The sequence below is a fragment of the Eptatretus burgeri genome, chromosome 8 (assembly GCF_056783735.1).
Source record: "Eptatretus burgeri isolate ZD-2024b chromosome 8, Ebu_testis_v1, whole genome shotgun sequence".
In the NCBI taxonomy this organism is placed as follows: domain Eukaryota; kingdom Metazoa; phylum Chordata; class Myxini; order Myxiniformes; family Myxinidae; genus Eptatretus; species Eptatretus burgeri.
This window is the reverse complement of record NC_140968.1, coordinates 23746936-23819024: the sequence shown is the minus strand read 5'-3', so window position 1 is coordinate 23819024 and position 72089 is coordinate 23746936. Positions and strand designations below refer to the sequence as shown.

The 72089-nt window shown below is 44.6% G+C and overlaps 1 protein-coding gene and 1 long non-coding RNA gene across 2 annotated transcripts; both read right to left on the bottom strand.

Annotated features, from left to right (window-relative positions):
* Positions 1-31191: 31191 nt before the first annotated feature.
* LOC147021323 (uncharacterized) lies at positions 31192-36951 on the bottom strand. Its single transcript, XR_015060751.1, has 2 exons — positions 36838-36951; positions 31192-33968 (listed from the first exon to the last, which is right to left on the bottom strand). It is a non-coding gene; the product is annotated as an uncharacterized LOC147021323 (long non-coding RNA).
* LOC147021322 (uncharacterized) lies at positions 31192-70637 on the bottom strand. Its single transcript, XM_085891159.1, has 2 exons — positions 70504-70637; positions 31192-36885 (listed from the first exon to the last, which is right to left on the bottom strand). The coding sequence occupies exon 2, from the start codon at positions 35561-35563 to the stop codon at positions 34112-34114; it is 1452 nt and encodes a 483-aa protein (XP_085747285.1). The 5' UTR covers positions 35564-36885; positions 70504-70637; the 3' UTR covers positions 31192-34111.
* Between the last annotated feature and the right edge of the window lie 1452 nt (positions 70638-72089).

The window sequence follows — 72089 nt, the reverse complement described above, 5'->3', positions numbered from 1 at the left end:
CCTGTACGATGATATGTGCGATAAGTGGATGAAACGCATATCCGACCCGCAGCCATACGTCAACCTCACTCTCACCAACAAGCGCGAGGATTACAAAGCGCTGGGTTTTAACCTCCTGAAACACACCCGCGCGGTAACCCTACCCGCTATGGCAGACACGGGGTGCCAGAGCTGCCTGATCGGCATTAAAGTCGTCCAACAAATGGGCCTGAGTACCGAGGACCTCATACCTGTATCCATGACCATGAAGGCCGCAAACAACAGAGGAATTCGTATCCTCGGAGCCATGGTCGTCAGATTCGCTGGTAACAGTGACGACGCTCGGAGATTGGAGACGCGCCAAATCGCGTACGTGATGGACTCTTCAGACCGCATATTCCTCTCCCGCGTGGCCTGCATGGACCTGGGAATGATCTCGGACAGATTCCCGACACTCGGAGAGGTGAATCTGACGACCTCGGAATTGTGCGACTGCCCGCGACGCGCGGAGCCACCGACCAAACCGACCGCACTCCCCATGCCAGCGACCGAGGCCAACAGAGAGGCACTACAGTCACATTTACTCAGGATGTATGCTCAGAGCGCATTCAACACGTGCCCACACCAGCCACTACCGAGAATGACCGGCCCGCCACTACGTCTTATGCTCAGTGAGAACGCGACACCGGTTGCCCATCACACTCCCATCTCCGTGGCCATACATTGGCAAGATGAGGTAAAAGCAGGCCTCGACCAGGACGTTCGGCTCGGCGTGTTGGAGGAAGTACCCGTCGGCACGCCCGTGACATGGTGTCACCGCATGGTAATTTGCGCGAAAAAGAATGGCAAGCTGCGACGCACCGTCGACTTTCAGGCCTTGAACAAGCATGCGTTCCGCGAGACCCACCACACCCAATCCCCGTTCCACCAGGCAAGACGCGTACCTAACGGGAAGCGCAAGACAGTATTCGACGCATGGAACGGTAACCATAGCGTCCGCCTACACGAGGACGACCGCCACAAGACGACCTTCATCACTCCATGGGGGCGCTACCGGTACCTATCTGCCCCACAAGGGTATATGGCATCGGGGGACGGTTACTCACGACGATACGATGAGATCGTCGCGGACATTGGTAACAAGACCAAGTGCGTAGATGACACGCTACTATGGTCAGACACGATTGAGGGGAGCTACTTCCAGGCCAGCACCACCGCACTCCCTCCAGACCTGTTGGAACCACACCAGAGGCCGGCCAGCTTCACCTGCCGGCCTGTTGTGCTGCAGCCACCTGTTCTGCATGGGCTTGCCTTGCCATGCCTAGTTTGCCTGCCTCTGCCATGACCCCATGCCTGCTAGCCCTTGTTTGCGTTTGCCCCTGTGTCCATCCATCACCATGTGCGCCAGGAACATGCAGTTTTGCAAGGACTGCCCTGCAGGCAGCCCGTGCATCCATCATGCTCATTTGTGTTTTGCGACCATCTCCATCCACTCCCCTGCATCAATGAACTTTGAAATGACTTTTACCTTCTCCCCTTTTACAGATCACAAGTCCTGGGCCATGGTTAAGTAATGGATAAGTTGAGTGAAAATTGTAAATATGTGGAACCTCACCAGCATGTTTGTTTTAGCGCCGGCAATTTTAGTTAAGTTGCCCGAATGAGTGAGAGTTTAAGTTAGTTACGCAGCGCATTAAGTTATTTATTTTTTGGGACACATATAAAGAAATGTCGCACTCAGGGATCTGAAGGTAGAACGTACTCGGGGAAAACTTACACATGCTGGTCACATGAAAATTTGACGACTCGGGACGAGTCTGTAAAAAGGGGAGGGGGTGGTGTTACGAATTTGGAATTCGATTGCACACAACATACAGGTTCCTTGAGTCAGCTATGTCGATAAGTGCTTGTTCCCTAGGTAGCTCACCTTCCATTGTTTAAATGTTTAGAAATCGATTAGATGCGCTGCGGATCGATTTAATAGTTAGGGAACGAAACAATGGAGACGCCCCCCCCCCCTCTTCTGAGAAGAGGAAGAAGAACCCTGCCGTCCTGTGATTCATGATGTCAACAACTCCCTCCCACCCGTGATTGAGCGGGGGATGGATCATGAGGGCATGAGTCACGCCGGGCGCGGGGGAGGTGGCCGAGAAGGATAAAGAGGAGATTCTTTCTTTTTTCGTGTTGGGAGTTGAGGGCTGTGTCGTTCAACAGACCTTCGGGTCCTGTTTGGCTTGGGTTAGGGTTGAGGCCTTGGGAAGCTTTTTGCTTCTGCAGAGTAGTTGTTCAGCAGAGCTTCGGGTCTTGCTTGACTCTGGTTAGGGTTGGAGGCTTTTGAAAGCTTTTTGGAGAGCTGCCTTGTTTGGAAGAGAGTTGAGCCGGTCCCTCGGCTCGAGCTGCGAGTGGTGGCTTCTTCTTCTTGTCTCGTGGAGCTCTTGGTTCTTCGCATATCAGAGGCCTATAGAGGTCCCTTTCAGCGCATTCAATTTTCAAGGTCAAGGTCACTTTGTCGCAAATCAGGGGAGTCGACGAACCCCTTATTTTTTGAGTAATTTTGATCGGATCGTCTTCAAACTTCATGGGAATATAGTTCATGGTCTGGCGCTCAGCTGATTAATTTTTGGTGGCGAACGGCCTTGACCTTCATGGTTCGCGCTGGAGGTCGAAAGTTTTTGACCCTAAGGTCAAATTTTGAAATCATAGATACCATATCGAGTAATACCTCGTATGAAAGCGCTTGATAAGTGCTTTCCAAATCTGTCAAAAGTTTGACGCTATGACGTCATTTGATGACGTCATGACGAAAAAACGGATTTTTCATGAACATTTTATTTCCTCAGTTCTCATCAAAATCTCTTGATATTTCATGCACAATGGTCCTGGAGAGATACCATTAACCGTACGAAAATATAAAGGTCAAGGTCAAGGGTCAAGGTCACAAAAAGGTGCATCAAGGTCGACGAAACCCTTATTTTTTGATTAACTTTAATCGAATAAATAAGTCACTCATGATCACATTTTGGCAAGATACTGGTCACCCTGGGGGTGACATTGGTTTTTTTTGTTTTTTTTGTGTCTCTCTATCTCTATCTCTATCTCTATCTCTATCTCTATCTCTATCTCTATCTCTCTCTCTGTCTCTCTCTTCCGACACACACGTAAGGCAATCAAGGCATGAAGTATAGTTACAAAACCTGAAACTACCCCTCTCGAAAGGAGATTCCTCGTCCCGCCACCCTCAAACATTCACAGCATTGTAACCCTTCGTGATTGACATCACGAACTCGAGCGATGATTGGTCAACGTTTACCTCAGAGGAATCAGATCTGTTCATTTCCCCATCATCGTTCTTGTCCGCCTCAAACCCGCCGAATGCTCGCTCATCTCAAGCGGTGACAAACGAGGCCCGTTTCTAACGACAACCGGAAGCTCTGACTGAGACGACTCGCTGCAGAAACTCGAATGGGCGGGGCAAGGGAGGTAAACCGCCAATCTGCGTACAGGCCCCGCCCAATGACGCGAACAGGCCCCGCCCAATGACCCGCACATTCTCGAAGCTTTGAAATTAACTCGGATAATTGGGAAAAAATCTCAATTCAACAAAATTTTTTGTTGATTGAGATTGTTGTTGATCTTGCAGAATCAAGATCACGTGATTTGTCATTACACACAATAATATCCGCTCAAAGATCATCTCGTTAATTTCAGATGTCAATGTCGTAATGGACGTTTTCAAGGATTAAACAACGAGGTGGTAACGAGGGAACAAATCTGGGCCGACAACTCATCACTCAACCACCTTCACCCTTCCAACCCAGACCGCCAGACTCCTCCCACATCTTACGTCACTTCCTGTGACGTGTCAATGCAATGAGTATTTTCATTGTACATTGTATATTTACATTATAACACAGTGAAAATATCCCACAACAACACAGAAAGTGAATCTTTGTCCTTCACCAATCCACATTATTTATTAAAATACACAGTCTTGTGTAAATTCGGAGCCTGGTGTTGGCGCAGTGGTTAGGGCAGCGGCTTAGGATCCAAAAGGTCCTGAGTTCAAGCCCCGTTGGGCCACTGAATTAATACACCAGGGGGTTGACTCAGCCTGTCATCCTTCCGAGGTCGGCGAAATGAGTACCAGTATACTGGGCCGGTGTATACCCTGGTTAAAATAGGTGTACCATATCCCTGTGTCGTAAGAGGCGACCAGGGTTGCGTCAGGAAGGGCATCCGGCGTAAAACATGTGCCAAATCACTATGCGGATCATACGGATGATCCGCTGTGGCGACCCCTAACGGGAGCAGCCGAAAGAAGAAGAAGAAGACAGTCTTGTGTGAATTCGGTGGTTTGAGACGAACTGATCCTGAAAGTTGATTCTTCATTGTGATTAAGTGATTGTGACGTGTGAGTGTTATTGATGGTTTTGTTTGGTTTGTGTCCCTCAAATGGAAGGTGTCATGTTTAAACCTCATGTGGCGGGAAATCTGTCGATGACGTCATGACCGACATTTTTCACCTTCCGGTATCTCAATAATTGTCATGACGTCACTGGTCATATTCCGCCCATATAACTTTTTGGGATACCATGCCATATATCGTTTTTCACCATCTCTCAATGGTGAAGAATCAGTTAAAAATTAAAATAAATTCTCCTTTCTGTGTCGAGATCCGATTAATTCGTCAAACACCCAACCGTCGTCATGCGTGACGTCACAATGATAATTCCAACATCCGGGAATACATCAGGTCGAGACGTGTTGTGGAAACGTCATTCGGCGCATCGAGCATCGACCAAGAGGACACAGCAGAGATGTGGGTTGTCATGGCGATCTTGGTGTTGATCCTCGTTGGTGAGACATCGCCACCTCCGCAGCAGGTAATGGGGATTGTGAGGGATGACGGAGTCGGGAAGGTTCACAACACCAAAGGAGTTCGTTTATCGGTAGTTTTTGTGGTTTGATGTGAAAGGGAACGGGTGTTGTATTGAGAGTTTGTAACACGAGGAAGTTGTTCGTGCCCGCTCGGGATTCCACACGGAGTCCGGATAAAGGAGGGAAAATACAAATGGAGTCTTGTATCGTCGAGTCCGCAAGTTGGGAGGAACAATTGACATTGATTACCACGTGTGGTCCAAGTTAAATGGTCCGATGATGACGAGGTGATCCATTTGAAACGGTTTGTTCGATATTTGAACCTTTTTCATTCCGAGGGTCCGTCATGTGAACTTGTATTGGAGTGAAAGGTGGTGATCCGTTGGGAATTAACCGTGGGATTGGGAAAGGTGAAGGACAGGGACGAATCTCTGGTGGGACGAGGGATGGTCATGTCATGGAAGTGGTGTTGAGGGTGATGATGGTAGTTGTGATGGTTTGTCTGGAAGTGAATTTAAGAACCAGAAAAGAATGTCATGTGGAGAATGTCATGACGTCACAGTTGAACAATTAAGAAAAAAATCTTTAAATCTCCAGTTCCCCCAATGTGGAGAGTGTGGTCACGGTGCATGATGACGTCATAGTGCATGATGACGTCACAGTTGAACAATGTGGAATAAATCGTTAAATTGTCAGTTCTCCCAATGTGGAGAATGTGGTCACAGTGCATGATGACGTCACAGTCGAACAATGTGGAATAAATCGTTAAATTGTCAGTTCCCCCAATGTGGAGAATGTGGTCACAGTGCATGATGACGTCACAGTTGAACAATGTGGAATAAATCGTTAAATTGTCAGTTCCCCCAATGTGGAGAATGTGGTCACAGTGCATGATGACGTCACAGTGCATGATGACGTCACAGTTGAACAATGTGGAATAAATCGTTAAATTGCCAGTGCCCCAGTTCGAGGCTTGACGTGCACCAGCCACCAGAGATGACGTGGGTTATCATCATGGTCTTGCTGGTCCTCAGTAGTGAAACCTCCAGATCACCTCAGCACGTACGTGGAGATTGGAACATCCCCACAGGAAAGGTACAGAGAAAATGACACAAGTTGGGACTTATTCAAGTTCGATAAATGGGATAAATTTATGGTTTTTCAGGGAAACTGTTGAGGACATTTTTTGTTGTCTTCTGTGAGTTTGATTCCACTGTCATCGGATCTGACAATTAAAAACTGTCATCCTTGTACATCACAGTCAGGATATTCTCTCATAACGGGACAGCCAGCTTCACGTCCCATCCCTTCCGAGACCTCATCAAGTTGGCTGTCTTGTCCAGTGGCATTTTTTTGTTGAAATCTAACATTCCTGGAGTAGCCTTTAAAAAAACAGTAGGTCAGTGTGTGTTGGTGCACTGTTTAAATCCCATATTTAATCTTCCTTGTCTGTCCTTTTAATGGTTGTGATACCTCATTGCCATGAGGATGTGATGAAGAAGACAAAGAGAGTTTTTTTCTTTGGTTGGAAACTGCAGGTTTTGGGATAACTTTCCCCATTCGGCAAAGTTGGAATTTGTCCCTTCAAGGCAAAAGCTCCTTCCTGGTCGTGTCGAGGGAGGAATCTTCACGGTATATTTTACACGTTCGTGGACGTGAAAGATCCCACGGTGTTTCCAGCAAAGACGAGACGAGTTATCGTGAGCATTCTCAACAAATCACAAATTGCTTCCCAAACCCTCTTGTGAAACTGTGCTTGGCAAACGTGGTCATCAAACCAAAACACCAAGTGTGAGTTCAATGTCACCTTCATCCTGCATTGGGTTAAAAACAGGATGGTGGTGATGGTGATGATGATGGTGATGATGATGATGAAAACAGCTCGAAAATATCACCTCGTTTCACCTTCAGTGGTGGAGATAAAAAAAATTCCCCATTTTCGGCGATTTTGACCTTTTTGATCTGAAAAAAAAAAATCAATCTGCTTTAAGCTTTTAATTGGTGAAGCACTTCATGACCAAATATGGTAATTCTTTAAATTTCAGGTCAATTGTGTGAAACTTGACGATTTTATGTGATGCTGAACTTTGACCTATTAACCAAATTATTAATATCTGTTCTCCATATTCTCATAAGAAAACTCTGCTGAACATTTCATGACAAAGCTCAAACGGTAAATTAAAACTTCAGGTGAATTGCATGGAAATTGATGATTTTTGGTGAATTTGAACTTTTAACATGATTATTAATTTTAATCCATATTCTAACAATAAAGCTTTGTTAAAATTTGACGAAAAAATTTCAAATGGCATAAAAGTTGCGGACCGGACAGACAGACATACACACAGACACACAATCACACACACACACACACACACACACACACACACACACACACACACACACACACACACACACACACACACACACACACACACACACACACACACACACACGAATGCAAACCCCGTCTTCCACTGCGTGAGGGACGGGCTAATAAACCTCCTCTCCCTGCCCTGTTTTTCATGTCCATAGATTTTCCAGAAAAACGCAGTGGAGGAAACAATGTTCTCCAAAGTTCGTGACGTGGTCGTCGTCGCAATTGTCATCTTGGCATTTGCCATGGTCTCATCATTTGACCCATCGTCCTGGTTCAATCGACAGAAGAGGCACAAAAAAAAGGCCCACATTCACTGGTAAGGAACTCAAGTGATGTTTTCATCAATTTGATAATTCCCTCATCCATAATGGGTGTAAGTTTTGGGGGTGTTTGGGGTCTTAAAGTATTTTTTGGGGGGTGGGTCTTAAAGGTCATGAGGAGCCTTAAGGATCTGAAGGATTTTAAAAGGTCTTCGAGTTCTAAAGGTTCTTGGGGATCTTAGGGGACTTGGAGAGTGTAAAGGGGTCTTTAGGGGTCTTCGGGGTGTCAAGGGGTTTAAAGGTATCGAGGGGTCTGGACCATGCATGCCTGGCTCCGATTCAAGTGGCCGACAAAAGTATTCTCCCTCCCAAGTTTCCACATTTTGATGCCACCTGAGCTTATTTCTTGATGCTTTCAAATCGAACGTAATGTGCATTCTTCCCAAACAATTCCAAAGTGATAAAACTAAAAAATTCAGATAAAATGTGAATAAATCAGATTAACAGAGAAAACTACACAGGCACTTGGTAGAGCACATTCCTCCGCAAGGCTGATTCGTTTACGTTTTGTATCCCACTGACAGGCCGGATCTGGATTCGGACCTGAACTAAAATTTAATCTGCTTGTTCTTGTCACATAACCAACTCATCCACCAAATTTTGGCCGAGTCCGTGCATAATGTTTTTTAAAGTATCGTGTTTAGATGTCTGTTTCTCCCTGTCACACGATGGTGAAGAATCAGTTAAAAATTCTCAGATCAGGATCCGGATTCGATCTTCACCAAAATCGAAATTAATACTTCCTCGTTACATACCCAACCTGCCCACCAAGTTCCCTCCAGATCCAGCCACAACTTTTTGAGATAACCTTCGACACGTTGTTTTTGGCGATCACGCAGTGGCGAATCATCACTGAAAAAAATTAAAGCATCCAGGTTCGGATTCGGATCTTCATCAAAATCTAATCATTTTGTCCGTGTCACATATCCAAGCTCTCCAGCAAATTTCGTCCGAGTCCGTCAACAACTTTTTGAGATATTTTGTTCACAAACGAACACGCAAACAGACAGACAAGCCGGAAGGCGACGAGGGATTCTCTCGGATCGAAGCGCTGGATACGATGCTTTTCATTCTGACGGATCCACCGGCGAAGATTCATTGCCAAGAGGTATTGGTTCACATACAATTGTTCCTCTGCCTGGCAAGATTATTCCTATTGCGTATTTTGCCAACTGGCACTCCTCATAAAAAATGACAGTAAATAGACACCCTATTTTTGAAGGACTACCATTTGAAAAATAAAACCTCAATCAAAAATCGGCTCGAGCAAAATTTTCTTAATATCTCGAAGTGTTTAATTCCGAAGTCTCGTTTCTCTACATTCACAGCTGAAGGACAAGTATTGAAAATACTGCACGCGGTTTTTCGGTCGCTGCACAGCAACAGGTGCTTGCTTGGCAACGAAATTCAAACGCGCACATTCCCAGTATATAATCCACCTTTGGCAAAGTTTCATCGAAATCAGTCCGCTGGTTCGTGCTGTGGAGCCTCGCGTTGCAGACACACACACACACACACACACACACACACACACACACACACACACACACACACACACACACACACACACACACACACACACACACACACACACACACACACACACACACACACACACACACACACACACAGACGGAAAACCCGACAATAAGGAATATCTCATTTATAGCGAATCCATTATCACCGGCATTTCTGTCTTTGTGGATTTCTAATAATATGTTTATTTATTTATTTACCGAAAACAATTCCACGACCCACACACCACCTCCAATTATTTATTTATTTACCGAAAACAATTCCACGACCCACACACCACCTCCAATTATTTATTTATTTACCAAAAACAATTCCACGACCCACACACCACCTCCAATTATTAATTTATTTACCAAAAACAATTCCACGACCCACACACCACCTCCAATTATTTTTTATTTGAAGTGGGAGTGGCGTAGGAAAGTGGGCGTGGCTTATGAAAAATAGTGTGGCTCAGGAGGTGTGGTCAAACAAGAAAATTGAGAGAAGTTCATCGGGGTTTGTGTGTGTGTGTGTGTGTGTGTGTGTGTGTGTGTGTGTGTGTGTGTGTGTGTGTGTGTGTGTGTGTGTGTGTGTGTGTGTGTGTGTGTGTGTGTGTGTGTGTGTGTGTGTGTGTGTGTGTGTCTTCAACGCGAGGCTCCATAGCACAAACCTGCAAACCGATTATTTTTCAAATGGTAGTCCTTCAAAAATGGGGTGTCTATTTACTGTCATTTTTCATGAGGAGTGCCAGGTGGCAAAATACGCAAGAGGAATAATCTTGCCAGGCAGAGGAACAATTGTATGTGAACCAATACGTCTTGGCAATGAATCTTCGTCGGTGGATCCGTCAGAATGAAAAGCATCGTATCCAGCGCTTCGATCCGAGAGAATCCCTCTTTGCCTACCGGCTTGTTTTGTTATTTTGTTGAAACATTGAACATCTCACCAACATGATTGAGCATTTCAAAGGAGATCAGATTTGGTTTATTTCTTGTTCCACGTTTCTTAATCTTTGCAAAGGCTTCTCTGTTTTTGTTCCTCAACAAACATGATTTTCATCTTTTCGAAAATCACGTATTTGTTGCTTTGTACCTTACGAGGAAAAGTATCCGTCCCCAATGACTGGAAAAGTTGAAGTTAATTGACAAATTTAAATTGTTTTATGGATTTTGAAAGGCTTATTTGTGTTGCACTCTTGGTTTCACTCAAAGCCAAAGCTCTCAGTTACTGAAACGGCCCTCCACGGAATGGTGATGCAACATCAGGCGACGAAGGTTCATTTTGTCTCATAAGAGGGCAAATATCCTGGTTGTGAAATAAAATTTGAATTTATTATTATTGATGTCTGTTCTTCCATCATTTCAAAAGTGAATGTTGAGCTTTTTAAAAACAGAACAGGAAGCGACCACCTTCAATGTTAGACAGACGAACGCACAAACGATGGGAGACAGACGAACGCACAGGCAATGGGAGACAGACGAACGCACAGACAATGGGAGACATACACCAACGTGGTTCACAATGCATAATTAATGACTTCCCTTCCAAGGAACTTCAACACAGGAAGACACCATTCAACCAATCAAAACCTGCACAATGGTTGCCAACCTGGCAGTTTTTGTTTTCAGAAGCTAATTACGGATCTCTTTGAAGTTTATTATTGAGCGTTATTTTTAGATCACAATGTTAAATGTACACATTTTTACCTCCGCCACGAAAGGTGGGCAGTGGTTGTGCTTTCACCCCTGTCTGGTTGTTTGTCTTTTTCTCTGTGAAAAGGATATCTTAAAAAGTTATGGATGGGTTCAGAAAAAAAAATTGTGGACGGGATGGGTGTCTGACAACGACAATGTTATAAGATTTGAGTGAAGATCCGGATCCGATAATTTTTGAGCGATTCTTCACCATTGAGTGAAAAGGCAAAAAACGATATATAGCACAATATCTCAAAAAGTTATGGATGGATTATGACAAAACTACGTGGATGAGTTGGTTAGAGGGGACACGAACAAGACAATTAGATTTTGGTTAAGATCCAGATTCAGATCCGACCTTTCAGTGGGATACAAAATGTAAACTGTTCAGCCTGGTGAGGGTATGCGATCCACAAAGTGGCATTCTTGATATTTAGTGAAATGATGAACATTGCAGCCTTGTTCAAAGACTTTCAGGATCGGATACTGGTATTAATAACACTGACATGGTTTATTCAACTTTGTGATAATCTTCCTGCTCTGTCACCCAGAGCATTGGTGCAACCACCAAAGCAGATTTGCCTTCCCATCAGTAGTTTGGGCAGGAATTTAAAATTTGGCCACACTGCTACGAAATGCTCGCCCACACTTCATTAGCGAAGAACACATGGAGGATTTTTAACCTCCATCGAGTGATGTCGGTTGACGGGACAACCAGTTTAACGTCCATCAGAGGAACGGCACTTACATTGATGATTCACCCAGTCTGTGAAACACCGGGATGACAGTTTATAGCTGGGTCGGGATTCTAACCCAGGCCAGGAAGTTTAGAGGCGAGTGTGCGAACATCAAAGCCATGCTCTCAGCCCAGGTCATATCTTCATGCACTGTAAAACAAACTGCGATTCCATGTTGTATTTATACATTTAAAAGGTATCTCGTTTGGTATCATGCATTTCTTCTGGTTCAATGTTGAGCTTTGCCTGCATGTGGAGCTTTTAATACGCAGCGTGGGAAGCGGCCGCCGGATACGGGAGACAGCGGAATGTGTGACCATACAAACATATGGACAGACAACACACCACACTTCACATTATATAATAGATACTGTACTTTATTTTAGATCGAACTGACAAGTATTATCTTTGTTTCTTGCAGTTTTCGATGTGGCCGCAAACAATTAAAGAACATGGGAAAGAAAGAGCAGCCGTTGCTTGAGGAGGTTTCAAAAAATGAAGCAGTGGACATGCAGAATGTGAAGGAACAGGAGGATGAAAGAATGAAGTTGTGGCAGAGAGAGAAAGAGAAACTTCAGGAAAGGGGTGAAAAATTGCACCGAAAAGAAGAAGAACTAAAAGAAAGAGAGCTGATAGTTCAGCTCAGAGAGCAAGAGATTCAGGAAAAAGTTATGCAACAAACATGTGAGGAAAAGGAATGGAAAAAAGAGAAAGAAATCGTGGAAGAACAGCAGAGGAAAAACAAGGAAGAGGAATTGAGGAAAAAAGATGAGGAGGAGCAAATTAAAAAACAACATGAAGAGCAAAATAAAAAAACTGCTTCAGAGTGGAGGAGAATAGAGGAAGAAGATCAGAGAGAACTCACGGAATTTGTACGACGGAGGGAATCCGTGTATCAAGAACATACACGGAGATGTCTTGAGATCGAACAAAAAGAGAAAGAGGTGCGAAAGAGTGAGCACGTGGTCAATGAATTGGAGAACAGGATTGCTCAACATGAGGGAACGGAGCGTGGAAAATGGGCACAGTTTGAAAAAAGGAACAGGTCAAAAGAACGGGAAATAAAACATCGAGAGGTTGAGACGTGTCGTCAAGAGGAAGAGATGAGAGAACGAGAAAAGGAGGTTGAGGAATTGGAGAGAGTGATGTACCTGCGAGAAGAGGAGGAGCAGAGGCAGCAACTGCGATTATTAGAGGGAAAAAAAATAAAAGAGGAAGACTTGTTCCGTCGAGAAAAAGAGGTACATCAGCTGGAGCAGGAGATTAATAAGAGAGAAAACAGGGTGCGCACACGCGAACACAAGGTGTGGAAAAGTGAGTTCAGGAAAGCAAATCGACAAGAAGAGGAAAAGGAGAGACGAAGAGAAGAAGAGGAAAAGCAGAGACGAAGAGAGGAAGAACAGCAAAGAGTGGAACAGGAAAAACAGAAACTACTCGAACAAGAAAAGAATAGACAAGTTGAACAGGAAAACGAGACGGTAAGGAATCAAGAACTCGAGAAACCCTTTCAGAAATCCGACGAGACTAAAGAGGAGGCAGAACATGTGCAAAAAATTGCTGAGTGTAAATTGCATCAACAGGAAAAATGGGATGAGACTTCCGATGAGTGGACTGAGACGTGGAATGACAAGCAACAGCTGACACAGCAAGTTGTTCAAGGGTTCCATCGGAAACAGAGGCCTCATTCTGATCGAAAGCTGAAACAGCAGCAGAAGCAGCATCGTGTTGAAGGGCCACACCACATTCAGGACCTTCAACAGGTAAGCATCCATCAGTACTTTGGAGATGTTGGGGAAACATTGTGGGGAGAAATACAGCAAACCCCAAGATGAAAACCTTAAGTTGAAATAAATTTTGGCATTTCATGTTTTATTGAAGTTGCTATAAATTCTTCTTTTGATGAAGAAGAACATCATAAATTGTGGAGATAATTGTGATTATATTTTTGTTGGGAAAGTTAACTTATTGCTCTTGTCTTCCCCACGCAGGTTCGATCACAATAATTTTAACTCCCTTTGATGAGATGAGATAAACTAATTCACCTTTTCACTGGTTACCTATTCAATCAGTGCATTTCCTTCTGTACCATATCCTGAACAAGTTATTAAACTGATGAACATTTCATTGTGTTTAATCTTTCACATTTTTATTGTTTTTCCAAAGACCCCTCAGAAGAGACGCCCGTTCCCTCCTCCACCTCCCTCGTACAAGAAACCATCTTACCGGTTGGAACGTAAGTTACCAAGAATCTTTCCTTCCATTACAAATTATTCCAAACTTTATCAACATTTCATGTTCTTCACGTCCATCGTGTCCCATTTGATCTGTGCTTCAGAAGTGTTGAGAACAAATGAATATTTTGCTTCACCCAAAGCCAGACAAACACCAAACAAATCTTCCAATTGGTGGAAGTCTGATGTGAACGTCAATGTATCCATAAAGAAGTCATTGTGAACACCTGGATGTACAATAAAATTGTTTCAAAAATCAAATTTTTACAATCCCACTTTCAATGAGCGATGGGTGACTCCAGCTCCCTTCCATGAAGCAGTCCATCTTTGTTCTCTTCTTTCTCATCAGATGAGGTTTTGTTCATTTAATTTGAACAGTAAGTGGGATTTGTGGGCTTTATATAAAGCACAGGAACGATGGAACAAATTGTCTCAATTCTCTTGTAAGGTGACACAGTGGGAGTTGGTGATGAAGAAAATGAAGATGTGAAAGTGGAGGGAAAAGTGAAATAAAACGTGAACTGAAATATACAAAACGAGGGAGAGGGAGAAGCACAGAGAGATAGAGAGAGATTCTTAGCTATTCATTCCACGACCGTGTTGGAAGGCAGGATAATGATGGAGATTATGATGACAATGCTCTTGAGTGGTTTTGACTTCCTTTTGTTGATGTGTGTGCAGAGGAAGAAGTCATAGTAATGCCTGCTGGAGAGGAGGATGCCATGTTTGGGAGTGACTCACTCATCACTCGGCCATATAAGGTGTCCAGGAATGCAAAAAGATTCGCCAGGCTCATGCAGATGGCTGATTCAAGCTATTTCAAATGAGCAGTCTTGATATCTAAGGTACGACAAACACTCGATACACTGATTTCATCATCTGGATCCTTTCTGTGTCCACATTTGTCAATCTGTCACTTCCTTGTTCAAAACATCCTGACGAGAACCTACTAATTCCGAGTGTGGTTCATTTAATAATTTGAATGAATACATTAAGCAGGTGAGGTCCTTCCCTGATTCATGTAATCAACGCCAATCATGAAGGGAACGCAGATATTAACCCTTGTTGGTCACTGCCTGACATCATAACTGTACATCATGTGTGAATTCATCACTGTACATCATGTGTGACTTCATTACTGTACATTATGTGTGAATTCATTACTGTACATCATGTGTGACTTCATTACTGTACATTATGTGTGACTTCATCACTGTACATCATGTGTGACTTCATTACTGTACATTATGTGTGACTTCATCACTGTACATCATGTGTGACTTCATTACTGTACATTATGTGTGACTTCATCACTGTACATCATGTGTGACTTCATTACTGTACATTATGTGTGACTTCATCACTGTACATCATCCATGTGCATCACTGTACACTCCAACATTGTTTCACTTTCTTTTTCTCCCTCAATTTAGGTGCTGCCGTCATCTGCATTGAGTTCAAACATTCTTCTGAATCATCTCCAGCCTTAACTGTGAGCATAGACCCTTCCTCCTCATCGACTCAAGGACTTGGGCAATCAGAAGTCTGGTTCATTTTTTCCATTCATCCTTCACTCCGACCATCTTACGAAACCCACATGCAGATTGAATGAGAAGAACTTCAATTAAGATCTCATTCAAATCCTGTCCTTCAAACATTTACTGTCATTATTTTAAATTTCTCTTCTCATTGCTTTTCCTGAAGGAAGGTCCCTTTCCATGTTTCTCTTACCTTGGTTTTTCATTTCACTCCAGCATCCAACCCTCCACTCTTCAGTTATTCCAGACCCAGAAGCAAACACAGCAACAATGACTGCATTCTGCCCTCCCATTCCCATGATTTCACAATCGTTGTGTTGTTCTTCAGTCGGTTGTCCATATTATTTGATTCAAGAGGTCACAGTACAAGCCGATGAAACCTAAGCTGCTCCTGTGTGAAGCGGGGCCATCGCCGTAAAATACAAAACACACAGGAAATGGCGCTTTGTGTGGAGGCACGGCGGTGATGGTCATATTTAACCCTCGACCAGTCAAAGATCCCCGGGGGGTTAAACACGGCAAGGTAAGCCTTGGTCTTATTTGCTGTCTCTCACCTGTCTCTCTCTTCAGGTTTCCTCCTGCCCGCTCCTCCCTCCTCCCCCACCCCCCCACCTTCCTCCTCTCTTTCCCCCTGACTTCCACCCTCCCCCTCTGTCTATCTCTCCCCCCCCCCAAATCTCTCTGCCCCTTCTCTTAGTATTCCCTCTCTTAGTATTTTCCTCTGGTATCCAACGATATCTCAACTTATGGCTCGTGGACTTCCTCTCCTGTCTCAGCCAACGAGAGGTCTTTTATGGTGTTCTCTCTTCCCCTATTCCTGTCCAGGCTGGAGTTCCTCAAGGCAGTGTATTGGGCCCTGTTCTTTTTCTGGTTTTCATCAATAATCTCCCTTACTCTGGAAAATCCTCTTTATTTCTTTGCTGATGACTCCACCCTCTGCCATGCCATCTGTCACCCCTCATATCAGCAAGCAGCTGCCTCTTCACACTTTGCAGATCTGGATAAAATCACAAGCTGGTCCAACACATGGAACAAATCTCACACTCTCACTCTGTCTCTCCGAAAGGCCTGTCTGGAACCATCCCCCCCCCCACTCACAGACTTCCTCTCCTGTTGCAGCCAACGTGTGGCCCTTAATGGAGTTCTCTCTTTCCACATTCCTGTCCAGGCGGAGTTCCTCAAGGCAGTGTTCCTCAACACGTGGAACAAATCTTTCAATCCTAACAGATCTCACACTCTCACTGTGTCTCTCTGAAAGGCCTGTCTGGAACCCCGCCCTCCCCCTCTCCCTCCAATCTACTTTCCCAACAATCCTCTTGAAAAAGTCCTTTATTTCAAGCTTCTGGGTCTCGCTGTCTGTCATTGATCTTTCCTGGGAAAGCCACATTTTCAAGCTGGCCTCCAAAGCCACTCACCAACTGGGCATCCTCCTTTGAGCAAAGTTATTCCTTGGCATCCCTGAGGTCCTGACCACATACTAAGCTTTCATCTGCTGCTTGATGGAGGACTGCTCTCCCCAGTGGGCTGGTGCTCCCGCCTCTCACGTTTCTCGGATTCACGCCGTGAAAACCAAGGCATTTCGGTTGATTCGTATCTCCCGCGATGAGGCTGAATCTTTGGGTCTCTCACTCTCTCACCGCAGGCAGGTCCATGGTCTTTCTGTCTTCCACCGTCTCTTCTCCAGCCCCACACTCCCTTCTCATTTTGAGATATCCCCCCGTTCCCCCGTCCATATTTCTGCAGGGCACTCAAGGTCCGCCAGCAACCCCCTTCTGGTAAAACTACCAACATCAAGAATCACTGCTCACCTTCACCCTTTCATTCCTCTTTTTATCCCACCTTTGGAGCAAACACCCACACTCTCTTCAATTCCACTCCACCCTCCAGGTCTTCAAAACAGCTGTTCACCACCATCTCTTATCTTACCCCATCCAAAACCATGATCGTTTCTACCCCCATTCATCCACACCTACCCCACCTCCTTCAAATTCCCTGCTTTGCTTCCTGAACGTCCCTGTCGTGTAAGGACCTGAAAGTCCCTGTGGTGTCCATCTTGTTTTCTCTGTGTACCTTGCCCCATCCCACTCCCTTCCACAGATTTCCTCATGTCTCTGTTCCACACTGTTTTTCCTTCCCCCTCTTGCCCCGCTTGTCTCCTGCTCCCATTGTTGTACATTCTGTTTTAGCTCTCATATGATCCTCGACAATGCACACACAAAAAAACGTGAAGCGATGGATGATATTTGCTGGTGTATGTGTGGAGAGAGTGATGTGGAGAGAGTGATGTGGAGAGAAGGAGAGGGATAGAGAAATGTGGGAGGAGAGTGCTGTGCTGTATTTGGAGGGGGTGGAGTGAGGATCGGACAGAGGGAGAGGGGAGTTTGCAGAGATAAAATGTTTCTGTTTGAAGAACTTTTGTTTGAAGAAGAAGAAAATCAAAGAACTCTGTTTGAAGGTAAATCTTTGTGTTTGTTGCTTTTATGTATTGTTTGTGTATGTATGCATATGTTACCGCAACATAACTTGCATAAGGCCAGGGTTCGGCGATCACAATGGTCTACACGTAAGCTCTCATATGGGAGATACAAGTGTGTGTGTGTGTGTGTGTGTGTGTGTGTGTGTGTGTGTGTGTGTGTGTGTGTGTGTGTGTGTGTGTGTGTGTGTGTGTGTGTTGTCATTAAGCAGGGTTTATTTTAACGTGCAGTCGACCCCAACTTGTGCAGTTCTAAATCAATTTGTGCAGTGCTTAAATTAATAATAAAAACTCCAATGTCATATAAACAAACAAGAAGTCAATGCATGACCATGATGCGGAAAAGCAAAAGTACCTTTATTTACTGTTTATATGACAAGAAGTATATTTTTAGTTTTACATGTACAATGTATGCTGATTAGTACTTTGTTTTAAATTTCTTGTCAGATACTAAGAAGGTTAAAACTGAAAACACTGTTTGTATGACTCGATATATATTTTTAGTCTTACACATGCTGAATTGTACTTTGATCTACATTTTGTATCAAACAGTAGTACATGGTCAAAGATGGCTAAAACAGTAAAACTTTCATAAATGGAAGATTTGCAAAGTTGTATCTTACAGATAATCTAAAAACATATTTTTTCAATGGCGGTTCAGCTGTATCTGATTCTGCATCAAGACTGTCATCAGCATTTATTTTCGGCACTTCAGAGAATACACCTTGAAAGTAATTTTGTTCCTTTGCCTTGGTTACTTCTCTTGTTCGACGTGCCTTTGTGGAAAGCCAGGTGAGAACAGCAGGCCATGGATCCCACAAGTCAATTGCAGGCATATTGTAATGGACGTATAAATAATAATTCTCTGTCTCGAATGACATTCTTGAGTGGTCCATGCTTTTCAGTGCATTGCTGGAGCTGATAAGTCTCTCCACATCTGCTGAATGTGGCTTTGCTGCTAAAATTCTGACATAAACTCTGGCCAAAGTATTGTTACGGTTGTGGAAATTCACAGAATACTATTCAGATTCCCCGAAGATCAGTTATGTCGATAAGTGTGTGTCCAGGTTAGAATTCCCCACCGATGTCTAACGGGAAGTATTCGTGTGCCGGGCTGTGCACCTTTGAGGTAGTGTTATTCTTTCCTATCGTTATTTTACACAACATCTCCTCACCACCTTCGCCATAACTGCCAACATCTCACCACCTTCGCCATAACTGCCAACATCTCACCACCTTCACCACAACTGCCAACATCTCACCACTTTGCCACAACTGCCAACATCTCACCACCTTCCCCACAACTGCCAACATCTCACCACCTTCCCCACAACCGCCAACATCTCCTCACCAGCATCTCCACAAACGCCGCCATCTTTTCCCCAACAAACAACAACAAACAAACAACATCTCCTAACCTTCGTCTCCACAAACGCCGCCATCTTTCCGCCAGAAACGGCATCCACAAACGAGCGGAACCTCCTCCAACAAACACGACGGCTTCCTCGATGGAGCGAAAGCCGGTGATTTCTCCCACATCCGCGTTCCACGGCAAGATCGGATCAAAATGACAAAAGGGGTGGAGCCAGGGGGGGTGAAATGTCGGAGGTGAAAGACCAAACACCACCACCCCCCCCGAACCCGATAAAAGGCCGAACCGAGACGCCGAGCAGTGGAGTTGAGGTCGGGGTTGAGTGGAGTCGGCAGTCTGAAGTTCGGAGTTGAGTTCAGTACGGAGTTTGGAGCCTGGAGTCCAGCCAAGCCTGCACGGTCTCGCGGAGCTCCTTCGGTCTTCACAGCTCCGCGGAACATTAAAGGCCGACGGGCCCTGTTCTCCCTGTTCTTTTCTTTCTGGGTTTTGCATAGAAGTCTGTGGCGCCTTGCCGTGAAGTGGAATTGTTAAGTGCATGTACGTAGTAAATAGATCGGCTGAAGGTCTTTTTGCTCCTGTCCTGTCCCTTACCCCCATTGCTTCATTGACTGCATACGTGCCTGCACGTATAAATAAATGTCATTGTTTGAATATTCACCTGCTCGTTGCGTCCCTTCCTCCATTGAGCGGCCGTAATTGCGTTCAGAACAATAGCTGGTTTTTAATTGCCCATAAGATAATCAAATCCAACGTGGCTTGGCGATAATACACCGCTCAGCAATCGCTAACGGAGCGAGCTGCTTAAGCGGATCGTTTCTGAGCAAGCTCCGTTGAGGTACAACCTCTCGGTAGTCTGTCCGCGCGAATAATTAGGTAAATCGACAATTCGGCGATCGACTCTGCAGCGCGGGCAGAGCATTGACAAGGTTGTGGTGTGGGTAAAAACACACCCGTAGCTGGATTTCGGCGTTGATCCGAATGCTGCGACTGGATTGCCACGGTCGGTGGGCGCGCGGCCGCAATTAGCTAAAAGCGGTCGCCCGCACGCCAGAGTGGTGAGATCCACAACAGTATCGTAGTGCCCACCTGCAGCTAACAGCTGGCTGATTATTTTTGACAGGGTTTGGTTAGAGAATTGCCCTGACTCTGTGAAATCGTTGTGCTCCAAGCCCAAAGCCATAAGATCTAAATCTGGACACATAAGTTTGTGGACTGCCTCGAGGTTTGCATCCTTTTGAAATTTGAGAAAAGGAGCCAAAGTTCCCAAACACTCATTGTCAGTGCCAAACCGTTGAGTTAAAAATTATTTTAGTGCTTCTGTGACCTCAACCTTGATTGCCGATAAATTGCGTCTGTCTGTAACAAAAAGATGATGATGATGATTTCTGCGCGTTTTGAATGCACTTGGATATTTACAGTTATACTTTTCGCTAATGATACTAATTTTATCGACTCCAGTGAGGCATCCTGTGTTGTGTACCTTGTCAAAGGAAACAAAGGAACTGAAAATCTATAAAATGTTTTTAAAAAATAGCCATTACAAATGCTTCTCAGACTCAGAATCTCAAACACTGGGCCATGGCACCCGCCTCAAAGATTTGTGCAGTTCTAAAATATCCTTAAAATAAACCGTCATTAAGTATAACATTGTCGTGTCCAAGTCGATTGACATCAACGCTGAACGGATGTGTTGAACTGGCTTTTTACTTCCTCGGACGGCGTTCAATTCATGGAAGGGTTGCGCACGCGAGAGCTGAGGAGAAACCCGAGAACCTTAAATCTTTTGTGAAAAGAAACGGTTTCATTCCTGAGAAAAATAACCAGGAGAAGGTTAATCTGATGAAAGGCATACGATGGTGGGTTGTGATGGGGAAGAAAGGGAATGCAACATGGAATTAATGAATAAATAATTACATTCAATGTGAATAAAACCGATGGCGCCGCACAACAGATTTAATCACAGATGGGGAAAGAGAACAAAAACTGGGTGGCTTCAGCTGCTGGTGGACAAGCAGGCGATGAGGAGATTGTCAGGACCATAGAGGCAACAGACAGACGAACAGGCACAGGGAAGCAGGACGACCCCTCAGAGCTCTCCTCAGAACTCACGATCCTTTCTGACGTATCGAACTCGTACCATTTTGATTCCTCCTCTCCTGGGGCAACGAAAGGTGATCCTTCAGAGGTGATACAAGCTCCGCCCCTCTGTGTCTCCGTTACCTGGCAGAGCCCCAATACCATCTGGGGGGACATTACAAGGGGTTACACAAACAGTTCCTTCCCTTAATAACATATTGTTACGGATTTGGAAGCTTCTTGCACACAACAGGCAAAGTCCTGTCAGTTCAGTTATTTCGATAAGTATGTGTTTATAGTTGGGGTCCCGTCCTTCTGTCTTATGGGTTAATTTCATGTGTGCTGGGGCTTTCTTTTGTGGTCAGGTTTTTCTACATCTTCAATCAATCCTTCATTCTTCGCACCATCGCCATCCATCACCCACATGCAATGTGTCACATACAGGGGTGAGGTTTCCTCCACCCACCGTGAGATCGTCCAATCGACAGCGGACCTGAGAACGCCCCTCCCCGCTGCAACGGTGGATGGAGAATGGGGATGTTCCGTCTGGTTGTTCCGTCTGGGTTCTCAGACACGCACGGGGGGAGGGTAGTCGTTGCCCCCTTCCACCAGACCTCCAATCACAGATGGCCACCATTTTCCCCCACCGAACCAACCAGGAGGCTCTTCACCTCAGGGCCGACTCCGCCTGAGCCAGATGGAGTGCTCGGCCCGACCAATAAGGTGAGGCGACTGATCACCCGACATCCCCTCTGCCAATCCGGAGGTGAGTTACCTTGTTGCAGTGCCAGCGCGTCGGCCGCGACCCGACTGCCGGATGGAGCCGCAAGTCGACTCGACCGGTCGCCCGGAATTCAGATCATATTTCTCTGGAAAAGTCCGGAGAAGACGGGTCCCTTCTGGCCGAAATCCGCCAATGGATAGACCACGTGCGGCAGGGTTGATGGCCATCTTCAATTTACTTATGTACCCAAGTGGTCCAACTACCGGGGAATTTCACCCTCGACGGAACTTGTACGAAACCGATCTGCTTGGCGAGCTCGTTCTGTGTGCGATTCCGAGCGGTTTAATCATCGAGAACCGTCAGACCGAATTATCCTGCAACCACGGCAATGGCCAACTAATCCCTCACACGCGACATGCTCAGTCAATGGAAGAATGGACACGACGAGCTGCGAACATTTCACAATTGGGGTTTATTGATAATAATAATGGGGAACCAGGGAACACAAAGAGCAGAACAATACCAAATACAATAAATTAAAGTATAAAAACAGCACAGACACTGAAACAATTCACGACTTAACGACTGGTGCCAAGAACAGACATACGCACACTCACACCCGAAGAAGTGGTGGATATCGCCTTTATTAATACCCCCAGCTCGGAGGGAAGGTGAGCTGGAGGTAAGGGTCTATGTTGGACCTGGTCCTCGGGACCAAACTGGACCCCCTGGTGTGATCCGGACGATCCAAACGGCCGAAGTCGGCAGGGCGGAGGCGGGCGAGAGAAGTCCCTCCGTGCGCAGACACCCTTCAGAACTCATGCGCGACCTCCTTGCCAGGACCAGAATGACGAATGCGCAGACCGCGCTTGACCCAGAACAGAACGAACGCCAGGGGGACGACGATGAATGCCCAACCGCGCGCAGACGGAGCCTATAATTATATCCCCCCCGCTTGAAAGGTGTGGAGGGGGGGTCTCCTCACGACCCTCCCCTCGCGGGCCTGGATTGGCTGAGTGGCGGTCACCCCACCCACTGCACGCCGATTGGTCGAGGGCCGCCGCGTGGCTCCTCCCCAAAGTCCGCCTTCTCCACACCGGAGGATCTTCTGCGCATGCACCCTCGTCATTCCTCTCATTCGCCAAAAAAGGGCGGCAAACCCCCCGATTGGCCAGGTGGCGTGGTAACATCACTTGGACCCGCCCTTCACAGGAAGTGGAGCAACAGGTTTCTGCAGGGCTCCGCCCACGCCCGACGTTGGCCAGAGCGAGGTGCAGGGAGCGAAGTGAAGGCGAGGTGATGCGGTGTGGTCAGCGGTGTGGTCGGTGGTGTAAAAATAGCCGAAAAGAAGACCTGATGATTTAAACAACTTCACAGCGCAGGAACATTTAATTACCCATTAGACCAGGGTCGGCACCCGACCTGGCTACGTGTAATTACCGATATAACTGAGCAAAAGGACCTGAATATTGAGTGCGATCGCTTTCCAAATCCGCAACAACCTCAGAGCGGTTCCCTCGACCCGCGGGGGGAAGGAAAAGAAAAAGGTGGCGAGCTGTCGTAAAAGAAGGAGAGTAGAGTCGTCGTCGTCTTTGCTCTTGGCCCTTTGGTCTGCGGTCTTTTTCTGGGGTTCCTCGTGGTGGTGGTCGAGCAGCCAGGACCGTGGTGCTCGATCGTCGTTCGAGTCAGCCAGGATTGTGGGCTCGTTGGACTCTGGGTCGTGGGTTCGATTCCCACCGTGGTGGGTTGGAGTCGGTGTAACTGCACGAGGCGGACAGGTACCCGGCCAGACTGAACTATCATCCTCGGCTGGAGGATCGAATAAAGACCCGGTGGGGTCCATTTTATTTTAGTGTGTGTGTGTGTGTATCTGTGGTGGCGCCGTCCTTGAAGTAGAATTGTATTTGTGTTGATTGCTCATTGTACATTGCCTGTCTATTCGTGATAAGTCTGCTCGGTGTTTCCCTCCCTATTCCACATAAACCCCTGTTAAATGTTCCAGCTCGTTGCCTGTCGTTTCTATCATTGGCCAAGCATGGTTTGGGCTTGAGATAAATTATTGAACTGGGAGATGATGAGATAAACTATTGAACTGGGCGATGATGAGATAAACTATTGAACTGGGCGATGATGAGATAAACTATTGAACTGGGCGATGATGAGATAAACTATTGAACTGGGCGATGATGAGATAAACTATTGAACTGGGTGATGATGAGATAAACTATTGAACTGGGCGATGCTGAGATAAACTATTGAACTGGGCGATGCTGAGATAAACGATTGAACGAGGTGATGATGAGATAAACTATTGAACTGGGCGATGCTGAGATAAACGATTGAACGAGGTGATGATGAGATAAACTATTGAACTGCGCGATGATGAGAAACGATTGAACTGCGTGATGATGAGATAAACTATTGAACTGGGCGATGATGAGATCAACTATTGAACTGCGCGATGATGAGATAAACTATTGAACTGGGCGATGATGAGATAAACTATTGAACTGGGTGATGATGAGATAAACTATTGAACTGGGCGAAGATGAGATAAACTATTGAACTGGGCGATGATGAGATCAACTATTGAACTGGGCGATGATGAGATAAACTATTGAACTGGGCGATGATGAGATAAACTAATAAACTGGGTGATGATGAGATAAACTATTGAACTGGGAAATGATGAGATAAACAATTGAACTGGGAAATGATGAGATAAACTATTAAACTGGGTGATGATGAGATAAACGATTGAACTGGGCGATGATGAGATAAACTATTGAACTGTGTGATGATGAGATAAACTATTGAACTGGGCGATGATGAGATAAACGATTGAACTGTGTGATGATGAGATAAACTATTAAACTGGGTGATGATGAGATAAACTATTGAACTGTGTGATGATGAGATAAACTATTAAACTGGGTGATGATGAGATAAACTATTGAACTGGGCGAAGATGAGAAACTATTGAACTGGGCGATGATGAGATAAACTATTAAACTGGGTGATGATGAGATAAACGATTGAACTGGGTGATGATGAGATAAACTATTAAACTGGGTGATGATGAGATAAACTATTGAACTGGGCGAAGATGAGAAACTATTGAACTGGGCGATGATGAGATAAACTATTAAACTGGGTGATGATGAGATAAACTATTAAACTGGGTGATGATGAGATAAACTATTGAACTGGGAGATGATGAGATAAACTATTGAACTGTGTGATGATGAGATAAACTCTTGAAATGGGTGATGATGAGAAAAACTATTGAACTGTGTGATGATGAGATAAACTATTGAACTTTGTGATGATGAGATAAACTCTTGAAATGGGTGATGATGAGAAAAACTATTGAACTGTGTGATGATGAGATAAACTATTGAACTGGGCGATGATGAGATAAACTATTGAACTTTGTGATGATGAGATAAACTCTTGAAATGGGTGATGATGAGATAAACTATTGAACTGGGTGATGATGAGATAAACTATTGAACTGTGTGATGATGAGATAAACTCTTGAAATGGGTGATGATGAGAAAAACTATTGAACTATGTGATGATGAGATAAACGATTGAACTGGGCGATGATGAGATAAATATTGAACTGGGCGATGAATAGATAAACTATTGAACTATGTGATGATGAGATAAACGATTGAACTGGGCGATGATGAGATAAATATTGAACTATGTGATGATGAGATAAACTATTGAACTTGGCGATGATGAGATAAATATTGAACTGGGTAATGATGAGATAAACTATTGAACTGGGCGATGATGAGATAAACTATTGAACTGGGCGATGATGAGATAAACTATTGAACTGGGCGATGATGAGATAAACTATTGAACTGTGTGATGATGAGATAAACGATTGAACGAGGTGATGATGAGATAAACGAGTGAACTGGGTGATGATGAGATAAACTAGTGAACTGGGCGATGATGAGACAAACTATTGAACTGGGCGATGATGAGATAAACTATTGAACTGGGCGATGATGAGATAAACTATTGAACTGGGCGATGATAAGATAAACGATTGAACTGGGTAATGATGAGATAAACTATTGAACTGGGCGATGATGAGATAAACTATTGAACAGGGTGTTTGGATATGGACACCCAGCAGGATTAAAAACAAAACCTGTCAAAGGGCGGAGGAGCTCCTTGTGAGCCAACGGCCATCCATTAGTGCCCAACTGTGTCTGCGGACGTCCTCCTGCAGTTGGGTCACTTCTTATCAGGAGGTTGGTGGCAGGATTTGCACTCCGGCCACCGTAAAACCCTTCATTCCCCAAAACGCAAAAACGCAAAAAAATCTGAAAACCCACTCCGTGGGAGTACCTCCTGCGCAGCTTCCCTTCGCAGGGCAGCTCACCAGATGACAGGATTGGGGCAAAGCCTTCGGGACCCCCAATCTTTGATGATAGGAGGGAAACCACGGGGTAACATCCCTGGGTCAGATTGCGGGAGAGTGTGTCGGAGTGGTGCTGAGGTGTCGTCCACCAGACGGCGGTCTCCTTGGGTTAACCTGAGGCGGTCCCTTCGGGTGGGTGCCTGGAATGTCCTATCCCTAAGAGAGGATGATCACCTGTCTCTGTTATCATCTGAGCTCAAGCGTTTGGAAATCGGGATTGCAGCTCTCTCTGAGGTTCGGAGACAGGATTGCGGCGAGATAATGATGGGTGGTTACACCTACTATTGGTCTGGTCGCTCTGATGGTTACCATACCCAAGGAGTTGCTGTAGCTGTGTCCAATAAGCTGACCCCAATGATAATTGAGGTAACACCGGTCAACGAGCGTATTTTGAGATTAAGGATTTGTCACTCCTTAGGTGTCATTTCCCTGGTCTCTGTTTATGCTCCGACTGAGGCGAGTGATCTCACCGTGAAGGATGCATTCTACGCCACGCTCGAGTCTGTGGTTGATCAGTGCCCCAGACGAGATACACTTCTAGTCTTGGGGGATTTCAATGCATCGACTGGAACTGATGGGGATGGTTATGAGGTGTGTGTTGGTCCCCATGGGTCAGGAACTATGAACCAGAATAGCACTAAGTTCCTTGACTTTGCAAGAAGTCATGGACTTAGGGTGGCTGGTTTATGGTTTCAGCGCCCACAAGCTCATCGCTGGACTTGATTTTCTAACGCTGGCGGTGTGGCAAAGGAGATTGACCATGTCCTCATTGACGGTCGTTGGAGGATGATCCAGAACTGCAGGGTCTACCGGAGTGCTCAGTTCCTCAATACTGACCACAGGCTTGTCGTAGCAACTCTAAAGCTGCACCTTAAATCCTGGAGAATGGTAGCATCCCAGCCGAGGCTGGATGTTGCCAAGCTCAGGGATGAGAGAGTCGTTGAGGAGTTTGCGAACAGGCTGAGTGGACACTTGGGGGGGTCTGGGTGCTTTGGGGGGTCCTGAAGAGTTGTGGAGCGCCTTCAAGACCACCGTCCTTGATGTTGCCGGTGGATGCCTTGGAGCTCACCGCAGGGCAAAGAAGAATTTTGTCTCAAAAGGGACACTGGATACCATTGACCAGAGTCGCAGGGCCAGGCTGAATGGCAGAGCTGAGCTGTTCAGGGAGCTGAGGCGTAAAACTGTACGTGCACTGAGGGTGGACAAGGAGGCCTATGTGCGAGGAATCTGTGAGGGGGTAGAGCATCACCTGTGGACAGGTGATTCTCGTCCCGCTTACAGGGGAATTCGCGCATTGCGTTCATCCAAGCCTATCCCTCAGAGCACTGCAGTTAGAGCAGAGAGTGGTAGGCTCTTGACAGAGGAGTCTGAAGTGAAGGCCCGCTGGGCCGGTTACTTTGAGCGGTTGTACCAGGCTGATCCCCCAGCTGTCGAGTTGGACGTCAAGGGTGTTACAATCCCTGTTGCTGCCCCTCAAATCAACTGTGGTCCATCTTCGCTTGTGGAAACACGGGCTGCGGTGAACCAGTTGAAACGGGGCAAAGCTCCAGGGATCTGTGGCATCCATGCTGAACTTCTCAAGGCTGGTGGAAATGCTGCACTCGTGTCGTTGCATGCAGTTTTGTGCTCTGCCTGGAACACAGGCATCATCCCAACTGACTGGAAGAGGGGCCTTGTTGTCCCTCTCTGGAAAGGGAAGGGTGATCGCCAAGACTGCAACAACTACCGAGGGGTGACGCTGCTCTCAGTGCCGGGCAAGGTCTTTGCTCGGATAATTCTTGATAGGGTTCGCCACCATCTGCTTGAGCACCAGCTTCCAGAGCAGTCAGGCTTTACACCAAAGAGGTCAACAATTGACCGTATCCTTGCACTTCGTGTCCTCACCGAACGCAGCCGAGAGTTTCGGCAGGGGATGCTTGCAGCCTATGTTGATCTCTGTAAAGCGTTCGATTCAGTGAATCGGGATGTCCTCTGGACGATTCTTGGTCTTCGTGGGATGCCACCAAAACTGATCGATCTGATGTCTGAACTCTACTCTGGTACTGAGAGTGCTGTGAAGTGTGGTGGTACCATCTCTGACTTATTTCCAGTTGTTACTGGAGTTCGTCAGGGATGTGTACTTGCCCCCACACTTTTCAGCACTTGTATGGACTGGATTTTAGGGAGGATGTCGGAGAGATCAAGTTGCGGTGCATCGTTTGGCAATGTCAAGATCTCGGACCTTGATTTTGCAGATGATGCAGCCATCTTTGCGGAGACTTTAGACATCCTCTTGGGGGCCCTCGAGGTGCTGAATTAGGAGTCGGAGCCGTTGGGATTACGGGTTTCTTGGGTCAAAACTAAGATCCAGGCTTTCGGTGACATCTTGGATGCTGCTGTCCTGTCTGTGTCTGTTTGTGGTGAGGATGTTGAGGTCGTGGAGAGATTCACTTACCTTGGCAGTGATATTCATGTGTCTGCTGGCTGCGAGTCAGAGGTCAATAGACGTCTGGGTCGGGCCTGGGGAGTCACTGGATCATGGGGTGTGGCGCTGCCGGTACCTGTGCGGGAGGACGAAAGTCCGAGTCTTCAGGTCCTTGGTACTTCCAGTCTTGCTCTATGGGTGCGAGACTTGGACTCTGACCAAGGATCTGAGATGGAGACTTAATTCCTTTGGTACCAGGTCTCTTCGGAGAATCCTTGGCTATCGCTGGTCGGATTTTGTGTCCAACGAGCGGTTGCTGAGAGAGACTCGGATGAGATTTGTTACCTGCATAGTCCGTGAGCGTCAGTTGCGGCTGTATGGACATGTGGTTCGTTTTCCTGACGCTGATCCTGCTCACCAGATTCTCTCAGCGAGGGAGTCTCATGAGTGGAGGAGGCCAGTGGGCCGACCACGTGCCTCATGGTTGCAGCAGGTTGACAATCGTCTCAAGGAGATGAGGATGGGCCTGGCATCTGCCTGGGGGATGGCCAGACGGAGGCCCCTGGAGTACCGGCGGAAAGTGGACGCAGCGACGCGCTGTTCTGGCACCATACCTGACCTGACCTGGGTGATGATGAGATAACTGTTGAACTGGGCGATGATGAGATAAACTATTGAACTCGGTGATGATGAGATAAACTATTGAACTGGGTGATGAGCTTGTCTGTTGAACTGGGTGATGAAGAGATAAACTATTGAACTGGGCGACGATGACACATACTATTGAACTGGGCGACGATGACACATACTATTGAACTGGGCGATGATGAGATAAACTATTGAACTGGGTGATGATGAGATAAACTATTGAACTGGGTGATGATGAGATAAATTATTGAACTGGGTGATGATGAGATAAATTATTGAACTGGGTGATGATGAGATAAACTATTGAACTGGGTGATGATGACATAAACTATTGAACTGGGTGATGATGACATAAACTATTGAACTGGGTGATGATGACATAAACTATTGAACTGGGTGATGATGAGATAAACTGTTGAACTGGGCGATGATGACATAAACTATTGAACTGGGCGATGATGAGATAAACTATTGAACTGGTTGATGATGAGATAAACTCTTGAACTGGGCGATGATGAGATAAACTATTGAACTGGGTGATGATGAGATAAACTATTGAACTGGGCGACGATGACACATACTATTGAACTGGGCGACGATGACACATACTATTGAACTGGGCGATGATGAGATAAACTATTGAACTGGGTGATGATGAGATAAACTATTGAACTGGGTGATGATGAGATAAACTATTGAACTGGGTGATGATGAGATAAATTATTGAACTGGGTGATGATGAGATAAACTATTGAACTGGGTGATGATGACATAAACTATTGAACTGGGTGATGATGACATAAACTATTGAACTGGGTGATGATGAGATAAACTGTTGAACTGGGCGATGATGACATAAACTGTTGAACTGGGCGATGATGAGATAAACTGTTGAACTGGGGGATGATGAGATAAACTATTGAACTGGGCGATGATGAGATAAACTATTGAACTGGTTCATGATGAGATAAACTGTTGAACTGGGCGATGATGAGATAAACTATTGAACTGGGCGATGATGAGATAAACTATTGAACTGGGCGATGATGAGATAAACTATTGAACTGGGCGATGATGAGATAAACTATTGAACTGGTTCATGATGAGATAAACTGTTGAACTGGGCGATGATGAGATAAACTATTGAACTGGTTGATGATGAGATAAACTCTTGAACTGGGCGATGATGAGATAAACTATTGAACTGGGCGATGATGAGATAAACGATTGAAATGGGCAAGGATGAGATATACTATCAGACTGGGCGATGATGAGATAAACTATTGAACTGTGCGGTGATGAGATAAACTATTAAACTGGGCGATGATGAGATAAACGATTGAACTGGGTAATAATGAGATAAACTATTGAACTGGGTGATGATGAGATAAACTATTGAATTGGGCGATGATGAGATAAACTATTGAACTGGGTGATGATGAGATAAACTATTGAACTGTGTGATGATTGGATAAAATCCAACACATGGAACATGTCTTTCAATCCTGATAAATCTCTATGTCTCTCTGAAAAGACCGTCCGAATCCCCCCTCCCACCACCCCCTCTCCACCATGTATTTTCTCACCAATCCTCTTGAAGAAGTCCTTTCATTCAAAGTTTTGGGTCTTACTTTCTGCCAGGATCTTTCAAAAGAGGATCCTCTCCCTCTCCCTGTCGTGGAATTTCGTTATTTTTAAAACGTTTTCACCAACTCGGTTTTAAATCCTGTTACTTAAATGAAAGCCACAATTAATTTCACTGTCCACAATCAAAGTGCTGTTGAACATAAAATCTTTATTTTAACGTCGTACCACGGAGTCCAAACCACTGATATAATAAACATCCGCAATGGTTTACATTTTTATGACATTTATATACTTTCGTTGGGAGTGGAGGGGGCTGGGAGAACAAGCAAATGAGAGAACATGGTGACTTTTGGCTGGCCTTGGTGAGAATCAAACAAAATAACTAAGAGCAGACAACTGAAAAAGCAGTACAGGATAACAAGTGGGTTATAGGTTTAAGACAGAATGTGATTATTTATTTTGAGAGAAATAGAAATGAAGTAAAAGGCAGTGAGTGCATGGGTGAAACCACTGAGTACAGTACCAAATAAAAGGCAACTTGTTTTAAAAGGAATATTCCCCATCAACTCCTCCCTGTGTTGCCTCTAAGGCAACACAGCTAAAGGTTTTGTCACTTTGAAGATCCATTCTCTGCGCACGAGTGTGTCCATTTTCCCGGGCAGTCACCCCCCAGCACACATCGCAGAGCTCAGTCCCTTGCAGCCTTTCCTGTCCCTCAGGCCAGGTGGCTTCAGGTGGTTTACAGCTTTTGGGCCAGCATGAGGCTCCAGTTGGCCCGTAGACCGATACAGCAGAGGGCTACCACTATGGGCTGCACGGCTGATTTTAACGCACCTGTGCGGTTTTTCGGGAACAGAGAAGATGAGTACAGTGGAAGGACAATCCCGTAAACATTGATCACGCTTATTGCATTGACTCATGGATCTTCAACTTCAAGTCCCTCCTCATTAGAGTCGTAGGACTCGACATCAAAATCAGAATAGGAAGGTGGCAGTTGGACCACCATTACTTTTGTCGCAGCATTCCTTTTAAAACAAGAAACAATCAATGTCGGCAATGTGGTTGTGGCGCATTTAACAAGCACAACAATAATGATAATCGATAATAATCCCACAGAGATCCAGTGTAACAAGGTAGTTCCCCATCCCACGAAAATCCCTTCAAACCAGGAATAAAGCCCATCTTTCATAAAATAATTGTGAAACTTTGCTCCTTCTTGCTTAATCTTGTCAGCTATGTTTGTGATTTGCTCTGAGTTATCAGGGATATAGGTACAACACTCAGAGTTGATTACGGCACACATCCCGCCCTGAGCCGCGAGGATGAGATCAAGGGCAACCCGGTTTTGCAATGCGACCGCACGTAGGGCGGCCACCTCCGAGTTGATACCAACCATGCCCAGGGCCGTTTTCTTTGCCAGTGACTCGAGCGAAGCGGCTAACTCTGCGAGTCCCAAAGACGTTTGTCCGACCCCGTAGTGAGGAATGAGAATCATGAAGAATAATTCAGTTGATGTGAAACTCCGTTTACCCCGTTTCAAATGCTCAAAAGGTGACATATTTAGCAGACACATGCGTGGCACAATGAATGACAAGTAACATGATCCGGTCCAGTTAGCTGAAAGCCATGGACAGGCACGGTTCCCACACACAAAATAGGTATTATTTAAAGCCACTTGTGGCCCCCTCGTGTGATTTTTATAGACATAATTACTACATTCAGAATTTCCTAATATTCTTTCTCCCCATGCTTCTTGCACCAAGCATTGATCCGGCTTTCCCGTCGCCTGTTCGACCATAAAATGTGGAGGCATCTTTCTCGAATTAAAACTTGGCCAAAACCAGTTATTGAAGTTCTGTTGTCGCAAGCAATTTCCATTTCTATCAGGAACGATGTGGTCATCTGTGTTATTATCCTTTTCATCCCATTCCTTCCAGTACCCACACCACTCACTCAGATCAAAGGGTATTGCCTTCAGAGGTATTCCAGTAACTGCTGAGTGAGGTATTTTAGTGCAGACCCAGCAATTAGTTTTATTAAAAGCCTTAGCGTGATTACGAGAAAGAGCCAGATAAGTATTTATCCCATGTAATGAACCCTTATCTACTCCCACTCTGCCCGTTAAGCTTCTCCGGTCTCTGGGTGCTATGTGGTTAGTTTGGTGGGCAGTGTGACAGGCACTTGGTTGGGGAACATGCAAATAACGTTTATCACAAATAGTACTTATCGGCCTCACAGACCATGTCCACATTGTTCAACCTGCAGCCAGTAGCACAAGTAACCCTGCAATAAAAAGAATCATCAAAGTGATCAGGAGGCAGCATTCTCCTCGGGCTCCTTCTGGCCGCGTGCCAGCTTGCAGTGTGTGGCGTGAATCCATGTTGCTTTCCCTTTGCACTTCACAGCTGTATGACTAGTAAGTAATATCAGAAATGGCCCACCCCACAGTGGTTGAAGAGAGTTCTTTCTTTTGTAAATCTTCACATAAACCAGGTCTCCTGGTTTGAAGTTGTGGTGAGCAGACGTGGCAGGCTCAGGCAAGGCTTGCTTCACCTGCGCATAAAAAGTCCTCACATGATTCAGAGAGACACGGAACGCTAGTGGCGTGTCGTCCATTTGCTGCACGTTCATGTCTTTTACAGTTAATGGAGGTGAGTGCGGTAATCTCATCGGTCTTCCCATGAGAATCTCATGCGGAGATAAGCCAGTTTTCCGATTTGTGGTCGATCTCATAGTCGTGAGGGCAATGGGCAGAGCATCTGGCCATTTCAATCCAGTCTGTTCACAAATCCTGGCCAGTTTATTCTTCAGAAATCCATTCTGTCTTTAAAATGCCCCCGCTGATTTGGGATTAGCAGGACAGTTGAGGTGTTGCTTGATTTGCAAAACCCGACACATCTCTTTCACCACCTCGGCTGTAAAATGAGTTCCCTGATCGCTGGAGATCCTACAGGGTATCCCAAACCTACAGACAAAATCCTTCATCAACAGTTTAACCACAGTAATGGCATCTGCTCTCCCACAAGGGTAAGCCTCAACCTACTTGGTGAACAATCTACGATGACCAAAATAAACTCAAGGCCACAGCACTTTGGTCACTGAATAAAATCAAATCTGGATATGAACGAATGGCCAAAATGGAACTGGATGGCCGCCTGGGGCCATCTGTACCCCCTTGGTGGATCGTGCTCTTGGCAAACATGACAGGTCCTTCAATTGGACTGAAACCCAGGGCCAACCATTGCTTCCCAATAGAAGCACACATCCCCCCTTTGCTGGTATTCCCGCCCCATGTGCCAACCGTGCGAGCCAGGGTGGCAGAGCCTTTGGTGCCACCACTCGCCCACCAGGTGATCTCCATAGTTTGGATTCATTATCGAATTCACATCCAGTCATTATCCACAAATCCCTTTCCCTTGTACTAATAGCTGCTTGTAAGGTGTTCTCGTCGTCAAGGGTTGGCGTTTCGGCTGGTGTTAATAGACATTGTAATACCAACAGAGCATCAGTGGCGGGAGTGGCTTTGGCAGCTACATCTGCCCTCACATTCTCCCGTGAGACATCGTCAGATCCTCCCGTGTGGGCATCACATTTAACCACTGCAAAACCATTCTTCACCCGCACACCTGATGATGTTATAAACCCACTTTTGCACCAGAGGGCTCCAAATTCGTGTACAGCGCCAAAGGCATAGACGGAATCGGTGTAAATTGTCACTATTTGGCCTTCGGCAAGGCAGCATGTACGAGTGAGGGCGAACAGCTCTGCTTGCTGCACGGAGCAGTTTGCAGCCAATCTTCCCTTTTCGATTACCTCGTGATCAGAGCAAACGGCATAACCTGTTAATGGCAGTCCATCTGGTGTGCGCGACGACGAACTGTCGACATACAAAATTAACTCAGAATTTTGGATTGGAATGTCTCTCAAACCAGGACGCGGTCGACACGTATGTACGATCACCTCCTCACAATCGTGAGGATCTCCATCCAGTTCTACCGGCAGCAAACTAGCAGGATTCAATGTCGGGCACCTTTTAATCGTAATGTTTGGTGGAGCTGTGAGTGAGAGTTCGTATGTTGTTGCCCGCGAAGCCGACAAGTGTTGTGTTTTTGTTTTTAACAGCACAGCGGTGACTGCGTGCGGCACCATGAGAATCAAAGTGTGTCCCGTGACGAGTGGTTCTGTCGCCTGCACCGCGAGCGAAGCGGCTGCCACTGCCCTTAAACAGGATGGGAATCCTTGCGCCACTGGATCCAATTTAGGGCTGTAATAGGCGACGGTCCGTAACTTATTTCCGTGCTTCTGAGTCAGCACCGATTGTGCAAAGCCCCGACTCTCATTTGCGTACAAATGGAAAGGTTTTTCATAGTTCGGTATACCCAAAGCAGGAGCAGAGGATAAAATTTGCCTCAACGTTACAAAAGCCTCGTCTGCTTCTTGCGTCCATGTCAGCGGATTGGGCGCGCTTGCCAAACCAATTTCCAGCATGGGACGCACTAAGGCCGCATAGTCAGGTATCCATTGCCTACAATAGCCTGTCGTCCCGAGAAAATACCTCATCTGTTTTGCGGTAGTTGGCTTGGGCAGTTTCAATATTGCAGATATACGCCCCGGGGAGATACGCCTGGTATCTCCCTTCAAAATATGTCCCAAATATTTTACCTCCTCGTGGCAAAACTGCAATTTGGCTCTCAATGCTTTGTGCCCCTTCCTTGCTGAAGCTCCCAACTGCGTCAAAGTATCTTGTTCATGCACTTTCTTTGACGCTGAACAGATGAGTCGGTCGTCAACATATTGGATCAAGGTGGATCCGCTGGAAAAAACTACGTCATCTCGGTCGTCTTTCAATGCTCAGGAAAACAAAGTAGGACTCTCGTTCTATCCTTGTGGAAGTACAGTCCAAGTATATTGTCTTCCTTTATACGTGAACGCAAAAAGGAATTGTGCCTCAGGGGCTATTGGAATACTAAAAAAAAGCTGAACAAAGATCCACAGCAGTATTGTGGGTAGTATTACTTGCTAGAATGGTAGTTGGATTTGCGACGAGTGTGTAGACCGGGATCACGATCTCATTCACTGCCCTCAGGTCCTGTACAAACCTCCACGTCGACTTTCCGGGTTTTCGCACGGGTAACATCGGCGTATTACATTGCCTGAGTGTGGGGACAATTGTTCCTTGCTTGAATAGCGCTTCCACTACGGGAGCTATCCCTTCTTCCGCTTCTGGACGCAATGGGTATTGGGGTTTGCAAGGCAGCTTCTTTGATGTATCTATATTGATCTTAACTGGGTGCATGCCTCTAATTCACCCATCATTCACATGTTTGCCCACAGACAAGTTGGCACCTGCTCCAGCAGTTCAGGTAATTTTCCTGACCCACTTGTTTCTGAGAGATCAACCATCTCGAACACAGCCTTTGTTGTCCCCCCACAGTTGTCCCCCCACACTCTGACCAACAATATCCATCCGTCCCTATCTTCCATAGCCCTTTTACTTGGCTGTACCCAACCAAGGTCGCTTCCGATGCTTTCTTTAAATCGGTTACCATGTACCGTATGTCCGTTGTTTGGTAACCTCTCGCAATCGCTAAGGAAACATGTGGTGTTACACTGGACGGGTGATTCCACAGCTTTAATTGCTCCTGTGTCAGATGCACCTCCAGGCCAATACCTTGCTTCCCAATCCACATTGTCCCCAATGTTATGTCAAAACTCGGGTGTGATTTCAAAATTGTTTCCCTCGCATGGACGTTATCCTCTCCCTTAACGTCGCAATCTGCAATGCAATGTAATCGAGTCTGTACCCTGTCTATGTCAATGTGATGCTCACTTACCCAGTCGCACACCTGTGGGACGCTCCTCTTCAGATTGGACACGCACACCTGCAAATGGTTAGATGCTTCACAATCCGTCACAGTCCACCGGGATACACGATTCTTTGTATTTTCCTGCAATAAATTCAGCATTGTTATATGTGATTCATGAGGTATATCCAAATACACTCCCCCGAGGGCACATGTTATTATACAATTCAGCTTACATAATAGATACCTTCCCAACAGATTAATTGGCGTGTCAATAGCCATCAAAAATGTATGTTGCGCCGACAAAGGTCCAATCTCCACCCGTAGTTGTTCAGATAGTGGGATCGCCATAGCAATGCCTGAGACTCCTAAAACCTTTACTTGTTGTCGCGATGAAGGTGCATTTGGAAAGTCACTTTTCTTGATTGCAGATTTTGTTGCCCCTGTGTCCACCAGGAAATGAATCTCTCAGCCTTCAATTGTCAAAGTCAGTCTCGGCTCTTCACGTGGTTTTGAAGTCAGCAACGGTAATTCAGATGAGGTCTTTCCCGTAGTTGTCTGTCATAAAACGAACGGGTTATGCAGGGGTTTCCTTCATTTTTTTGTAGTAGGAGGCTACCATTAAAAAGTAGCAGGTTACCATCACCGCGAGCGAAGCGAGCGCAGCTGTAAGGCCAGGGCCCGCCTCGGGCCCTGGAGGTTGGAGGATCCGAGATGGCTGGAGATGCATTCTAGCATGATTTCTGACATGAAATAGTTCTCATATTATCATGTAATGTTAGGGTTAGGGTTAGGGTTAGGGTTAGGGTAATGTATGTAATGTAGGTAATTAGGGTAACCATAATGTAATGTTAGGGTTAGGGTCGAATCAAACCTGCACAATGGTTGCAAGCTGGCAGTTCTTGTTTTCAGAAGCTCATTATGGTTCTCTTTGAAGTTTATTTTTAGGTCACAATGTTAAATGTACACGTTTGTATCTCCGCCACGAAAGGTGGGCAGTGGTTGTGCTTTCACCCCTGTCTATTTGTTTATCTGTTTTTCTGTGAACAGGATATCTCAAAAAGTTATTGATTGATTTGGACAAACTTAAGTGGACGGGATGGGTGTCTGACAAGGATGAAGTTATGAGATTTTAGTGAAGATTTGGATCCGAGAATTTTTTTAAGTGATTCTTCACCATTGAGTGATGGGGGAAAGAAACGAAATATAGCACGATATCTCAAAAAGTTATGGATGGATTATGACAAAACTATGTGGATGAGTTGGTTATGGGTGACAAGAACAAGACTATTAGATTTTCATAAAGGTCCAGATCCGACCTTTCAGTGGGATACAAAACGTAAACTGTTCAGCCTGGTGAAGATATGCGCTCCACAAAGTTCCGTTCTAGATATTTAATGAAATGATGAACATTGCAGCCTTTGTTCAGACTTTCAGGATAGGCTACTGTTATTAACAATGCGAACATGGTTTCTTCGACTTTGTGATAATCCTCCTACTCTGTCACCCAGAGCATTGGTGCCACCGCCGAAGCAGATTTGAGTTCCCATCAGTAGTTTGGGCAGGAATTTGAAATCTAGTCTCACTGCCACCAAATGCTCGCCAACACTCCATTAGCGAAGAACACAGGGAGGATCTTTAACCTCCATCGAGTGATGTCGGTCGACGGGACAACCAGTTTAACGTCCATCAGAGGAACGGCACTTGCATTGATGATTCACCCAGTCTGTGAACACCGGGATGACAGTTTATCGCTGGGTCGGGATTCTAACCCAGGCCAGGAAGCTTCGAGGCGAGTGTGCGAACCTAAAAGCCATGCTGTCAGCCTAGGTCATATCTTCATACACTGGAAAACAAACTGTGATTCCATGTTGTATTTATACATTTAAAAGGTATCTCGTTTGGTATCATGCATTTCTTCTGGTTAAATGTTGAGCTTTGCCTGCATGCAGAGCTTTTAATACGCAGCGTGGGAAGCGGCCGCCGGATAGGGGAGACAGCGGAATGTGTGGCCATACAAACATATGGACACACACCACACCACACTTCACATTATATAACAGATACTGTACTTTATCTTTACTTTATCTCAAACTGACAAGTATTACTTTGTTTCTTGCAGTTTTCGATGTGGCCGGACGCAATTAAAGAACATGGGAAAGAAAGAGCAGCCGTTGCTTGAGGGACCAAAAAATGAGGCAGTGGACATGCAGAATGTGAACGAACAGGAGGATGAAAGAATGAAGTTGTGACAGAGAGAGAAAGAGAAACTACAGGAAAGGGGTGAAAAATTGCACCGAAAAGAAGAACTAAAAGAAAGAGAGCTGAGAGTTCAGCTCGGAGAGCAAGCGATTCAGGAAAAAGTTACGCAACAAACATATGAGGAAAAGGAATGGACAAAAGAGAAAGAAATCGTAGAACAGCAGAGGAAAAACAAGGAAGAGGAATTGAGGAAAAAAGATGAGGAGCAAATTAAAAAAACAACATTAAGAGCAAAAGAAAATATACCATCAGAGATGGGGAATCGCCCGCCAGTGAAAAATAAATCAAATCAGATAAGCGGTCTTCCATTTATTACAAAAAACCTTTTTTTCAATATATTGGCCCGTCGGCCATCTTGTTTTCAAGATGGCCGACCCAGTCGGCCATCGTGGATCCGGCCACGTGCAAAATCAATAGGGTTCTTCCTTTTCAGGTGGTACAAGTGTGACCCAAATTTCAAATCGATATGCCGAACAGTTTATGAGTTATCACACTCACAGCTATAAATGTTGACGCCCAGCCAGCCGACGGACGGACGGACGGATGGACAGCTGGACGGACGACCCAGGTGACAACAATATCCCCCTTCCGCCATGCGGTGGGGGATAAAAAAAAAGCTTCAGAGTGGAGGCGAATAGAGGAGGAAGATCAGAGAGAACTCACGGAATTTGTACGACGGAGGGAATCCGTGTATCAAGAACATACACGGAGATGTCTTGAGATCGAACAAAAAGAGAAAGAGGTGCGAAAGAGTGAGCACGTGGTCAATGAATTGGAGAACAGGATTGCTCAACATGAGGGAACGGAGCGTGGAAAACGGGCACAGTTTGAAAAAAGGAACAGGTCAAAAGAACGGTAAATAAAACATCGAGAGCTTGAGACGTGCCGTCAAGAGGAAGATATTAGAGAACGAGAAAAGGAGGTTGAGAAATTGCAGAGTGATGTACCTGCGAGAAGAGGAGGAGCAGAGGCAGCAACTGCGATTATTAGAGGGGAAAAAAATAAAAGAGGAAGACTTGTTCCGTCGAGAAAAAGAGGCACATCAGCTGGAGCAGGAGATTAATAAGAGGTAAAACGATGTGCGCACACGCGAACTCAAGGTGTGGGAAAGTGAGGTCAGGAAGGAAAAACCACAAGAGCAGGAAAGCAGAGATGAAGAGGAGAACAGCAAAAGCAGAAACTACTCGAACAAGAAAAGAATCGACAAGTTGAACAGGAAAACGAGACGGTAACGAATCAAGAACTCAAGAAACACTTTCAGAAATCCGACGAGACCAAAGAGGCAGAACATGAGCAAAAAATTGCTGATTGTAAATTGCATCGACAGGAAAAATGGGATGAGACTTCCAATGAGTGGACTGAGACGTGGAATGACAAGCAATAGCTGACACAGAATGTTGTTCAAGGGTTCCAGCAGAAACAGAGGCCTCACTCTGATCGAAAGCTGAAACAGCAGCAGAAGCAGCATGGTGTTGAAGGGCCACACCACATTCAGGACCTTCAACAGGTAAGCATCCATCAGTACTTTGGAGATGTTGGGGAAACATTGTGGGGAGAAATACAGCAAACTCCAAAATGAAGACCTTAAGTTGAAATAAATTTTGGCATTTCGTCTTTCATTGAAATTGCTATAAATACTTCCTTTGATAAAGAAGAACATCATAAATTATGGACATAATTGTGATTATATTTTTGGTGGAAAAGTTAACTTATTGCTACAGTCATCCCCACGCAGGACAGATTACAAGAATTTTAACTCCCTTTGATTGGATGAGATCAACTAATTCACCTTTTCACTGGTTACCTATTCTCTCAGTGCATTTCCTTCTCTGCCATATCCTGAACAAGTTATCAAACTGATGAACATATCAATGTGTTTAATCTTTCTTATTTTTACTGTTTTTCCAAAGACCCCTCAGAAGAGACGCCCGTTCCCTTCTCCACCTCCCGGTTCCCTACAAGAAACCATCTTTCCGGTTGGAACGTAAGTTACCAATAATCTTTCCTTCCATTAAAAATTATTCCAAACTTTGTGTAAATTACATGCTCTTCACGTCCAACGTGTCCCATTTCATCTGTGCTTCAGAAGTGTTGAAAACATATTAGTATTTTCCTTCACTCGAAGTCAGACAAGCACTAAACAATTTTTCCAATTGGTGGAAGTCTGGTGTGAACGTTAATGTATCCATAAAGAAGTCATTGTGGACACCTGGATGTTCAATAAAATTAATTGTTTGAAAAATCAAATTTTTACAATCCCACTTTCAATCAGCGATGGGTGACTCGAGCTCTCTTCCACGAAGCAGTCCATCTTTGTTCTCTTCTCTGTCAAAAGAAGAGGTTTTGTTCATTTAATTTGAACAGTAAGTGTGGATTTGTGGGCTTTTTATCAAGCACAGGAATAATGGACCAAATTGTCACAATTCTCTTGAAAGGTGACAGTGGGAGTTGGTGATGAAGAAAATCAAGATGTGAAAGTGGAGGGAAAAGTGAAATAAAACGTGGACTGAAATATACAAAACGAGGGAGAAGGAGAAGCACAGAGAGATAGAGAGATTCCTGGATATTCATTCCAGGACCGTGTTGGAAGGAAGGATAATGATGGAGATTATGATGACAACACTCTTGAGTGGTTTTGACTTCGTTTTGTTGATGTGTGTGCAGAGGAAGAAGTCATAGTAATGCCTGCTGGAGAGGAGGATGCCATGTTTGGGAGTGACTCACTCATCACTCGGCCATATAAGCTCTCCAGGAATGAAAAATGATACGCCAGGCTCATGCAGATGGCTGATTCAAGCTATTTCAAATGAGCAGTTTCCAGAAATAAGGTACCATAAACACTCAATTGACTTATTTCATCACCTGGATCCTTTTTGTGTCCATGTTGTTAATCTGTCACTTCCTTGTTGAAAACATCTTGACAAGAACTCACTCATTCCAAGTGTGGAGAATTTAATGATTCAAATGAATACATTAAGCAGGTGAGGTCCCTCCCTGATTCATGTAATCAACGCCAATCATGAAGGGAATGCAGATAGTAACCCTTGTTGTTCACTGCTTGACATGCGTGACTTCATCACTGTACATCATGTGTGACTTTCTTCCTGTACATCATGTGTGAATTCATGACTGTCCATCATGTATGACTGTTACTGTCCATCATGTGTGAATTCATGACTGTACATCACGAGTTCATTCATTACTGTACATCATGTGCGACTTCATTACAGTACAACATGTGCGACTTCATTACAGTACAACATGTGCGACTTCTTTACTGTACATCATGCACGTCTTCATGGTGGTGCCACTTTTTTTTTTCTCCCTCAATTTCGGTGGTGCCATCTGGATTGAGTTCAAATATTCTTCTGAATCACCTCCAGCTTTAACTGTGACCATAGTCCCTTCCACCTCATCAACTCAAGGACTTGGTCAATCAGAAATCCGTTTCATTTTTTCGAACATACTTCACTCTACCAGCTCACGAAACCCACTTTCAGATCCAATGAGAAGAACTTCATAGTTCTTGTTCTTGCGAGAAGAACTTCCAATGAGAAGAATGAGAAGTGAAAATTGTCTCAATCCGACAAGCGGTTGCGGAGAAACACTCGAAAGTTGTGTGCAGATAAACAAACAAACAAACCCAATTGGAATCCCCTCTCCTTCGGCGAGGGTAACCAGCAGGATCGCCGAGAATGTGGCTGCTGTTGGTTCTCCGTGGGGAATCTCCGGAGGTAGGAAGGCAAATTAAATTTAAGGTCGAATTAAAAGAACAAATAATGACCAAAACAGGAGTATTCGGGTGAGCAAAGCAACTTTGAAAAATTTCCATTAAATTTTCTTTTCTGTGAACAATGCATTACCCCTTGAATATGATCGAAAAGTCAATGTGATTTCGAAGTTTGATTGAAATATGGAGTTTACGGGGAGGGGGTTGCCCTCCTCATACTTTCTTCTCAGAAACTACACACACAATTCCGATGAAATCTAATCACAACCTTCATCACCTGTGATGTACAAAAGTTTATTCATACTGCGAGAGATCGGGACCGAGCGAGGTGAATTAATCACCATGGGCAGAGCACGCACACAAATAACCACGAGCCAGATACAGCTGGTTGCCAGAGGAGGTGTATAGAACAGTGCACCAGAAGAGGAAGGACCAGAAGTCTTAAGTCATGGGGACAATAAACTGATCAAAAGCACAGAATTATATGAGTGAATCATACGTGAGTTATTGTCACACTTAATTATTGGTAATCACAAAGATCCATTAACAATTCAGTGGTTGATATCCCCCTTCTTCCAAAAAGTAGCATGATGACAATAACGAAAAAAAAGGACAGCAATCTGCCAATGCACAATGTATACTACGTCATCGTGAGGTGGTGGCTTGACCAGATGGCCAGAACTTGTGCACTGACCAGTGGGAATATTATTGTTTGGAGAGTCAGCCATGAGGTCTGGTTGTGGAAGACCATGGCTGCAGGACGTTTCTGGATTGGTGAATCGTGCACATTTTGGTGACGCTGGTGGAGCTGTCTGGGCACTTCGATGGATGTCCTCGGGCGATGGCTTCAGATGACGGCGGTTCCGGTGTGGCATGGTTCCCGACTCAGTGGTTATGTTGCATGAGCGGGGTTCCGGGCACACACCAGTCACGGTTGTTGGTAACCATTGTCCAGTGTCACTGTCCTGGAGAAGGACAGGCTGACCCAGGTTGAGGTTGCAAAATTGCGGTCCGGCATGTTGGTCAAAGTATGTCTTTTGCTGATATTGGTGTTGCTGAAGTCGAAACACGATGTTTTCCTTCCCTGCAGCAGAGTTTGGGATGCACATCAGGATGTTTGTCTTGTGAGTGCGTTGTTTTTGTAGTTCAGAAAGTGACGGAAGGGAGTGGTCGATTGGTATGGGGCGCAGGATCAGAGGAGCTAGATTGCGTCCACGCCGGCATGCTTGGCTTTGACATGAATGTTCTTACTGTCTGTACTTGACGTTCGATGAAACCTTTTGAGGATGTGAAGTGGGGACGAGAGGTAATGTTGTCAAATCCCCATTTCGCGGTAATGCCTGCAAACGTTTTGGATGCAAACTGCGGCCCTTTATTTGTTACAATACGATCAGGTATGCCAGCAGACTGCATGGCTATTCAGACTACGGCTGATCCTCTTGATTCCAGGGAATTTTGTGTAGTAGTCACATATCAGCAGGTATTCTGCATGGTCGAAGAAGAACAGATCAACTGCGACATTTTGCCATGATCTGGTTGGTATCTCGTGTTGTAACGGTGGTTCAGGTTGTTGGGATTTCTGGTATTGCTGGCAGATACTGCAGCACTGTGTCATGGATTCTATATATTTATTGACGTCATTCCAGAAGACTTGGATCTTAGCACTGACCTTCGTTCTATCAGCTCCCTGGTGACCTTCATGGAAGCAAGATAAGATTTCACGCTGCATCATTTGCGGTATGACGATGCATAATGAATTTCATAATGAAACCATAATGAAAAATCATTTCATAATGAAAAAAATCATTTCATAATGATCACATTATAATCACATAATCACAAAAAAAAATCATTTCATAATGAAAAATCAAAAGATTTCATAATGAAACCATCTTTGATGGCCAGTTCGTCTCTATTGGCAGAGTATTGGCGTTGCTAGTGAGGTACGGACGTGCGTTGATCTGGCCATCCGTTGATGATGCATTTCAGTCGCTGCAATTCCTCATCCTTGTGTGTAAACTGGCGTTGTTCCGCAAGCTTATTGGCTTTAAACTGGACAAGACTGATGGATAGATCAACGTCCGTGGTGTTAATATGGTTGGCGAGACAGTGCATCGGCCAGCAGCATGTCCTTCCCAGAAACGTACACAATGGTCGAGTCACAAGGTAAAATGCGGAGAAGTCGGCGTTGAAGTCGCTGAGGTGCTGCTGGGAGGTTCTTGAGGTGAATCATCTCCATTAGTTTATGGTCGGGTTCCACAGTGAAGTGACACCCACAGACGTACGTGTGGAACTTCTCACCCCCATAGACTATTGCAAGTAGCTCGCATCCGATGTTGGCATATCTGGTGCGTCACTGAGAGTTCTCGAAGGGAATTCTATGGGTCTGCCATTCTGGCATAGAGCGGCACCAAGTCCGTGCATCGATGCGTCCACCTGTACGACAATCCAGCTGTGTGGATCAAAGTCGCTGAGCGTCACTTGGTGACAGCAGTTTTTTGAGTCTTGATGTGAGTGAGTCGTTTTTTGCCATGTAAGTCGTGATGCCGGGGAACTGTTGTAGTTCTGTGCCATTGATGGGTGCCTTCAATATGCTGATTGCCTCGACTCTCCCAGGATCTGGGGGAGGTCCATTTGAAACCAGGATCAGGCCAAAAAATTTCACACTTGGCCTCTTAATTTCACATTTGTCCATGTTGACGACGAGAACATGTTCATGAGGTGGTGGAGGCAGTGGTCATGAGGTGGTGGAGGTTGTCGTGTCCCTCGTTGGTTTGGCCATGGACGATAATGTCCTCAGCAATGTCTTTTGCACCTTGGCAGTGCTCCATTATCTCATCCACTTTATGTTGGAATTCGTCCTGACTCATGTTGAGACTGAATGGGAGCCTGAGGAAGCAATAACGGCCGAATGGACTGTTGAAGAACGTGAGCATACTTGACTCATTATCCAGCTCAATCAACCAGTATCCATGCAGTGCATCCAACTTGGAGAATACTGAAAAATTGTGGAAATTTGGTGTGATTTCCTCCAGCGTTAGTATATGATAGTGGGACCTTTTAATGGCCTTGTTGAAGCCCTTCGGGTCAAGAGATCAGGAGCTGACCATTGGGCTTTCTTGTGCAGACGAGGCGAGAAACCCAGTCAGAAGGTTCCGTCACTTTTGTGATGACACGAAGGTTTTCCATCTCGTTGATGTGAACTTCACTTTGTCCCAGATGTGTACGGGACAGCGGCGAGGTGTATGTGGAGTTGGAGGTATCGAATTGTCTGTACTGGCATGTATCTTCCTTTTGATAAGACCAATTCCTTTGGATCGGTCAGGGTATAGCTGACAACGATCACCTTTGGATGTGACTGGGAGGTACTGTGATTTCTCATCATTCTTCACAGTGCAGTTGAACACTCCAAGCCGTTTGGCAGACAATATTGGTAGGCCTCATATGGCTGAGCCATCAGACTCTGACATTGAACTCAGCATCAGCTGTTCTTATTCCCTGCTATGAGCAGGGTACAGCTCCAAAGTGAGGTATGTTAGATCCCCCATATGCATGGAGGCTCGTCTTGTTGGGAATTGTTGCACCATTCTGGGGAAAACTGAGAGTCGAGCTTGCATGGGAACAATCTTTTGAATATTCTAAGTGGTAAAACATTTCCCTGGGCACCTGGAGTGTTGGGACAGTTGCCCAGTTGAATGGCTATAAATGCAAAGACTTCATTTCGCTCTTTGCTTGGGGTGTGGCCAACGAAAGCAGCCAGCACAATATTGAATGTCATTCTCAAACACTTCTTCCATAGGTAGGGAGGCTGGTGCATGTGCAAGTTGCCCAGTGACAGAATGCATCTGCCGGTCTGGTATGCTGGATCACCATGGTGGGCTTTGCATCGCTGTCAAGTTCTGCTGGGTGTGCGTTGTCGCTGGAAGGATTTGCAAATGGCTTCCGAGTGTCCCCGCTTGGCACATGCATCACATGTGGTTCCCAAAACTGGGCACTTGGTTCTGGGGCCCTGGGAGTGATCCCCACAACATCATCAGCAATGATCCTTTTGACTGTTGGACCGCTGGACAGCGAAAACTGCAATGTCATGAGCAAATTGATCCTACTGTGTCTGAGTGGCTTCTTCAGTAAAAGCCAGGTCCTCCTCAGCGTCCAATGTGAGGGTCTCATCCTTGCCGAACAGTATTTCTTGGCCTTTTTTGTTGCTGGTGCGGTTTAACAGATGTTCAATGAGACGGTCTTCCAGCTCTTTCGTGGTGTCGATTCTGCATTTTTGAGCCTGTCGTCTCAATCTAGTCATGAATTCATTGATGGATTCAGCAGGCTCTTGTTTCGACTTCTGTCGGTGGAAATGGTCAAGTCGGAAATTGATCCTCAGCTGAAGATGTGATGTGAACTTCTCCCATATTATCTTTTTGAGATCATCTTCAGATTGGTCCCATGAATTGTACATGTGGAGGCCGTGCTGTCCTACTCACAGGAGAATGCTCCTCTGGGCTCATCCCAACGAGGGGTCCCCCAAGTACGAGCTCAGCATACTGCTTGAAAACACCAAATACAGAGGGCAGGTCTGAGGCCTGCCAGTCCATTCGAGGTGGTCCAATGCCGGACCTGTCAGCCATGCTGACCGTGGGGGAAAGTCCATATGTCTGCCTTCTCCCACAACAGGCCCAAAGCATGCAGGGGGTGGGAGAACGTCGACGTAAATATGCTGTTATTGTCTTACCCCATCGAGGGGGTTTAAAAGTCAACACCGCTGCCACCATGTGATAGATAGTGAGGTGAGTGAGGTGAACAGTGCACCGGAAGAGGAAGAACCATTCGTCATGGGCACAACAAACTGATCAAAAGCACAGAATTATAGGAATGAATCATATGTGAGTTAGTGTCAGACTTAATTTTTGATAATTGCAAAGATCCATTGACAAATCAGTGGTTGACATGCACTATTTAAAAAATATCGGGGCCGATTGGGGGTTCCGGGCTGGAGGGGGGGTTGCCCCCGAAAATATGTACATATGAAAATATGTATTTGTTCTCTTCTCTGAAACCACACACACATTTTGATGAAACTTGCAAAAACCTTCATCACCCGTGATGTTTCAAAGTTTGATGATGGCATTATAAAGTGCGGGGTCGAATGGTTTCCAAGGGGAGGTGAACCCCAAAATAGGTATTTGCTGTCTTCTCAGAAACGACACACACCTCTTGATGACACTTGACCACAACCTTCATCACCTGTGATGTACCAACGTTTGTTCACTGCATCAAAAAAATCCATAGGTCTCCTCCATTAAATATTTTGTGGGTCCACCACGTCTACCAGTGGTGCCCTGGTTTTCTTATCCAGCCGCTACCAGGTGAGCACCCAGGAGTATTGCCCCTATTTTTATAGTCCCTGCCGCTCCGACAAGCTTGGAGTCGGGAACATTAAATGAGCTCCATCCAACCGACCGATCAATCATCTGTCCACATTCTTTTGTGTTTCGGATATTTCAAAAACGGTTGAACATTTAGTGTTCATATTGCAGATATCGATTCCTCAAGACATTATCTCAACCTGATGAGATCACAGCAGTGATTGGCTGAATTATATTGCCACGGCAACCATCTTGGTAACTTGGCAATTGTGTTGTGATATGCAAAAGCCGTTCAAGATTTAGCTTTCGGATTACACAGATCTGTTCCTCATCCCACCCAAAAGGTAGAGGACTTCGATCTCGTGTTTCAATCAATTGCTTGTTATGTTTAAAAGAACATAAATTACATGGTCATATTAATGAAGAACACACTATAATTAATTTGGTCTTCATTTTGTGTAAATGCCTTCCTCACACTTTTTACTTCTCTTCGTCTTCCATGCATGATTTGACAAACGAACAAAATTGCACCAATTTAGTCCTGGTACAGTGGAAACCCTCATGTGGACCAACCGGGTAAGAGGACCGCCTCTCATCTGGGCCACTTTTTCTCCTTAGTCCCTTCAGAAATTCCTATCTATTTAGTACATTGACTGATCGGCTAAGGGGACCACCCTAGGTTCGGGCCACGGACCACCATATTACCAGTCCCTTGAAGCAGATTTGAACTCTCAAGCAGACCAGTGCCAATTAGGTGCGGACGTTGTTCCCTTGAGTAATCCGAGCATACACAAAGCTCTTTGGCTGGGCAAGCACGACTAATTGCAAACAAACCGTTCCAAAAAGACATTCTCCAGATGATCACAAGATCGTGAAATGAAATCGGAAACAATTACTCTTTGCCCAATGAAATCGTGGGATTTTGGATCAGAATTTCAGTCACAAATAGGAAACCCGCCTCTGCTGCCTCAGCTCCTTAAGTTCCGTGCTCCATGCTCAGATTGTCACAGATTTCCATTCGCTTCTTTCCATGACTGCTATGGCTCAAAAAACTCCCAACAAAGAGTTGACGCTGGATGAGAAGGTCAAGATCATACAGAGTGACAAAATCAAGTCTCAGAGTAACCTTGCAGTTGAGTACGGTGTCAGCAAGTCACAGGTTCAACGCATCTCGAAGAGAAAAGCCGAAATCATGACAGCATACGAAGAAAATGCTCCAATCAGAAAGAAATGCTTCAAAGTTCAAGAAAATCAGAAGATCGACGAAATGACGTGGTCGTGGTTCAGTCGCGTTCAAGCATTGAATTGTGCTGTCAGCGGTCCGATGATAAAAGAGCACGCCATGGAGTTCGCACGGTTGCTTGAAGTTCCCGAGGTAGATTTCACAGCATCCAACAGTTGGCTTTCCCGATTCAAAGCATGCCACAACATTAACTCTGCCAAAATTCCTGGGGAATCGGCCTCTGTTCCTCAAGAAGCAGTCGACAACTGGACCAAGCGCGTAACGACGATAATCGCACGATATGACCCCAAAGACATCTTCAATATCGACGAGAGTGGGATGTTTTTCCACTCGATGCCAGACAGAACGCTCTGTGTTAAAGGGATGGAGTGTAAAGGCCGGAAGCAATCGAAGGAACGTTTGACTACTGCTTTCCTCGTCAACATGGTCGGTGAATTCCAGAAAACGCTTATCATCGGGAAATCTGCCACGCCTCGTTGTTTCCGCAATCTCGACAAGCATAGTCTCCCGGTCATCTGGAGATTGAACAAGAAGGCCTGGATGACGTCAGATCTCTTCAAGGAGTGGATGCAACTGTTCAAAAAGAAAATGCAACAGCAGCAAAGAAATGTCATCGTCTTCCTGGACAATGTAACGTGCAACCCCGACCTCAAGCTCTCGAATGTGGAGTTTGTTATTTCCCCCGAAAACGACTTCGCGTCTCCAACCTCTCGACCAAGGGATCATTCGCGCGATTAAAGCAACGTACAGAAAACAACTCGTACGGAGTGTCCTCGTTAAAAACGACCGTTGTCAGCGAGGCGACACTGACGCCGTGAACGATTTAAAAAAGTGCGTCACTGTCTACGATGCCTGCACGTGGATCGCACAGGCCACAGCACAAGTCAGAGAATCCACCGTGAAGTCTTGTTTCATTCGGTGTGGTTTCGGCGACGGCGCGGTTGAGGGCAACGACGAAGACGATATCCCATTCGCCGATCTGCTCAAAAGAATGCAAGAAAATTACGGTTTGATGACTACATTAACTGCGACGCAGATGTTCCCACAAAATGCGAGAACAATGAAATTAATCAAATCCATGACGACGTGGTGGCTGAGTTTATCACTGACAACGGTGACGCTGATAATGACGACATTGACAACGACGACGACGACGTGCAGGAGCCAACGATTACCATGGGAGAAGTAATGGACTGTATGGCGAAAACAAGGCAGTATCTTCTGTCCAAGAATCTCGGACATTTACTGGACACCATCGACAAACTACAGAATGGTATCGCTGAATCTGCCGCGTCATCCATGAGGTAGCGCACCCTGGACTCTTTTTTTTTTTCAACGTTGCACAATAATAATCAAAATTACTGTTTCCGTGAATAATCTAAAAGACTTTCTGTGAATAATCAACATTACTGTTTCTGTCTGTTTCTGTGAATAAAGTACAGTACATGAATGTGAAATATGATGTGAAAACCTGTACAAACAGTTGTTCCACTTAAGTTATTCAATTTAGGAATTAAATGTATGAAGGAAGTTGTACATCTTTACCTGAAGACCTACCCAAATGGTGAAACCGGCTAAGAGGACCACCTCTCAAGCAGACCACTTTTGGCTAAGTCCCTTAGTTTGGTCCAAATGAGGGTTTCCACTGTATTTTGTATTTCTTTAGTTACGACTGGCCATGATGTACGAGTTTGCTCAATCCTGCTGCATTAACAATATCTTGAAATATTTTGGTTCTGTCGTTTCCACTAGTTTCTGCAACCGTACTCTTTTGTTGTTTAATATCTAATGCGATACACATACATCTTCTTTGTTTTTGAAAACAACAACGTGAGGAAAAAAGCTTTCATCAATGTGGAACGCACATTAACTTACTTAGTAACACAATTTATTAATGCAGAAACATATTTTGATAAATTAGTGATTTAAATTTCTTAACTACGTTTCACGTCTTTGGGTGGAATTTTCTCTCCCGATAATTCACACCGAGGCGTCCAAATCTCATGATAACTCCATCCAAGACGACCTAATCTTGCAATAACTCTCTCCAAGACAGCGAAATCTTGCACTAACTCGATCCAAGACGGCCAAATCTTGCGATAACCATCTCCAACACAGCCAAATCTTGCGATAACTCTCTCCAAGACGGCCAAATATTGCGATAACTCAATCCAAGACAGCCAAATCTGGCAAAAGCTCTCTCCAAGATGGCCAAGTCTTGCAACAACTCGATCCAAGATGGCCAAATCTTGCAATAACTCCATACAAGACAGCCTAATCTCATGGTAACTCTCACCAAGACAACCAAATCTTGCAATAACTCTCTCCAATACAGCCAAATCTTGCGATTTATAACTCTCTCCAAGACAGTAAATCTTGCGATAACTCTATCCAAAACAGCCAAGTCTTACAAGAACTCGATCCAAGACAGCCAAATCTTGCAATAACTCTGTCCAACACAATCAAATCTTGCAACAACTATCGGCAATACAGCCACATCTTGCAATAACTCTATCCAAGCCAGCCAAATCTTGCAATCACTCCATCCAAGCCGGCCAAATATTATGATACCTCGATCCCAGACAGCCAAATCTTGCAATAAATCCATCCAAGCTGCCCATATATTGTGATACCTCGATCCAAGACGGCCAAATCTTGCAATAACTCGATCCAAGACGGGCAAATCTTGCAATAACTCCATCCAATACGGCCAAATCTTGCAATAACTCCATCCAAGACGGCGAAATCTCGCGATAACTCTCTTTTATCGTGATTCTTCACCAATCAGCGATGGGGCCAAAAAACGATAGGTCGCACGTTGTCTCAAAAAGTTGTGGATGGATAATGACAAAACTATGTGGATGAGTTGGTTATAGGCGACAAGAACAAGACGATTCGATTTTCGTAAAGGTCCAGATCCAGATCCGACCTTTCAGTGGGATACAGAATGTAAACTGTTCAGTCTGGTGAAGGTATGCTCCACAAAGTGCCGTTCTCGATATTTAATAAAATAATAAACATTGCGGCCTTTGTTTAAAGACTTTCGGGATAGGCTAATGTTATTAACAATGCGAACATGGTTTATTCAACTTTGTGATCATCTTCCTACTCTGTCACCCAGAGCATTGTTCTCACCGCCGAAGCAGATTTGAGTTCCCCTCAGTAGTTTGGGCAGGAATTTGAAATTTGGCCACACTGCTACCAAATGCTCACCCACACTTCATTCACGAAGAACACAGGGAGAATATTTAACCTTCATCGAGTGATGTCGGTCGACGGGACAACCAGTTTAACGTCCATCAGAGGAACGGCACTTGCATTGATGATTCACCCAGTCTGTGAACACCGGGATGACAGTTTATCGCTGGGTCAGGATTCTAACCCAGGCCAGGAAACTTCGAGGCGAGTGTGCGAACCTCAAAGCATGCTGTCAGCCCAGGTCATATCTTCATGCACTGTAAAACAAACTGCGATTCCATGTTGTATTTATACATTTCAAAGGTATCTCGTTTGGTATCATGCATTTCTTCTGGTTAAATGTTGAGCTTTGCCTGCATGCGGAACTTTTAAAACGCGGCGTGGGGAGCGGCCGCCGGATACGGGAGACAGCCGAACGTGTGACCATACAAACATATGGACAGACACCACACTTCACATTATATAATAGATACTGTACTTTATTTTCGCTCGAACTGACAAGTATTATCTTTGTTTCTTGCAGTTTTCGATGTGGCCGGACACAATTAAAGAATATGGTGAAGAAAGAGCAGCCGTTGCTTGAGGAGGTTCCAAAAAATGAAGCAGTGGACATGCAGAATGTAAAGGAACAGGAGGATGAAAGAATGACGTTGTGGCAGAGAGAGAAAGAGAAACTACAGGAAAGGGGTGAAAAATTGCACCGAAAAGAAGAAGAACTAAAAGAAAGAGAGCTGATAGTTCAGCTCGGAGAGCAAGCGATTCATGAAAAAGTTATGCAACAAACATATGAGGAAAAGGAATGGAGAAAAGAGAAAGAAATCGTGGAAGAACAGCAGAGGTAAAACAAGGAAGAGGAATTGAGGGAAAAAGATGAGGAGCAAATTAAAAAAACAACATGAAGAGCAAAAGAAAAAAAACGCTTTGGACTGGAGGCGAATAGAGGAAGAAGATCAGAGAGAACTCGCGGAATTTGTACGATGGAGGGAATCCGTGTATCAAGAACATTCACGTCGATGTCTTGAGATTGAACAAAAAGAGAAAGAGGTGCTAAAGAGTGAGCACGTGGTCAATGAATTGGAGAACAGGATTACTCAACATGAGGGAACGGAGCGTGGAAAACGGACACAGTTTGAAAAAAGGAACAGGTCAAAAGAACGGGAAATAAAACATCGAGACCTTGAGACGTGCCGTCAAGAGGAAGAGATTAGAGAACGAGAAAAGGAGGTTGAGAAATTTGAGAGTGATGTACCGACGAGAAGAGGAGGAGCGGAGGCAGCAACTGCGATTATTAGAGGGAAAAAAAAATAAAAGAGGAAGACTTGTTCCATCGAGAAAAAGAGGTACAGCAGCTGGAGCAGGAGATAAATAAGAGGGAAAACGATGTGCGCACACACGAATACAAGGTGTGGAAAAGTGAGGACAGGAAGGAAAAACCACAAGAGCAGGAAAAGCATAGACGAAGAGTAGAACAGGAAAAGCAGAGACGAAGAGAGGAAGAACAGCAAAGAGTAGAACAGGAAAAGCAGAAACTACTCGAACAATAAAGAATAGACAAGTTGAACAGGAAAACGAGACGGGAACGAATCAAGAACTCGAGAAACACTTTCAGAAATCCGATGAGACCAAAGAGGAGGCAGAACATGAGCAAAAAAATGCTGATTGTAAATTGCATCGACAGGAAAAATGGGATGATACTTCCTATGAGTGGAATGAGACGTGGAATGACAAGCAACAGCTGACACAGCAAGTTGTTCAAGGGTTCCAGCAGAAACAGAGGCCGCACTCTGATCGAAAGCTGAAACAGCAGCAGAAGCAGCATGGTGTGGAAGGGCCACACCACATTCAGGACCTTCAACAGGGAAGCATCCATCAGTACTTTGGAGATGTTGGGGAAACATTGTGGGGAGAAATACAGCAAACCCCAAAATGAAGACCTTAAGTTGAAATAAATTTTGGCATTTCCTCTTTTATTGAAATTGCTATAAACACTTCCTTTGATGAAGAAGAACATCCTAAATTTGTGGAGATAATTGTGATTATATTTTTGGTGGGAAAGTTAATGTATTGCTCCGGTCATCCACACACAGGATCGATCACGATAATTTTAACTCACTTTGATTGGATGAGATCAACAAATTCACCTTTTCACTGGTTACCTATTTTCCTCAGTGCATTTCCTTCTGTGCCATATATTGAACAAGTTATCAAACTGATGAACATATAAATGTGTTTAATCTTTCATATTTTTATTGTATTTCCTAAGATCCCTCAGAAGAGACGCCCGTTCCCTCCTCCACCTCCCCCATACAACAAACCATCTTACCGGTTGGAACGTCAGTTACCTCGAATATTACCTTACATTACAAATTATTCCAAACTTTGTCTAAATTACATGTTCTTCACGTCCATCGTGTCGCATTTGATCTGTGCTTCAGAAGACTTGAGAACAAATGAATATTTTCCTTCACTCGAAGCCAGACAAGCACCAAACAAATCTTCCAATTGGTGGAAGTCTCGTGAGAATGTTAATGTATCCATAAAGAAGTCATTGTGAACTCCTGGATGTTCAATAAAATTAATGGTTTGAAAAATCAAATTTTTACAATCTCACTTTCAATCAGCGACGGGTGACTCGAGCTACCTTCCATGAAGCAGTCCATCTTTGTTCTCTTCTATGTCATCAGATGAGGGTTTGTTCATTTAATTTGAACAGTAAGTGGGAATTTGTGGGCTTTGGATAAAGCACAGGAACGATGGACCAAATTGTCTCAATTCTCTTGAAAGGTGACACAGAGTGGGAGTTGGTGATATAAAAAATCAAGATGTGAAAGTGGAGGGAAAAGTGAAATAAAACGTGGACTGAAATATACAAAACGAGGGAGAGGGAGAAGCACAGAGAGATAGAGAGAGATTCCTAGATATTCATTCCAGGACCATGTTGGAAGGCAGGATAATGATGGAGATTATGATGACAATGCTCTTGAGTGGTTTTGACTTCCTTTTGTTGATGTGTGTGCAGAGGAAGAAGTCATAGTAATGCCTGCTGGAGAGGAGGATGCCATGTTTGGGAGTGACTCACTCATCACTGGCCATATAAAGGTGTCCAGGAATGCAAAAAGATTCGCCAGGCTCATGCAGATGGCTGATTCAAGCTATTTCAAATGAGCAGTCTTCATAACTGAGGTACCATAAATACTCGATTGACTGATTTCATCACCTGGATCCTTTTTGTGTCCATGCTTGTCAATCTGTCACTTCCTTGTTGAAAACATCCTGACAAGAACTCACTCATTCCAAGTGTGGAGAATTTAATAATTTGAATGAATACATTAAGCAGGTGAGGTCCCTCCCTCATTCACGTGATCAACGCCACTCATGAAGGGAATGCAGATATTAACCCTTGTTGGTCACTGCCTGACATGTGTGACTTCATCACTGTACATCATGTGTGACTTTCTTACTGTACATCATGTGTGAATTCATGACTGTACATCATGTATGACTGTTACTGTACATCATGCGTTAATTCATTACTGTACATCATGTGCGACTTCATTACTGTTCATCATGCATGTCTTCATGGGGGTGCCACTTTTTTTTTTCCCTCAATTTCGGTGGTGCAATCATCTGGATTCAGTTCAAATATTCTTCTGAATCACCTCCAGCTTTAACTGTGACCATAGTCTCTTCCACCTCATCAACTCAAGGACTTGGTCAATCAGAAATCTGGTTTATTTTTTCGAACATACTTCACTCTACCAGCTCACGAAACCCACTTACAGATCCAATGAGAAGAACTTCAATCAATGTCGAATCAAATGCTGTCTTCAAAACATTTACTCTCATCATTATTTGAAATTTCTCTTCTCATTGCGATACCTGAAGGAAAGTTCCTTTCCATGTTTCTCAAACCTTGGTTTTTCATTCCAGCATTCATCCCTCCACTCTTCAGTTATTCCAGTACTGGAAGCAAACAGCAACAATGACTGCATTCTGCCTTCCCGTATCTGCCGTCTCACAGTCATTGTGTTGTACTTCAGTCGGTTGTCTGGACGATTTGATTCAGGAGGACACAGTACAAGCCGGCGAAATCTTAGCTGCTTCTGTGTGAAGCGGGGCCATCGCCGTAAAATACAAAACACACAGGAAATGGCGCTTTGTGCTGAGGCGCCGCGGTGATGGTCATGTTTAACCCTCGACCAGTCAAAGATCCACAGGGGGTTAAACACGGCAAGGTAAGTCTTGGGCTTTTTTTTTTTTTTTTTTTTTTTTCCTCTCTCTCTCTCTCTCTCTCTCTCTCTCTCTCTCTCTCTGTCTCTGTCTCTGTCTCTGTCTCTGTCTCTGTCTCTGTCTCTGTCTCTGTCTCTGTCTCTGTCTCTGTCTCTGTCTCTGTCTCTGTCTCTGTCTCTGTCTCTGTCTCTGTCTCTGTCTCTGTCTCTGTCTCTGTGTCAGTGCAATGAAAAGAACTTAATTCAGTTCAAGAAAAAATAATTAACAAGAAAAATAGCAATCAGAGATTTTTGACCCTCGCCAGGACTTGTTTTGTGTGTTGTGTGGTGTTTGTTTAGTGATGTGTGATATATTTTGTGTGGTGTTTGTGAAGTTATGTGTGGTGTATTTTGTGTGGTGTTTGTGTAATTATGTGTGGTGTATTTTGTGTGGTGTTTGTTTAGTGATGTATTTTGTATGGTGTTTATGTAATTATGTGTGGTGTTTTTGTCATTATGTGTGGTGTATTTTGTGTGGTGTTTGTGGAATTATGTGTGGTGTTTTTGTCGTTATGTGTGGTGTATTTTGTGTGGTGTTTGTGGAATTATGTGTGGCATTTGTGCAGTTATGTGTGGTGTATTTTGTGTAGTTATGTGCGGTGTGTGGTGTATTTTGTGTGGTGTTTGTGTAGTTTTGTGTGGTGTTTGTGTCGTTATATGGGCTGTTCCACAGTAATATGGTCCATTGAAGCCGTTAAGGGTCTTATCTTCAGGAGCTATCACAGAATTCCTAAAGTATCCATGGAATACCACTAACATGTTTTGAGGTGTATATAAATGTAGATATATACTCTTTATAGCAAAACTGCTATTGTCCTAAAATTAAAGCATCCAGATAAAATTTTATTCATTGTGATGAAAATAAATCTTTGTCTTAAGTGTTGTATTAAAAACTAAATAGATTTTCCAAGAGTTTTATTTGAACACATACATTTTTGATTCAGACTGGTTTAGATTATATGTGTAAAAAGACTTTACTTCTGATATCCCACACCCTGAATTTGCCAAAAAAATATACTTTAATGTGAATGCTTGGGGGTTGAAAACAGAGTAACCATCGTTATGCTATCGGTCAATTAGTCATGAAAGAAACAAAATGCTCAAGCTGTACAACCTTTAAAAATACGGTCTTGTTATTTTTGTGATAACATAACTTAACCTAAATGACAAATGTGTAACAAAGGATAACATTAGTGGTAAGTCCATATCGCCGTAAAAGTTGTAGAAAAATCTGGCTTTCCGATTGCGGTCCAAAGTCACGTTTGTTACAGAAGGCTTTGAGCCAGGCAGAGGTCGTTTAATAATGATCACTACGAGAGCCTACGCTATACGCGAAAACTGATGACGTCATCTTTTATGCAAGTGCCTTTTTACCGCCAGTTCTAGATTTCTGCCTGATGAGAGACGGTCGCAAGTTTTCGGCCAATTTTCAACCATTTATAATGTGAGTTACACACTTTGCAAGAAGTCATTAAATGACGATAATATTGTAAGTCTTGTGTGAGTGTGTTTGTATGTGTATTCAGTGTGAAACGGCATCGATTACAACCCCGTGGTAGAGCTATATTTTGGACTCTTAGCGAATCATTGAATGATACTTCGATATTCTCAATGGCGGATGTGTAAACAATCGTTACGTTTGACTTGAAATTATGTTATCCATGTCACGATCGTGATATATTGTACGGAATAATGAGTTCAAATCTTCTGAATACCGCCAAATCATACGCTGACACCTTAAAATAGCCCTGTTATACGGCTAATGGGTTTTGCTGCCTTTTGAAACTTCGCATGACGTAGTCTCTTAAGTACTCAAAAAAAAACAACAACAAACGTTACATTTGACGACTGATTTTGTTATTGCATGTCATTTTTCTTCTTGCACAACTTGTTGCCAAGATGCCAAGTTGGAATCTTGTTTTTTGGGTTAAGTTTCTCTGCTGAAAAAGCCACCTCATCAATGTTCTGCATGTTATGTGAAGCTTTTAACGAATGCTGGGAGTTCAAATCCAACTTTTGCTGTATTTGTCGCCAGTCTCATGCAGGAAATCTCCTTGTATAACATATTGTAAGTAAAAAATATACTCTCTGTTATTACGAATGGATTGTTTTGTGTAAGCGGGGGGCACCTCGTGACCTGTGGCTCAGTTGTTAAAACCGCTTCATGGAATTGGCCCCTGGTGCCTGCCAGGTATCACTTTTGTTCCTTGATACCGTGACAGAAGGTTCCGTCACTTTTGTGATGACACGAAGGTTTTCTATCTCGTTGACATGAACTTCACTTTCCCCCAGATGTGTATGGGACAGCGGCGAGGTGTATGTATAGTTGGAGGTATCGAATTGTCGGTACTGACGTATATCTTCCTTTTGATATAACCAATTCCTTTGAATCGGTCAGGGTATAGCTGACAAAGATAATCTTTAGATGTGATTGGGAGGTACTGTGATTTCTTATCATTCTTCACAGTGCAGTTGAGCACTCCAAGCCGTTTGGCAGACAATATTGGTGGGCCTCATATGGCTGAGCCATCAGACTCTGACATTGAACTCAGCATCAGCTGTTCTTATTCCCTGGTATGAGCAGGATACAGCTCCAAATTGAGGTATGTTAGATCCCCCATATGCATGGAGGCTAGTCTTGTTGGGAATAGTTGCACCATTCTGGGGAAAACTGTGAGAGTCGAGCTTGCCTGGGAACATTCTTTTGAAAATTCTAAGTGGTCAAACATTTCCCTGGGCACCTGGAGTGTTGGGACAGTTGTCCAGTTGAATGGCTATGAATACAAAGATTCATTTCGCTCTTTGATTGGGACGTGGCCAACGAAAGCAGCCAGCACGATATTGAATGTCATTCTCAAGCGCTTCTTCCAGAGTTAGGGAGGCTGGTGCGTGTGCAAGTTGTCCAGTGACAGAATTAATCTGCCGGACTGGTATGCTGGATCTCCATGGTTCGAAAAAAATCTCCATGGATCTCCAGCTTTGCATAGCTGTCAAGTTCTGCTGGGTGTGCGTTGTAGCTGGATGGATTTGCAAATGGCTTCCCAGTGTCCTCGCTTGGCACATGCATCACATGTGCATCCCAAAACTGGGCACTTGGTTCTGGGGCCCTGGGAGTGATCCCCATGACACCATTAGCAATGATCATTTTGATTGTTGGACCGCTGGACAGCGAAAACTGCAATGTCATTAGGAAATTGATCCTGCTGTGTCTGAGTGGCTTCTTCAGAAAGAGCCAGGTCCACCTCAGTGTCCAATGTGAGGGTCTTATCCTTGCCGAGCAATATTTCTTGGCCCTTTTTGTAGCTGGTGCCGTTTAGCAGCTGTTCAATGAGACGGTCTACCAGCTCTTTAGTGGTGTCGATTCTGCACATTTTTAGCCTGTCATCTCAATAGAGTCATGAATTCATCGATGGATTCAGCAGGCTCCTGTTTCTACTTCTGGAGGTGGAAATGGTCGAGTCGGAAATTGGTCCTCAGCTTAAGATGTGTTGTGAACTTCTCCCATATTATCTTTTTGAGATCATCTTCAGATTGGTCCCATGAATTGTACATGTGGAGACCGTGCTGTCCTACTCACAGGAGAATGCTCCTCTGGACTCATCCCAACGAGGGGTCCCCCAAGTACGAGCTAAGCATACTGCTTGAAAGCGCCAAATACAGAGGGCAGGACTGAGGCCTGCCAGTCCATTCGAGGGAGTCCAATGTCGGACCTGTCAGCCATTCTGACCCTGCGGGAAAGTCCATATGTCGCCTTCTCCCACAACAGGCCCAAAGCATGCAGGGGATGGGAGACGACGACGTAAATATGCTCTTATTGTCTTACCCCATCGAGGTGGTTTAAAAGTCAACACCGCTGCCACCATGTGATAGATCGGGACTGAGTGAGGTAAACTGCACCAGAAGAGGAAGTACCATTAGTCATGGGCACAACAAACTGATCAAAAGCACAGAATTATAGGAATGAATCATATGCGAGTTAGTGTCACACTTAATTATTGATAATTGCAAAGATCCATTAACAAATCAATGGTTGACATGCACTATATAAAAAAATTGCGGCCGATTGGGGGTTCTGCGGTGGAGAGCGGTTGCCCCCGAAAATATGTACATATGAAAATATGAAAATATGTATTTTCTCTCTTCTCCGAAACCACATACACATTTTGACGAAACTTGCCAACAACCTTCATCACCCGTGATGTTTCAAAGTTTGATGACGGCATTATAAAAAGTGGGGTCGAAGGGTTTCTCAGGGGAGTTAAACCCCAAAATGGGAATTTTCTGTCTTCTCAGAAACTACACACACCTTTTGATGGCACTTGACCACAACCTTCATCACCTGTGATGTACCAAAGTTTGTTCACTGCATCAAAAAAAAATCCATTGGTCTCCTCCATTAAATATTTTGTGGGTCCACCACGTCTTCCAGTGATTCCCTGGTTTTCTTATCCAGCTGCTACCAGGTGAGCACCCAGGAGTATTGCCCCTATTTTTATTGTTCCTGCCGCTCCGCCAAGGTTGGAGTAGGGAACATTAAAATGAGCTCCGTCCAACCGACCGATCAATCATCTGTCCACATACTTTTGTGTTCAGGATATTTCACCATTCATATTGCAGATATCGATTCCTCAAGACATTATCTCAACCTGATGAGATCACAGCGGTGACTGGCTGAATTATATTGCCACGGCAACCATCTTGGTAACCTGGCAATTGTGTTGTGATATGCAAAAGCCGTTCAAGATTTAGCTTTTGGATTACACAGATCTGTTCCTCATACCACCCAAAAGAAAGAGGACCTCGATCTCGTGTTTCAATCAATTGCTTGTTATGTTTCAAAGAACATAAATTACATGGTCATATTAATGAAGAACACATTATAATTAATTTGGTCTTCATTTTGTGGAAATGCCTTCCATCCACTTTTTACATCTCTTCGTCTTCCATGCATGATTTGACAAACGAACAAATTTGCACCAATTTAGTCCTGGCATTTTGTATTTGTTTAGATACGACTGGCCATGATGTACTAGTTTGCTCAATCCTGCTGCATTAACAATATCTTGAAATATTGTGGTTGTGTTGTTTCCGCTACAGTTTATGCAAACGTACTCTTTTGTTGTTTAATATCGAATGCGATACACATACATGTTCTTTGTTTTCGAAAACAACAACGTGAGGAAAAAGCTTTCGTCAACGTGGAACACGCATAAACTTACTTAGTAACACAATTTATTAATACGGAAACATATTTTGATAAATTAGGGAATTAAATTTCTGAACTAGAACGGGCACTCATAGAGCACATACCTTCGCCGCCACTACTTTTTTTTGTTCTTGGTATGAGTGTGGGGAACTGGTTTCATATGAATGGTCTTATGACACAAACCACATATCTATAATGTCATGACCCCCCCCCCCGACTTTCGGGGGCTACGGACTAAACAACAATCAACTCACGTCGTTTTGGCGAGTCTTCACTCGCAAGCTCGGTGAATACAACGTTTCAACAAGAGAAGGTAATCTCGTTTGATGCTGGTTTCATGCAAATCGAATAAGAATTGACTGAGTTATGCCAAAAACCGCATGTTTTTCAAGGGCGTGACCCCCCCCCCCCGACATTTTACCCCAACCGGTGACATGTTATGACGTCATTGTGTCACAAGATTGGGCATTAAATTCTGAACATTTTGGTGCTGGGTTCATGTAAAGCGGATAAGAATTGACCGCGTTATGACAAAAACCGCATATTTTTCAAGGTCGTGACCCCCCTGACCTTTGACCCCTAACCGGTAACAAAAGTATGGGCGTCATTGTGTCATATTGCATATCACAAGATGAGGCGTTGAATTCTGAACATTTTGGCGTTAGTTGCATGCAAATTGAAAAAAAATTGACCGTGTTATCGTAAAAAGACGATTTTGACCTTTTCGTGACCTTGACCTTGACCTTTGACCCGAACGATCCCAAAATCTAATCGAATGCTTCCTGGCTAATAACCAATCATCCCACCAAATTTCATGCAATTCGGTTTAATACTGTTTGAGTTATACGAATCACAAGATTACAAATAAATAAATAAATAAATAAATAAATAAATAAATAAATACACGCCGACCAAAACATAACCTTTCGCAGAATGCGAAGGTAACTATGTTTCATGTCTTTGGGTGGAATTTTCTCTCCCGATAATTCAACCCGAGGTGGCCAAATCTCATGATAACTCCATCCAAGACGGCCTAATCTGGGTTAAGTTTCTCTGTTGAAAAAGCCGTCTCATCAATGTTCTGCATGTTATGTAAAGCTTTTAACCAATGCTGGGAATTAAAATCCAACGTTTGTTGTTTAATATCTAATGCGATACACATACGTCTTCTTCGTTTTCGAAAACAACAACGTGAGACACACCTTTTGTTCAATGAGACGGTCTTCCAGCTCTTTAGTGGTGTCGATTCTGCATTTTGTAGCTTGTAGTCTCAATCTAGTCATGAATTCGTCGATGATTTGTATTTGTTTAGTTATGACTGGCCATGATGTCCTAGTTTGCTCAATCCTGCTGCCATCCAAGATGGCCGAGTCTTGCAATAACTCGATCCAAGACGGCCAAATCTTGCGATAACTCCATCCAAGATGGCCTAATCTTGCAATAATATCTCCAAGACGGCCAAATCTTGCAATAACTCTCTCCAAGACGGACAAATCTTGCGATCACTCGATCCAAGACGGCCAAATCTTGCAATAACCCTCTCCAAGACGACCAAATCTTGCGATCACTCAATCCAAGACTGCCAAATCTCGCGATAACTCTATCCAAAACTGCCAAATGTCACGATAGCTCTCTCCAACACAGCCAAATCTCATGATAACTCTCTTTTTAAGTGATTCTTCACCAATCGGCGATGGGGCCAAAAAATGATCGGAAGCACGATGTCTCAAAAAGTTGTGGATGAATTTGGACGAAACTTTGTGGACACGTTTGGTGTGTGATGCGGAAAAATTGCCACGAGTTAACTTGATACTAAAATGTTTAAATGCAATGTATACATTTCAAGAATGTATCAAGTTTGGAACTCATATCATGCTAATAGTACTGTGCTCATCGACAGTGCTAATCAAAAGTTTAGACACACCTACTTATTCAAGGGTTTTCCTTTATTTTTAGTATTTTCTACATTGTAGAATAATTGTGAAGACATCAAAACTCTGAAGTAACACATATGTAATTATGTCGTAACCTAAAAAGGGTTAAACAAATCAAAATATATTTTATATTTTAGATTCTTCAAATTTGCCACCCTTTGCCTTGAAAACAGCTTTTAACACTTGGCATTCTCTCAACCAGCTTCATGAGGTAGTCACCTTGAATGCTTTTCCAACAGTCTTTGAAGAGTTTCCACATATGCTGAGCACTTGTTGGCTGCCTTTCCTTCACTCTGCGGTCCAACTCGTCCCAAACGATCTCAATTGGGTTGAGGTCGGGTGATTGTGGAGGCCAGGTCATCTGATGCAGCATCCATAACTCTCCTTCTTGGTCAAATAGTCCTTACATAGCCTGGAGGTGTGTTTTGGATCATTGTCCTGTTGAAAAACAAGTGACAGTCCCACGAAGCGCAAACCAGATGGGATGGCGTATTGCAGCAGAATGCTGTGGTGGCCATGCTGGTTAAGTGTGCCTTTAATTTTAAATAAATTGCCGACAGTGTCACCAGAAAAGCACGCCCACACCATCACACCTCCTCCTCCATGCTTCACAGTGGGAACCACACATGCAGTGATCATCTGTTCACCTTCTCTGCTTCTCACAAAGACATGGCGGTTGGAACCAAAAAACTAATTTGGACTCATCAGATCAAAGGACAGATTTTCGTCGGACTAATGCCCATTGTTCGTGTTTCTTGGCCTAAGCACGTCTCTTCTTCTTATTGCTCTGCTTCAGTCATGGTTTCTTTGCAGCCATTCGACCATGAAGGCCTGAATCACGAAGTCCTCCTCTGAACAGTTGATGTTGAGATATGTCTGTTTCTTGAACTCTGTGAAGCATTCACTTGGGCTGCAATCTGAGCTGCAGTTAATTGGCGATTTCTGAGGCTGGTTACTCCAATGAACTTATCCTCTGCAGTAGATGTAACTCTGGTCTTCCTTTCCTGTGGCAGTCCTCATGAGAGCCAGTTTCATTATAGTGCTTGATGGTTTTTGCGACTGCACTTGAAGAAACTTTCAAAGTTCTTGAAATTTTCCGGATTGACTGACATTCATGTCTTAAAGTAATGATGGAGTGTCGTTTCTCTTTGCTTGGTTGAGTTGTTCTTGCCATAATATGGACAACTGCAGGACAGACAAAATAATGATCTCTCACCAAATAGGGCGATTTACTGGATCCCAACCTTTCCTTGTCACAACACAACTGATTGGCTCAAACGCATAATGAAAGAAAGAAATTCCACAAATTAACCTTTAACAAGGCACACCTGTTAATGGAAGATCATTCTCGTTGACAACCTCATGAAGCTGGTTGAGAGAATGCCAAGAGTGTGCAAAGCTGTCATCAAGGCAAAGGGTGGGTACTTTAAAGAATCGAGAATATAAAATATATTTTGATTTGTTTTATCCTTTTTTGGTTACTTCATAATTCCACATGTGTTATTTCATAGTTTTGATGTCTTCACAATTATTCTACAATGCAAAAAAGTGAAAATAAAGGAAAACCGTTGAATTATTCGGTGTGTCCAAACTTTTGACTGGTACTGGAGATACAGTACTGTTAGCATGATATGAATTATAAACTTGATACATTCTTAAAATGTATACATTGCATTGAAACATTTTAGTTTCAAGTTAACTCCTTGTGGCACGCAAAATTGCCATGCTGCGTGGAAAATTTTACTTAAAAATTCAGAGCTTGGTCAGTTTTCATCCATTTTTAATAATTTAAATTGCATTCCAAAGATCTTTGTATGAGAAATAATAATCTACAACAGTTGTGTTGCAATGATTGAAACCAAAAATACAAAAAATAATAATTTATGAACACTCAAAATCACCCACCAGGGCAAGTTACTGCAATTGGACCAAATGTTTCACTCAAAATCCTGACGTGCTGAAAAAATTCTGACTTCAGATTCAGAATCGGCGTACTCGATTTAGTCGAGAACACACGTTTCCACCCCAGGAGCAAAATCTTTGTCGTCCAGTGTTATCATAGGAGTCAACTGATTGGACACAGATTCAGCAACTCTTTGGGCATGGTAACCATCAGAGCGACCAGACCAATAGGAGGTGTAACCACCCACCATAATCTCACCACAATCTGGTCTCCGAACCTCAGAGTGCTGCAATACCGATGTCCAAACGCTTGAGCTCAGATGATAGCAGAGACAGGTGATCATCCTCTCTTTGAGATGGGACATTCCAGGTACCCACCTGAAGGGACCTCAGGTGAACCCAAGGAGACCGCCATCTGGTGGACGACACCTCAGCACCACCCCGACACACACGACCGAAATATGACCCAGGAATGTTACCTTGTGGTTTTCCTCCGATCATCAAAGATTGGCGGTCCAGAAGGCTTTGCCCCAATCCCATCATCCGGTGAGCTGACCTGCGGAGGGAAGCTCCACAGGAGGTACTCGTACAGAGTGGGTTTTCGAATTTTCCTCTCTTTTTCTCTCGATCTCTCTCTCATTGGACAAGATTTCTTGTCTTCAGATTGGATTCCTTACATTCCCTTTATCAGTAATTCCCCCCCTCCCTCTCTATATCGTTAATTTCCTCTGTCTCTCACATCACACCACATGTAAGTACACAAACTTTTATTTAATACAAGCCAGTAGGCAACATGGGTGGTCGCTAGATGAAGGCGAATTTGAAATACTAGTGCGGGCCCGTATGTGCGGGCCCGTAGGTGCGGGCCCGTAGGTGCGGGCCCGTAGGTGCGTGCCAGTAGGTGCGTGCCAGTAGGTGCGTGCCAGTATGTGCAGCTTCGTTCCTTCGCTTTCGTAAATGACGACTGGATTGGGGCATTGTTTCAATTAGATCGGACCAACCGTATCATAAATGGCCATAACTTGGGAAACACACTCAGGTCCCCAGCGTCAATCAAACGAAGAAGAAGAATGATAACGCCCCCTCTCTCTCGCCCCCCCTCTCACCCCTCCTCTCTCGCCCCTCCTCTCTCGAATTGTGACGCCCCCTCTCTCTCGCCCCCCCTCTCCCCCCAAGTCTCACCCCTCCTCTCTCGCCCCTCTCTCTCTCTCGCCCCCACTATCACCCCCTCTCTCTCGCCCCCTCCTCTCTCTCCCCCTTTCTTAAATTGTGACACCCCCTCTCTCCGTAAATGTATTCACAAATGTCTACCAAGCACAACAATTAATTCAAACCTTGGGAAAAAACAGCTTTCAAACCCTTGGGAAACAGCTGTTTCCCTTGGGAAAATTCGAACCTTGGGATTAATTAATAATTTGAACAATTAATTTAAACCTTGGGAAAAAACAGCTTTCAAACCTTGGGAAACACTTGGGAAACAGCTGAAATGGATGAAGAACGATATCAAACCTTGAAAAAGCACATACTCAGGTCCCCAGCGTCGATTGTGATGTCATACCAAATGAATAAGAAGAATTGTGACGTCAATCGTGCAACAACAAAAAAAAATAATAATAATAATAAATAAACATTAATTGTGACGTCATTCGTGATGTCGTAGCACCGTGTCTTGTCATTGGTTGACAGATAAATGGCCGTAACTTGGGAACCGCTTGTCTGATTAATATCAAACCTTGAAAAGGCACATCCACGGGTCCCCAGAAATATTCCTGGCAAGTTTCAATCAGATCGGACCGTCAATCGTGAAAAATAAATAAATAAACAAACCTTAATTGTGACGTCATTCGTGACGTCATAGCACCGTGTCTTGTCATTGGATGACAGATAAATGGTCGTAACTTGGGAACCGCTCGTCCGATTAATATCAAACCTTGAAAAGGCACATCTGCGGGTCCCCAGCAATATTCCTGGCAAGTTTCAATCAGATCGGACCGGCGGTCGTCGAGAAACGGCGGACGCATACAGACAGACAGACACACACACAGAGATTGCTGGAATTATAGATAGACGAGTGCGGGCCCGTAGGTGCGGGCCCGTAGGTGCGGGCCCGTAGGTGTGTGGCCTCTAGGCTAAAACGGATGAAGAAGAACGATATCAAACCTTGAAAAGGCACATACTCTGGTCCCCAGCATCAATTGTGACGTCATATCAAACGAAGAAGAAGAATTGTGACGTCAATTGCGCAAAAAAAAATAAAAGAACATTAATTGGGACGTCATTCGTGACGTCATAGCACTGTGTCCTGTCATTGGTTGACACATAAATGGCCGTAACTTGGGAACCGCTCTTCTGATTAATATCAAACCTTGAAAAGGCACATCCTCGGGTCCGCAGCGATATTCCTGGCAAGTTTCAATTAGATCGGACCGGTGGTTGTCGAGAAACGGTCGCAGACAGACACATATTTTGACACACAGACACACAGACAGACAGACAGACACAGAGATTGCTGGAATTATAGATAGATAGAGATAAGAGAACATATCAGATGCCATTTTTGCCATTCGTTGCTCAAGATAGGAACATGACGAGCAACTGTCCATTCATCATTTGTGTTCGATTCCCTAATCCCTAGGTTAGAGCCCTGTCACACCTTGACGTTTTAGCCAGCGTATGGCAAGGTATCAAAATGTATGTAAAACGCTGGCGTACGCTGAACTATTGATGTTTTTTTTTTTTAAGTTTTGGGTGTATAACAACGTGTTGGATGTATGCATAACGTATTAGACACGTACACAGAACGTTTCAATCACATAAAGATAACATATACCAACGAATGCTGAGCGTGTTGTCGGCGTTCACAACCTCTGCCCAACGATAGTGTAACTTATGCATAGCGTGCGGTAGCGTATCGCCGACGATCACGTGGCGTAGGCTATTAATAGGCTGCGGCTTGACGATTCAAATCATAACCGCACTAGACATCGAAGTGTGAAGCCGCTGTCACACCTTGACGTTTTAGCTAGCGTATGCCGACGTATGAAAAATTTGCCGAACCAAGCTGGCACACGTCGAATACGTTATGGGTAAGTTTTGTATACATTAAGAGCACGCTGGCATACGTCATAGTACGCTGGCAGACATCGTAGTACGTCGAGAAATTTATCGACGTACTTGGCGTATGACACACGTTCCGCATATGCTGGCATAAGTTGAAGGCACGTTTCGCGATCGTTGACACAAGTCAACACACGTTACTTGTACGTTATTCATAAGTCGAAACACGTCGACGTAATGGTTAGTGTCAGTGTTCCAGACTCCCTGGTTTTGTTTTTGTTTTTTTTTTTCTTCGGTATGACGGTGATGTTGACACTTCGATTTCTTGTGCGGTTATGATTTAAATCGTTGAGCGGCAGCCTATTAATTATATTATAACCGCACTTGAAATCGAAGTGTCAACATCACCGTCATACCGAAGAAAAAAAACAAAAACAAAACCAGGGAGTCTGGAACACTGACACTAACCATTACCTTGACGTGTTTCGACTTATGAGTAACGTACAAGTAACATGTGTCAACGATAGCGTAACGGGCCGACAACACGTTACTCATAGGTTAGAAATAAGTTTCGGGTACGCTAACTATTACCTCGACGTCTTTCGACTCATGAGTAACTTACAAGTAACGTATGTTGACGTAGACACGTTACGCGATCGTTGACACACAACTTATGGCGAAGCGTATGCGGAACGTGTGACTCATACGCTGGCATACATCGAAAAATTTCAAGCATGGAAAATTTGTCTGAAACCTCGGCGAACTACGACGTATGCCAGCGTACAAAGACGTATGCCAGCATACTACGAAAAAAAGCCAGCGTACTACGATGTATGCCAGCGTGCTCTTAACGTATACAAACTTACCCATAACGTATTCGACGTGTGCCAGCGTTTTAGCCAAATTTTGCATACGTCAGGCATACGCTGGCTAAATCGTCAAGGTGTGACCGGGCCTTTAGAGGATCCCAACGTGACCGTTGGGGTGAAAGCATACAGTAATATAATTGCATACCAGTCATAGTTTTTGACGGATCGGGTCGAAAAATTTTTCAAAGACGTTCATTATAGAGCGCATGAAAAGCGAGGAAGCCGATTTTTGATTTTCGGAAAAAAAAAAATTCGGATTTTTTCAAAAAATTCAAAGTCCCGTTCCTTGGCAACGGTGGCGTCGACAGCAACGGTGTTCAAAAGCATACAACGAGATCCTGGTATGAACCTACCAGTCAAGTTTCATCAAAATCGGTTGACCCCTCTGGCCTCCAGAGCTGTCCATTACAGACAAACAAAGAGAGACAAACAAACAGACAGACGGAAAACCTGAGACTAACGGTAGTCTCGCGACCACCCAACAGATTGTAGTTTGACGTGTCTCTTACCACACACGGAAGGCAATCAAGGCATGAAGTACAGTTACAAAACCTCAAACTCCCCTCTCTGAAGGAGATCCCTCGTCCCGCCACCCTCAAACATTCATACCATTGTAACCCTTCGTGATGGCCATCAAATACTCGAGCGATGATTGGTCAACATTTACCTCAGAGGAATCAGATCTGTTCGTTTCCCCATCATCGTTGTTTTCCGCCTCAAACCCGCCGAATGCTCGCTCGTCTAAAGCAGTGACAAACGAGGAACGTTTCTCACGACAGCCGGAAGCCCTGACTGAGAAGAATCGCTGCAAAACCTCGAATGGGCGGGGCAAGGGAGGTAAACCGTCAATCTGCGCACAGGCCACGCCCAATGACGCGAACAGGCACCTCCCAATGACGCGCACAATCCCCGCCCAATGACGCGCACAGACCCGCCCAATAACGCGCACAAGCCCAGCCCAATGACGCGCACAGGCCCCGCCCAATAACGCGCACAGGCCCCGCCCAATAACGCGCACAGGCCCCGCCCAATAACGCGCACAGGCCCCGCCCAATAACGCGCACAAGCCCAGCCCAATGACGCGCACAGGCCCCGCCCAATAACGCGCACAGGCCCCGCCCAATAACGCGCACAAGCCCAGCCCAATGACGCGCACAGGCCCCGCCCAATAACGCGCACAGGCCCCGCCCAATAACGCGCACAGGCCCCGCCCAATAACGCGCACAGGCCCCGCCCAATAACGCGCACAAGCCCAGCCCAATGACGCGCACAGGCCCCGCCCAATGACGCGCACAGGCCCCGCCCAATGACGCGTACATTCTCCAAGCTTTGAAATCAACGCGGATAATTGAAAAAATCGAAATTCAACAAAATTAATCCTTCTTCCACAACACGTGATTTGTCATTGCACACAATGATATCCGGGTCAAAGGTCATCTCGTTCATTTCGGATGTCAATGTCCCTATGGGCGTTTTTAAGGATTTAACAACAGTGAAGGATTAACTGTTTATTACAGGATAAACCAACCAGGTCACAACGAGGACAGAAACCTGTGCTTCACAACTCACCACCCAACCCACTTCCGTCGTTCTGACCCAGACCGCCAGACTCCTCCCACATCTTACGTCACATCCTGTGACGTGTCTATCAGTTGTATATTTACATTGTACATTGTATATTATATTACCATTATAACACAGTGAAAATATCCCACAACAACACAGGAAGTGAATGTTTGTCCTTCACCAATCCACATTATTTATTAATATGGACAGTCTTGTGTAAATTCGGTGGTTTGAGACGAACTGATCCTGAAAGTTGATTCTTCATTGTGATTAAGTGATTGTGACGTGTGAGTGTTATTGATGGTTTTGTTTGGTTTGTGTCCCTCAAATGGAAGGTGTCATGTTTAAACCTCATGTGGCGGGAAATCTGTCGATGACGTCATGACCGACATTTTTCACCTTCCGGTATCTCAATATTAGTCGTGACGTCACTGGTCATATTCCGTCCATATAACTGTTTGGGATACCATGCCATATATCGTTTTTACCCCATCTCTCAATGGTGAAGAATCAGTTTAAAATTAAAATAAATTCTCCTTTCTGTGTCGAGATCCGATCAATTCGCCCTCGTCAAACACCCAACCGTCGTCAAGTGTGACGTCACAATGATAATTCCAACATCCGGGAACACATCAGGTCGAGACGTGTTGTGGAAACGTCATTCGGCGCATCGAGCATCGACCAAGA

Coding starts and splice junctions, on each gene's coding strand:
- LOC147021322 (XM_085891159.1), bottom strand. CDS start 35,563: ATGAGGTATTTTCTCGGGACGACAGGCTATTGTAGGCAATGGATACCT.